Source organism: Rattus norvegicus, chromosome 1, assembly GCF_021556685.1.
Source record: "Rattus norvegicus strain SHRSP/BbbUtx chromosome 1, alternate assembly SHRSP_T2T, whole genome shotgun sequence".
NCBI lineage: Eukaryota > Metazoa > Chordata > Mammalia > Rodentia > Muridae > Rattus > Rattus norvegicus.
Genome location: NC_141534.1, coordinates 92,055,616 through 92,124,495, shown reverse-complemented (window position 1 = coordinate 92,124,495; position 68,880 = coordinate 92,055,616). Strand labels below are relative to the sequence as shown.

The 68,880-nt window shown below is 52.1% G+C and overlaps 4 protein-coding genes, 1 long non-coding RNA gene and 1 other non-coding gene across 14 annotated transcripts; 3 read left to right on the top strand and 3 right to left on the bottom strand.

Annotated features, from left to right (window-relative positions):
* Positions 1-8,803: 8,803 nt before the first annotated feature.
* Erf (Ets2 repressor factor) lies at positions 8,804-17,258 on the top strand. Of its 3 annotated transcripts, none has more exon segments than NM_001170335.1 (4): positions 8,804-8,986; positions 13,273-13,507; positions 13,855-13,970; positions 14,081-17,258. In NM_001170335.1, coding segments are annotated over 4 exon segments (1,659 nt in total). In that variant the 5' UTR covers positions 8,804-8,964; the 3' UTR covers positions 15,367-17,258.
* Positions 17,259-18,385: 1,127 nt separating this feature from the next.
* On the bottom strand, positions 18,386-21,062 carry LOC134482971 (uncharacterized). The gene is made up of 3 exons (XR_015649927.1): positions 20,984-21,062; positions 20,123-20,266; positions 18,386-18,759 (listed from the first exon to the last, which is right to left on the bottom strand). It is a non-coding gene; the product is annotated as an uncharacterized LOC134482971 (long non-coding RNA).
* Positions 21,063-21,490: 428 nt separating this feature from the next.
* Gsk3a (glycogen synthase kinase 3 alpha) lies at positions 21,491-31,337 on the top strand. Its single transcript, NM_017344.3, is given in 11 exon segments — positions 21,491-21,893; positions 23,533-23,720; positions 25,339-25,422; positions 25,580-25,690; positions 27,501-27,631; positions 27,724-27,830; positions 28,622-28,719; positions 28,807-28,902; positions 29,575-29,761; positions 30,051-30,143; positions 30,681-31,337. Coding segments are annotated over 11 exon segments (1,452 nt in total). The 5' UTR covers positions 21,491-21,610; the 3' UTR covers positions 30,755-31,337.
* On the bottom strand, positions 29,333-38,030 carry Zfp526 (zinc finger protein 526). Of its 4 annotated transcripts, XM_087591110.1 has the most exons (5): positions 37,951-38,030; positions 36,638-36,818; positions 35,566-35,708; positions 35,313-35,404; positions 29,334-35,219 (listed from the first exon to the last, which is right to left on the bottom strand). In XM_087591110.1, the coding sequence occupies exon 5, from the start codon at positions 35,200-35,202 to the stop codon at positions 33,202-33,204; it is 2,001 nt and encodes a 666-aa protein (XP_087447236.1). In that variant the 5' UTR covers positions 35,203-35,219; positions 35,313-35,404; positions 35,566-35,708; positions 36,638-36,818; positions 37,951-38,030; the 3' UTR covers positions 29,334-33,201.
* A 1,553-nt stretch (positions 38,031-39,583) lies between these two features.
* Dedd2 (death effector domain containing 2) lies at positions 39,584-58,066 on the top strand. 4 transcript variants are annotated; one of them, NR_197299.1, is given in 6 exon segments: positions 39,584-39,664; positions 40,431-40,661; positions 41,806-41,928; positions 46,802-46,954; positions 52,152-52,234; positions 54,053-58,066. NR_197299.1 is itself a non-coding variant. In NM_001432582.1 (5 exon segments), coding segments are annotated over 4 exon segments (996 nt in total). In that variant the 5' UTR covers positions 39,584-39,664; positions 40,295-40,333; the 3' UTR covers positions 54,445-58,066.
* On the bottom strand, positions 43,728-43,834 carry LOC120100137 (U6 spliceosomal RNA). Its single transcript, XR_015656271.1, has one exon. It is a non-coding gene; the product is annotated as a U6 spliceosomal RNA (small nuclear RNA).
* Positions 58,067-68,880: the final 10,814 nt, after the last annotated feature.

The window sequence follows — 68,880 nt, the reverse complement described above, 5'->3', positions numbered from 1 at the left end:
TTAAGCATGTACTCTACTGCTCAACCCCTCAGCCTCTGAATATTTTTTTTTCAAAGAAGAAAGTCTCCTGGTTTTGTGACACAGGCCTTAAAACTACTACATAGACCAGGCTGGCATTGAACTCATGACTCTTCTATTTCTGCCCGCTAAGCACTGGGATTGCAGCATGCCTCATCACGCCTGAATGGCCTAACACTTTAGGGAGTCTACACATAGCCGTGAGACAAAGGCATCTGTAATCTCAGCCCTCAGGAGGCTGTGGTAGGCAGATCGCTCTGACTTGAGGTCAGCTTGGTCTACACGGTGAGATACTGTCTCAAATAGTTTATGCCGTCAGGATCTAATTAGTAATCTTGTCCGTGCTTTGTGTGTGCTCTGGAAATGAGTCTTGGGGAAGGGATTCTAGGGCCGAGAAAATCTGCGTGATGAGTCAACTCACCCATCAGGAAGTGGTATTGGATACAGGTCACTAAGTGACCCTATCATCAAGGTGAGGCAATGATAAAATAGGATATTTAACCTCCCTTCTTCCCACACACACCCTCTTTAACAACATTTTATTTATTTATTTTTAAAGATTTATTTATTTATTATATATAAGTACACTGTCTCTCTCTTCAGATACACCAGAAGAGGGCATCAGATCTCATTAGAGATGGTTGTTAGCCACCATGTGGTTGCTGGGAATTGAACTCAGGACCTCTGGAAGAGCAGTCAGCGCTCTTAGCCGCTGAGCTGTCTCTCCAGCCCCATTCTACTTATTTTTAATGTTTGGCTTGCAGGTATGTCAGTGCTCCATGTCTGTGCCTGGTGCCTATGGAGGGAGTAAGAAGATGTCATCAGATTGCCTGAAACGAGTCACTCACAGTTGTGAGCCAGCCGCCTCTGTGCACTGGGAACCAAACCTGTGTCTTCTTCGAAAACAACCAGTCAGTTTTAATCCCAGCACTCAGGAGGCAGAGGGAGGTGGATCTCTGAAATTGAGGCCAGCCAGATCTACAGAGTGAGTTCTAGGACATGTGTAGCCATGGCTACACAGAGAAAACCCATCTCAAAAAAAAAAAAAAAAAAGAAAAACAAGACATGTTCTTAACCACTGAGCCATCTCTTCAGCCATCCCATCTATCATATCATCATCATCATCATCATCATCACCACCACCATCACCATCACCACCACCACCATCATCACCACCACCACCATCATCACCATCATTATTTTGGAGATAGGGTTTCTCTGGGTTAGCCCTGACTGGCCTGGAACTCTGTCAGTAGACCAGGCAACCCTGGAGGTTAAAAGTGAGTGCCACCACTGCCTGGCTGTCTGCTATTCTTGACCTCGAACTGGATATAATGAGGAGGATGACCTTCAACTCCTGATCGATCGTCCTGCCTCCAACTCTCAGGTGTGTTGCTTATTGTGTGTAACCATGACACCTCCTTCACCTTTATGGGAGAGCTCACTTGAAATAACAGGATACTTCACCTTCAAGGGGAATCCTAGTGTCTTAACTTGCGTGTGTATAGAAGAGAGGTTGGGTTACCTCTAATGGGAGAACTAAAATTGGTGGAGATGAACAGATCATATAATTGTATGGTTACAAAAGCCTATGAAGAGCTGGAGAAAAATGGCTCAGCAGTTAAGAGCACGACTGCTCTTCTAGAGGCCCTGAGTTCAATTCCCAGCACCCACATGGTGGCTCACAACCATCTGTAATGGGATCCGATGCCTTCTTCCTTCTTCTGGTGTGTCTGAAGACAGTAACAGTGTAGTCATATACATAAAATAAGTAAATAAAAATCTTCGAAGGCCCAAGGAATTTAACTGGAACATGAGGTATCTATTAATCAAGACTGGAATGAAACTACAATACTCTCACTAGAATTTATTGGAGCCACTGTTTTTTTTTTTTTTTTTTTTCTGGTTCTTTTTTTTCGGAGCTGGGGACCGAACCCAGGGCCTTGCGCTTCCTAGGCAAGCGCTCTACCACTGAGCTAAATCCCCAACCCGGAACCACTGTTGATTGAGGTTCAGTGTAAAAGTTAGGTCTGGGGGTTGGGGATTTAGCTCAGTGGTAGAGCGCTTGCCTAGCATGCGCAAGGCCCTGGGTTCGGTCCCCAGCTCTGAAAAAAAAAGAAAAAAGAAAAAAAAAGTTAGGTCTGGTGGCTCCATGCTTCCAGAAATAAGACTCAGGGTCAAAATATATTTACAAATACCTTATCTATATAGCTAGGCTCTTCTCTGACTAGATCCTAACTAACACAGCCCATCTATTTTAACGTACATTCTGCCGTGTGGCTGGTTACCTTGAAGCCACCTAGGCATGTTGATCATAGGGTTCTCTGGTCGGGAAGCACACAGCTTCTGAGAGTGAGCCTAGTTACATGACTGTCTATATGTAGTCATGTATATGTTGTTCGGGAGTTGGTCCCAAATCCAAAGGAATCCAAGTAATGTGGGAGTCACTCTGCTTGATAAATCACACTAAGGAAAGAACTGTGTGGGGAACATGTGGTTTGCAGTCTATCTCACTGTTTACGCTCTGCAGTGTCCTGGGTCTCACTGGGTTTAATAGGTCTTTCTCTCGCTACTCTTTGTGGTCATGGAGACTGAATCTAGCGGCTCACACAGTGTTAGCGTAATGGACTACCGAGGAACCGAACCGTTGACCTTGCTGTCTATCTTGTCCTGGCTGGGCACTTCCAGGCAGGGTTTCTGTTCATGTTTTTGGTCTAGTTTGTTGACGTTTGTTTTTCTTTTTAAGATGTATTTATTTATGTGAGTGCACACAACATTTTCATGATGTGTGCATGACAGAACCGGGCATCGGATTCCATTACAGATGGTTGTGAGCCACCATGTGGTTGCTGGGATTTGAACTCAGGACTTCAAAAGAGCAGCCAGTGCTCTTAACCTCAGCCATCTCTCCGGCCCCGTTTTTTTGTTTTTCAAGACAGGGTAGCCTTGGCTAGAATTTGCTCTGTAGACCAGGCTGGCCTCCTGCCTTTGCTTCCAGACTGTTGGGATTAAAGGTCAGACCTGTGCCTCCTCTGCCACCACCACCTGTTTTTGTTTGTTTGCTTGTTTGTTTTGATTCTTTTTGCGGAGTCCGTATTGAATCCTAAGCTGTCTTGAAATCACCGTATAAGCAACTGTGGTAGTTTTCCTGTCTCGGTTTCTCAACCGTTACACCTCACAGGTGTGAGTCATCCCACCCAACTCTTGTCCATGCCCTGACAATAAGAGGATGTCGGGCTGGAGAGATGGCTCAGTGGTTAAGAGCACTGACTACTCTTCCAGAGGTCCTGAGTTCAATTCCCAGCAACCACATGGTGGGTCACAACCATCTGTAATGGGATCTGATGCCCTCTTCTGGTGTGTCTGAAGTCAGCTACAGTGTACTTATATATAATCAATGAATAAAATTAAAAAAAAAAATAAGAGGATGTCATCTGTGTCCTGGTGGTAATGGAATGAAGTGTGCCAGGCCCATGAGAGGAGGTTGTCTTCTCTGTCATTTGGACAGAGTTATTTACACTGGTTTTCATGGTAACAGAAGCAAAGCTCCTTTCTCTTCTTCCTCTCCCTTCTCATCATCTTTAAACGGAGTCTTAGCATGTAGCCCTGGCTGTCCTAGAACTCGCTCTGTAGAACAGGGTAGCCTGGAACTCAAGAGATCCACCTGCCTCTGCCTCCCGGGTACTGAGATAAAAAGTGTGGGCCACTTCCCTGGATTGACCACACATGCTTTTAGTCCCAGCATCCAGGAGGTCCAGGACGGCCTGTACCAGGATAGCCAGCGCTACACAGAGAAACCTTGTCTTGAAAAAACAGAAAGAGAAAGAAAAAGGCAGAGGTTTGTACAGGGTACCAGTGAAGCATCGGAGGATCCTTTGGCCCATGAGGACTCAATGGCCTCCTTGCAAGAAATGGCCATTGATCAACAGTAGTTTTGATTATAAATTTGACTATGTGGGTGTCTCTCCTAGAGATGGTTGGGTTCACAACTGTTACCACCTTTTAGGCTGAGAATCACACGGCAGTCACATGGATTGGAGAAAGAAGTTACAATAAGATCCGTAAATAAGTTACCGCAGAAGACAGAAAACCTGGGGACATTTTCGGCCCCTGGATCCCATTCTCTGGTCGAGGCAGTGGTGGCACATGCCTTTAGTCACAGCCACTCAGGAGGGAGAGACGAACTGCTCTCCTTCCAGGCCACACAAGGAAATCTGCACACACTGCATAAACTGTACCTACGTATGCCTGAATCCATGGTAACCTATGTGGATGTCAGAGGTTAACTTTAAGGACTTGACTTTTTCCTTCTGCTCTGTGGGTCCCAGAATAAGACTCAGGTTATCAGGCTTAGTGGCAAGGAAGTACCTTTATCCACTGAGCCATCTTACCAGCCACTTGAGTATTTATTTATTCCGGCTTTCAGCCTTCCAAGAGCTCAGACTGCATATGCATATTACCCTGCCTGAGCCCTGAGATAGCCCAGATTGGTCTCAAACCTCTTCTTATCTAGCTAAAGATGACCTTGAACTTCTGATCTTCCAGTCTTCACTTCCTGAGTGCAGGAAATAGAGGAGAATGTATGTCCTGTTTCACTCCGGTCAGGAGAGGGAATGAAGGTTTTTGTGCCTAAGAGGCAAGCATTATCAAAACGGAACTACATCTTCAGCCTGTCCCTGACTCCTTTTACTTTAGCCATACCTTTTGAAGCTGGAGAGATGGCTTGGGGAGTTTAGAGCAAAGGCTGCTCTTTCAAAGGACTCAGGTTCAATTCCCAGCACCCACAGGGTGGCTCTCAACCATCTTTAACTGGATCCAGGTTCAGGGTGTATGACACTCTCTTCTGGTGTTTTGGCTCCAAGGCACATGTCATACACACAGACAGACATGCAAGCAAAACACTTGATACATAGAAAATCATAGCAACAATAATAGTAATAATAATAGTTGTTTTTAAAAGGATTTAACTTAGTGCATTGCAAGAGTACAGTCAGCAGGATAGTTAATCAACACCAATCTCTCTGTTTGCTTGAGGTAGGGTCTTGCCAGTTACCTTGGTTTTTTTTTTTTTTTTTTCTTTTTTGCTAGGCAAGCGCTCTACCACTGAGCTAAATCCCCAACCCCCAGGGTTTTGCTATATATTCCAAAGTGGCTTTAAACTTAGGGTACTCTGTCTCAAGCCTCCCAAATACCAGGATTACCAGCAACCATCATCGACTTCACAGTGCCAGTAATGTGTGTTATGTGTGTTATTTATAGTTGGGTGTCTGTAAGGCATAGGGTGCTCACATCAGTGAGGTAGATATATTTGCATATACACATACTATATACACTTATAAAGCATGTATATACATGTTTCTTACTATTTATATTTATTACCACTATAGATCTCATTTGTATATGTATTTTGTTATTTTAAAAAATATTTTGAGGGGTTGGGGATTTGGCTCAGTGGTAGAGTGCTTGCCTAGCAAGCACAAGGCCCTGGGTTCAGTTCCCAGCTCTGAAAAAAAGAAAAGAAAAAAAATATTTTGAGCTGGGCAGTGGTGGAGAACACCTTTAGTCCCAGCACTCTGGAGGCAGAGGCAGGCAGGTCTCTGATTTTGAGGTCAGCCTGGTCTACAGAGTGAGTTCCAGCACAGCCAAGGCTACCCAGAGAAACCCTGTCTTGAAAACAAAAACTAGGAGGGATAGCTCAGTGGTTAAGAGCACCGACTGGGTGGGGTTGGGGATTTAGCTCAGTGGTAGAGCGGTTGCCTAGCAAGCGCAAGCGCCCCCCCCCCCCTTTGGTCCCCAGCTCCAAAAAAAAAAAAAGGCACCGACTGCTCTTCCTGAGGTCCTGAGTTCAATTCCCAGCAACCACATGGAGGCCCACAACCATCTGTAATGGGATCCGATGCCCCCTTCTGGTGTGTCTGAAGACAGCAATGGTATTTCCATATACATAAAATAAATACATATTAAAAAAAGAAAACAAGGGGCTGGGGATTTAGCTCAGTGGTAGAGCGCTTATCTAGGAAGCGCAAGGCCCTGGGTTCGGTCCCCAGCTCCGAAAAAAAGAACCAAAAAAAAAAAAAAAGAAAACAAAAACTAACTAACTAAATAAATAAATACTTAGCTGGGTGGCACACGCTGTTACTGTCAGCACTCAGGAGGCAGAGGCGGCCAGAGTGTTGTGAGTTCCAAGTCAGTTTGTTCTACATAGTGAGTTCTAGACCGGCTAGAAGTATAAATCAAGGAGACATGATTTAAAATAGATAGATAGATAGATAGATAGATAGATAGATAGATAGATAGATAAATACCTGGGCTGGAGAGATGTCTCAGTGGTTAAGAGCACTGACTGCTCTTCCAGAGGCCCTGAGTTCAGTTCCCAGCAACCACATGGTGGCTCCCAACCATTTGTAACGGGATCCGATGCCTCTTCTGGTGTGTCTGAGGACAGCAACAGTGCACTCACATACATAACATACATAAAATAAATAAATAAATCTTTAAAAACATACTCAATTAAAAAAATTGTGCATGTGCGTGTGTGTGTGTGTGTGTGTGTGTGTGTGTGTGTGAGAATGTCAGCGGAGGAAGGAGAGTGTATTACATTTACCTGAAGTGGGATGCACAGACAAGTAGTTGTGGGCTGCCAGATATTGCCTTAGGAACTGACTAGGGTTGTCAGCAAGAGGTGCTCCTAACTGTTGAGTCACCTCTCTACCCTCCTTATTTTGGTTTCTTGAGACAGTGTTTCATGCTGTAGCACAAGCTAGCCTTGAACTCTCATGTAGCCCAGGCTGGTCCTAAAATGGGTGCTGAGATTACAGGAGTGAGCTAGCCTGCAGAGCTTTATTTAATTAATTATTGGTGCTGGCAGGGAAACAGAGACTCCCAAGCCTGCCAGAGACACACTCTACCACTGAGCTATTACCCCACCCCAAGTATTACTGTGCGTTTACATCGAGACCTGGTTTTTAATAATGATTTTATCTTTCAGATAAATACCAAATAGCATTTTTACAGATGAGGCTTAAAGAGGTGATTTCACTTGTTTAAGGTAAGAGAGTGGGTAGCAGAAGTAGAGTTGCCACTCAAGGCTGTGTTTGTTGTCAGGAAGTGGGGACACGGGGTGTGTTAGGAATCTATTTTAAACAGCGCAGTACAATGGCGAGACTGGAATTGTACGGATCGGGCCTCTATTACTGATCCCACCACTTCCTTGCTATAGTAGATTTTTGGCAGATTGATTTCCCCTGGAAGAAAGAGCCTTTTATTCTAAATCTGTGGTAGGGGTTACAATAGTAAGGCCCCTCATTGGGATTTTATGAGTATGAAGATGTTACGGACAATGCTTGGCTCACAGCCTGGCACATCGTGAGCACTCAGGATTGAGAGCTGTTATTGTAACAATGATGATTATTGCTGGACCACGCTGCTCCCAGAGGGTTACAATATCCGTGGGGAGCTGCACTGTCCGTAGGCAAGGTTACATAATTCCCCAAAGGGGTGACACTTCCCTGGAGGCCATGGTCTCCCTAAGGAGGAGGCAAGAGACTTCTCTGCGGCACCCGTGAGCTGGTTTAAAGGCTGAATAGGAAACCGGCAATGGAGAAGTTTGGGTTTGAAGCCTTAAGCACCTATAGCCTGAACCAGATAGGCCTTCCCTCTTGCCTGCTGCGTCTCTGATTCATCATCCTTTCAGTCTCCTAGCCCCATATCTCTTCCTTTGGCCACTCCGGTTTATTTTTCATTATTTCCCTGAGAATGTTCAGGCTTAGCTTATGAGAGTATAGCTTCTGTTTCCCCTCTACCCAGCAGCAGCAGGCTGCCTACCTGCATCCGATCGGTACCCCGATTTCCTGTTTCCCGAGCCTCAGGCTCCATCCATTCTTCCCATCTGCTGCAGCGAACGCAGACTTAACACTTCCCCTACGCTCAGGCCTTTGGTCTTAAGCCCTGTCTTCCTCTCTCCTGGCGACCCCCAATGCTCCTCCGGAGCACATTTGTTCAGACTTGGGTCGCCCCCAGCATCCTGGCACTATCTCCGGAACCCCCTGCTCCAGTGTGGAGGTGGGGTACCTCCGGCCGGGCTCCCAGGACAGCTGCAGCCTAGGGACCGTGGTGATTGTGGGGGCTCCCGAATGCATTCTCTGGTCACTTCCTCCGCAGCTGGACTGGGTCTATCAGGAAGGCCAAGACCCCATCTCCACAGGAGTCGAGGGTACAACCGCCTCCCCATTTCCGATGCTGGGAAATGTTTCCCACCCATTCCACCCCACCCCTGGACAGCTGCCCTCTTTCAGGCTCGGGGTTGAGGGGGGTTGGGTAAACTCAGGCTGGGAAATGGCTCTGCTCTTGATCATCCTCCAAGAACCAGACTCCGCCCCCCTGCAGAGAAGATTCTGCCCCTTCCCCACAAAAATTTCTAATCGTCCCCCTTCATAAAATTCCTTTCCTCCAAAAGGTCCCAAAAGAAACTCTGGAGCCAGGAAAGGGCAGAAGAGAGGCAGCAGGTACTGAGCGCTGAAGACTTAAGTTCTTCTGACTTAGAGACTCCAAGAAGGGTCGTGACCCCCAGGACCACCCCCCAGCCCCTCTCTGCCCTCTTCTCCCCTTCCGCCCCCCCAACCCCCCCGCCGCGCGGGCCCTTTAAGCCTAGAGCCGACCGGTCCTCAGTGGCTGCGCGCCGGCAAGCGTGTGTGAGTGCGCGGGAGGGGGCGGGCACAGTGTCTCCATGGCGACGCGGTGGTGACGTCGCCGGCCGGGGGGCGTGGGCGTCCCGGCCCCGGAGTGCGATATTAACCCGGGAGGCGGCGGCGGGGAGGGGAGAGGCTCTGAGAGGCGAGGCCGGGTGCGGCGGCGAGGGCGTCCCAACGGGCGCGGGACGGGACGGGGCAACGCGGGCGCCTGGAGCAGCGGCCCGGAGTCGGGGCGCCTTGCCCCGGGCCCCCCAGCATGAAGACCCCAGCGGACACAGGTGGGGGCGGGGGCAGCACGTGTGGGGGAGACTTGTTGCCCCGGGAAACCGGGAGGAAAAACTTTGGGTGGGGGCTGAAGGGGTTCTGGGGAGCCCGATTGATACCCAGTTCTTGGGGACCCCCAAGCACTCGAGACCTGTTGCTTCTCGCGGCGCGAGCTGGGGTGCTGCCTGGAAGCCCCAATTCCGTGGGTCTTTTCGGAATGGTGTGGGTGCTGCGGGTGCTGTTCTTTCCCTGCCCGGACCGGGCAACCTGGGTTCTCCCGGGATCACTGGGGTGGCAGAGTCCCCTCCCTGTCGTTCTGTCACGTTGCACTCCGGGGGCCGGGACGTGTGCGGGGCGAGGTGGGGGTTCTGCATAGGGACCCGCTATGCTCGGTTCTGCGTTGCGCGGTCCGGCCCGTGACCTTCACGGCGGCGCGTGCCCAGCACCCGGTGAGCGGGATACGGGATGGCCTGGAGCTGGGCGTGAGTGGGGAACACGGGACTCGGGGTCCGGGCTGCACCGCCCCTCCCCCGTCCGTCTCCTCGCTCCCCCGCCCGGACTGAGTCGCAAAGTTCCAAAGCGCAGCCCGAACGTTCGAAAAAGGAACTTTTTGTTTCCGACCTTAGAACGCGCGGCTTTAAGGTGGCTCAGGGGAGACTTGGGTACTCTCCTCCGACGCGGGCGGAGGCTTGGGAGTTGAGGAGGGTGGGAAAGATGGGGGGGGGATGCAGAGGCTCTCTCTTCGTCCTTCTCCCCCTCACCGATTCTGCGCCTCTTTCAGCGGGCCGTCTTTTCCCTCCGCCCCTCTCTTCCCCGCCAAGTTGCTCCTCCTTAAGGGGCCAGGGTTCCCCTCCCCCCCCGATCGCTGGGCGGGGGGCAGCAGGATTAACCCCCCCTCCCACTCGGACTTTCCCCCTTCCCCTCCCCCGCCGCCCCCGGGCTTGCACAGGCTGGACTTTGCGCCCGGGCGCGCGGGGGGGAGGGGGCCTCGCCGCCCCCTGCCCGTCTGCCCCGTCGGAATCCGGCCCGGGGCGGGGACGAGGGAGGGGGAAGGGGGCCGGGCGCCGCTGTTCAAACTTGTTTCCTTCCCCCGGCGGCGGCCGCGGCTCCGGCTCCTATGTGCGGGTGTGTGCCCCGACCGGCCCACCCACCCCACCTCCCTGCTCGGCGGGTGGGGGCGGCTCTTAAAGGGCTCGGAGCAGGACTCAGGCGCCAGAGGATTGGGGCTGAGGAGGGGGTCGGGGGTGGGGTAGGGGTGCGCAGTGCCGTAGGGTCAGTCACGTGCGTCCCACTTAGTCCCCCACTCCCGGACTCTCACAGGCTCCGGGGCTGCGGGGCCCTGGGGGCAGCAGGAGCCTCGCCTCACCCGGGGAGGGGACCAAGGCGCTCAGACAACCCCGCCTTGTCTTCCCTCTATGTTACGGGCCTTGGCCTGACGGGACCTGTAAGGCCACTGCAACCCTGTCTGGGGTCCCGGTCATGTGTAGATTCTCATGGGAAGGCGGGGGACCAGAACGGCCTCGAGGTCGGTTTGTTTCTCCTGACTGCCGGCCACTGCTCGCCCTTCCATCCGATCCTCCATCCCGGCGTTTCTCTGCTCCGCCGTGGCTGTTTCCCACTTCCTGTTTTCTTCCCGGCTCTGGCGCCATCGAGGTCTGCCTGGAGTGGGGGAGGTGTTGAGGCCCCCCGGGAGGCAGACGTATTTTTCCTCAACCACCACCCCTCCTATCTGACCCCTATATTCCCATAAAAAAGTTTAGGCAGTCATGTTGAGTTGGGGATTGTTTCCCAGAACTTATGCCCCGACCCAGGCTTGCACAGTCTGGGATATCCAGGTGTGCCTTCTGGGACCCAGCCATCATAGCCCTTCCTGTCTGCAGCCACCTCTACACCCTGTCTGCGTTTCTGGAGCCCTCTTTCAGTGTAGCTGCTTTCTTCCAGCCTCTCTGGACCCCCCATGCTGGAGAGGTCTTGCACCCTCAAGCTTTCTTGCTGCAGAGCTGGTGTTTCCGTGATTTAAGCACGTGGACCCGTATACAACACACACATGGTCTCCTTGCCCGTGCCTGGCTCCTGGCTCCAAGGCCTGGGGAACAGAGCCCCATTGAGACACCCTGACGTCACCCCCACTCCGTCCCCTCCCCAAAGCTGGGAACAGGCCCTCGTGTATGCTGTGTCCGATGAGGAAAGCCGGTACTGGGGTGGTGCTGGGTGGGCCTGGCATGAGGAGGGGTCTCTGCCAGAAGTAGCAACCAGGGTCCAGGCCCTGGGGGTGGTGTTTCTCAGGGAAGAAGGTTAGCAAGGGGGCCTGGGACAGCTCCCAGAATGCGGGCTTGAGGCCTTTCCAGAGCCCCCCCACCTCCTTTCCGAGTTCCCTTTGTGTTGCATGTAGTCTCTCTCTCTCACTCCCTCTCTTCTGCAAAGTTTATTTTTAGCCTCCTGCTCCCCCGCTCCCAGGACTGTCGCTGCACACACGTTGCCTGGTTACCGGGACACGGAGGCTGGGGCTGGTGGGCTGGGAAGGGTGGCTTTAGTTTTGGGGGGAGGGTGGAAGTCAGTACACCCCTCCACCTCCACATTGATGTGTTAGGGGCTTCAGCCCCCCTCTTGGGACAGGGAGCCAGATTGGAACTGAGATAGAATTGTAGAGCTTCATGCCCTGAAGGGAGCCAGGAGTTTTTTTTTGGAGGTGGTTCCAGGGTATATGGAGGGGTGACTTGATGATTTGGGTTCCCAAAGACCTCAGGACCCCAAGGGGACTCCGGGACCTTGGTTTTCTATATCAGGACAAAGATAATGCGATGAACACCTGGGTTCCCAAGAGAAGGATAAGGCTATGGACGCTGGGGTCCGTGCAAGGGGTTGTCAGGGGCTGTCACTGCTAAGCTGAGGACTGCTGCTGTTGGACTCTGGGCCCAGCATCCTACACAGCTGGAAGTCCTCTTCTGGAAGCTGGCAGTGGTTGACTGGTTTGAGATGGGGATTTCTGAATGGGACTATGGACCAGGTGGGGAGCGTTGAGCAGGCCATCACTTTACCTAGGCCCAGGGTTCCACAGACCCACCGACTGACTCTGCCTGTGCAGGGGATGCTGAGTTACTCGTTGGGGAAGATGCTCTCTGAAGGAGGCAAAGGAACCACCTTTGGATTTCAGATTGAGGTTGAGGCTTTAGGGAGGCTGAATCTTGCACAGAGTCTTGCTTGCTTTTCTGTTTGAATTGGACCCCGCCCATTTTTAACCATATACCTTGGTCTTCCTTCTATAGTGGCCAGGGCCCCTCATCTGCCTCCCCCCTTCCTTGCCTTCCTCCTCTTTCCCTCCTCCCACCCCTCCATTACCGGCTGCCTAGTGCTGAATTATTGATGGCCCCTGATTACCCGGGGGTTTGGGAAATGACAACAACCGCAGCCCCCCCACCCCAGGCTGCCCACCCCCTCCTGGGACCAAGTCAGCCCGCCACCAACCTCCACCCAAGGTTAATGCTGGGGGCGGGCCAGCAGGTGGGCTGGGAGTCAGCAGAGAATGAGAAGACAGAAGAGGCAAGGAGATGACAGTTCTGAGCCTGCTTGGGCTCTGTCTGGGCCAGGTCCCCTCCATCCAGGTCCTAAGGGTGGACTTGGGGAGGAGGGCATTATGGTTCAGAGGGTACATTGCTGTGTGGGTTGGGGGGGCCTCTCAGACAGTCTGGGTTTCACTCTCAAGGGAAGACAGAAGCCTCTGTGTGTGCAAGCGCTGACCTCATCGTCAACCAGCCACCCCACCCGGCCTGGTCCTTTTAAAAAAAAAAAAATCCTCTCCAGTCCTGGGTGGGAGTAGGAGCTTCTATAACCTGAGAGGAAAGATCATATGTTTCTGAGGAGAGGACCACAGACGCTGAGGGGCACTGTTAGCTTTGAATGGAAGTTGGGGTACACATAGGGGGCTATGCCCTCATCCTGCTGGCCACGTGTACCCTTTTCTGCCCCTCCCCCTCCCTCACTGGCAGCCCTGCCCGCCATCCTGGCTTGGTGCCTGGCCCCCTGGCACTGGCCCCGGGACCCGCCGCCGTTGGTTTCCTGTTTCTCCCGGTGTCGCTGGAGTCTGCTCCAGCTTCCCCTCCTCCCAGCTCCTGTCTAGCCCCCTCACGCAGATGCACATACTGTTACTCTTTGATTTGGGTCTTCATCTGGCTGAGGAAAGAGGGCTTTCCTAATGGTAGAAGTCTGAGGGGTGGGGCAGATCGTAAACTCCAGGGTAGAAGCCAGAGACACCCCACCTTGGCATCTTGACCCCAGGCAACTCCCTGTCTCCTGTCCCTAGGGTTTGCCTTCCCAGATTGGGCCTACAAGCCGGAGTCATCCCCTGGCTCGAGGCAGATCCAGCTGTGGCACTTTATCTTGGAGCTGCTTCGGAAAGAGGAGTACCAGGGCGTCATCGCCTGGCAGGGAGACTACGGGGAATTTGTCATCAAGGACCCTGATGAGGTGGCCCGACTCTGGGGGGTCCGCAAGTGCAAACCCCAGATGAACTACGACAAGCTGAGCCGGGCCCTGCGGTGAGAAGGGGCTGTGGGCCCCAGAGGACAGGTGACAGGTCCCCATGGTTGGAAATTCCTGGTGTGTGCGGACAGGGTTTGGGTTCGATGTCTAGCTAGCTCTGTTAGATCCTCTAGCTGTGTGAACAAGGGCAAATTCTGGCTGTCTTGTGAACCCATAGGTCATGCAGAGGTGTCCCAGGCAGAGAGACGTAGTGATCGCTGGTGCTCTGGTGTGGTCCTCACTCTTTGGTTACTTGATTTCGAGGCTATGAGCTGCCCTTTATGCGTGACAGCCAGCCCCACATCACGGCGCCTGGGCCCTTTGGAGGGGAGCTTCACGTTCCAATGGTGTTTTATGCCCACAGCTATTACTATAACAAGCGCATTCTGCACAAGACCAAGGGGAAACGGTTCACCTACAAGTTCAACTTCAACAAACTGGTGCTGGTTAATTACCCTTTCATCGATGTGGGGCTGGCCGGTGAGTGTCGGTCGGTCGGTCGAGTGGCCTGAATGAAGGGAGTGAAGAGGTGGGTCTTGCTGTGTTCAGAGTGGAGTGGAGATCATGATGCAACTCTTTCCTTTTGTCAGGGGGCGCTGTTCCCCAGAGTGCCCCTCCAGTGCCATCGGGCGGCAGCCATTTCCGCTTCCCTCCTTCGACGCCCTCCGAGGTGCTGTCCCCCACCGAGGATCCCCGCTCTCCACCAGCTTGTTCTTCATCGTCCTCTTCTCTCTTCTCCGCTGTGGTTGCTCGACGCCTGGGCCGAGGCTCTGTCAGCGACTGCAGTGATGGCACCTCAGAGCTGGAGGAGCCTCTGGGGGAGGACCCCAGGGCACGACCACCTGGCCCTCCGGAGCTGGGTGCCTTCCGAGGGCCCCCGCTGGCCCGCCTCCCACATGATCCTGGTGTCTTCCGTGTCTATCCTCGGCCTCGGGGTGGTCCTGAACCCCTAAGTCCCTTCCCTGTGTCACCTTTGGCTGGGCCTGGCTCCCTTCTACCCCCTCAACTCTCCCCAGCTCTGCCCATGACTCCCACCCACCTGGCCTACACACCCTCACCCACGCTGAGTCCTATGTACCCCAGTGGTGGCGGGGGCCCTAGTGGCTCAGGGGGGGGTTCCCACTTCTCCTTCAGTCCGGAGGACATGAAACGGTACCTGCAGGCCCACACCCAAAGCGTCTACAACTACCACCTCAGTCCCCGCGCCTTCCTGCACTATCCAGGGCTGGTGGTGCCCCAGCCTCAGCGCCCTGACAAGTGCCCACTGCCGCCCATGGCACCGGAGACCCCGCCGGTTCCCTCCTCAGCCTCGTCTTCCTCTTCTTCCTCTTCATCCCCGTTCAAGTTTAAGCTGCAGCCACCCCCGCTAGGACGCCGGCAGCGGGCAGCTGGAGAGAAGGCTCCAGGGGGCACTGACAAGAGCAGTGATGGTAGTGGCTCTGGTGGGCTGGCCGAGGGGGCAGGCGCATTAGCCCCCCCACCGCCACCACCACCCCAGATTAAGGTGGAACCCATCTCAGAGGGCGAGTCGGAGGAGGTGGAGGTGACTGACATCAGTGACGAAGATGAGGAAGATGGGGAGGTGTTCAAGACCCCCCGTGCCCCACCCGCTCCCCCCAAGCCAGAGCCTGGAGAGGCACCAGGGGCAGCCCAGTGCATGCCTCTTAAACTGCGCTTTAAAAGGCGCTGGAGTGAAGACTGTCGCCTGGAGGGGGGCGGGTACCTCTCTGGGGGCCCTGAGGATGAGGGTGAGGACAAGAAGGTGCGTGGGGACATGGGCCCTGGGGAGCCTGGGGGACCCCTCACTCCTCGGCGAGTGAGCTCTGATCTCCAGCACGCTACAGCCCAGCTCTCCCTGGAGCACCGAGATTCCTGAGAGCCGTGGGCAAGGGCCCGGTGCGCCACCCCCAACTACCCCACTCCCCCTGAGCTTTTGCTGCCTTAACCCCCCCCCCCCCCAGCCCTGGAGGTGAGGGCAGCTCTCTTTAGTCTCCTCCCTGCCTCCTCCCTTTCTCCTCCCCCACATTTTGTATAAAACTTTGAATTTTTTTTTTAATGGTAGGGTGGGTGGGTGCCCAGAGCTGGGGGCTAATCTCCTCTTCTCTGGGTTTCTAAGTTCTGGGCAAAGTGGTGGTGGGGGGTGGGAGGGGGGGTCTTAAAGGGGGGGCACCTCCATTCTGGGGATTTCTATTTGAACAGAGGCTTTGGCCTTAAAACCCAGGAACTTTTTTATTACAATCGTAGGAAGTAAAGCCTTGTCTCCCTCCCTCTTCTCTGCCTCTTACCTCGTCCTGCCTCTCCCTCCCTCGTGCCCCTCCCCCAGCCCTAACCCTGCCTTCCTTGCCCCTCCAGGGGCTGTGAGTGCCTGGGTTTCTTATACCCCATAAGGTTGCAGCAGAGGCAGGAGGGACAAATTTTATAAACCAAAAATTCTGTGGGGGGTGGTGGGGTGGGGGGCAGAGGAAGGTGAGGGGTGCCGCCTATGGGCCACAAATCTCTACAAGTGCCTGTTCCCTACACCACCCCAGTACTAGTCCAGTCCCTTCACACCCACTCCCAGCTGCTCCTAGGTCTGGCCCATGGGCAGGTGGGTCAAGGGACAGGAAGGGGGGGTCCCTCAAAACCAAACTGGAAGCCCCTCTCTGCCTCCCAGCTGGGGCCCCAGGGGTGGGCTGGAGGGTTTTGGTCAAGCCTTATTCTGTATTGGGAATGGAGGGTGGGGTGGGACATGAGGGGGCTGCTGGAGAATGTATTCAAAACAATAAAACTTTGGACCTTTGCATGTGGTAATGCATCCTAGGTGCTGGGTACAGCCACAGTATCAACACAGACTTGGTTTGCTTCTGGACAGGTCTAGACACCTGCTTCTATCTGTGGCCAGAAGGTCTGACTCCACCTGAACAGGTCAGCTAGGCCTGGGGAGTTACTGGCCTACTTTCAGATGTCACAAACCTCGGAGCGGATGATTAAGGTTTCTGGCTTTCTCTAGTCTTGTGTTTCCTTGACTGGTTCCTTATCTCATCTGCCTCTTGGACCCTTAACATGACCCTGCTGTTCCTGGCTCTCCTACCTGAATCGCATTTGCCCTCCAGCTCTGGCTGCTAAGCCACACCCGTCAGGGCCCCAGGGAAGGAAGGGTCGTGTATTTTGGACCAAGGCCAGCTTCTTGCTCATCTCCCTCAAAATGTACGGAAGAGGCTTTAGTGGTCCACACCTGTAATCCCCCCAGCACTGGTGTTAGGAAGTTTAAGGTTATGGCCTGCCTGGACCATGTAAAAGGGAAATGTGTGATCCTGCTTCGGAGCCTTGGACCCGGAGGCCTGGAGTGTCTTGAAATGCAGCCCTTGGGCTGGAGCGCCGCTCAGCTCTGTGTTCAAGGGTGCTTCCACTCTTCAGAGAACCTCAGTTCATTTCAGAGTACTTTACGTGGGGTGGCTCATGACAGTTGGCACCCCCAGTTCCAGGGGATCCAGCTTCTGGCACCCACACAGAATTGGCATACATTTACTCAGACACATTAACAAAAATATTTTAAGAAATTTATACCTATGCATATGAACGTTTGGTCCGTATGCATATCCATGTATCATGTGCGCTGTGCCCAAGATGGTCAGAAAAGGGCGTCGGATGTCCTGGAAGGACAGAAAGATGGTTTCGAACCGACATGTGGGTGCTGGGAACCAACCCTGGGTCATCTGCAAGAGCAGCAAGTGCTCTTAGCCACCAAGCCATCTTTCCAGCCCCAATAAAACTTATGTCTTAAAGGAACCTTGGAAAGTAATTGGTAGTCTTTGTCTCACCGAGCCTCCCTCCCACCTAGCAGGGTTTGAGAGGGATTTGTTGCATTAAGATGGTGACTGACCTGCTTTGTGCAAGGTAAACATTTCAGGTTCCCACCCCCGCCAGCCAGCCAGTTTCTTTGTGTAGCCTTTGCTGTTCTGGAACTCTGTTGGACCAGGCTGGCCTCGTACTCAGATTCACCTGCCTCGGCCTCCTGGGCCTCCTGGGTAGTGGGATTAAAAGGCCTGCGTGCACTCACCCCGCCCCCGCCCGTCGTTTTAGTTCCTTAAGCATTCAACAACAAAGGCCTTCATTAAACTTGCCTGTGGACCTAAGAGTTGAGCTATTCAATAAAAGTGGCCCTTTAATCTAATGTCTTAACTGGATTTTCCAGTGGAATGCCAAGATGTCCCAGTCCAGATCAAAGGATCTGGAATCTTGGAATTTGGTTGATGATGATGGTGATGGTGATGATGATGATGATGATGATGATGATGATGATGATGATCGTATAGAGCTAAGAAACCAGGAGTTTGGAGAGCTGAGTCCTCAAGGAGATAAAACAATCAGGAAGAATTCAGGCTTTGGTTGCTGGAGGATACAGGCCCCACCTGGGCAGTGCAGGTGTGATGCCCTAGGCCCAGAAAGGGGAAAGGGGTTCCCTCAAGGCCATACAGTTGCTGAGAGATAAAGAGTGGGACTTGAGAACTCGGCCTGTTGGACCTGCTTCACTGTAAGACTCCACCTTGTGCAGCCCCAAGGGGGACGGGACATGGAGCTGGCAACTGCTTCGCACCCCTGCACTGAAATGTCAGTGTGTGTGAACCCTGGAGTGGGTGCTCCAGGATTCTGCTGCCCAGGACCGGGAGACTGGCAGGAAACAGGCGCCTGTGGCAGCTTGTGGGCAACTGCTCCCTCTCCTGGGTGATGTAAGCCACATTCCCTGGGGTGGGAACCACTGGGTTATTTCTGGAAGTTGGGATGAGACATATCTCCTGGCAACATAGATGCAGCTGAGTTGCTAGTGGGGTGATACAGAAAGGCGGATGTTGTCATTGCAAGAAAGAAGCAGCACTGGCTAGTATCCTCCCTCAGCAGAACTCCTCAAAGTCTTGTGTTTTTTTATTTTATTTTATTTTTATTTATTTATTTTTTAAAGGCCGGATTCCTCCATGTAGCTCTGGCTGTCAAGGAACTCACACAAGGAGACCAGGCTGGCCTCCAACTCACAGATCTGCCTGCCCCAGCCTGCTGGGATCAAAGGCACGTGTAGTCACCGCTGGGCCTTCAAAGCACCTCTAATCATGTGACTCTAATCAAAGCGTTCAGCCTCAGAACCCTTCCAGAGGACAGGTCATGATCTAATCAGACTTGTCGACCCAGATTCTGGCCGTGTGGGATGTCAGAGGGTGCTTTTTGGCCTTAAAAACAGCAGCTCCTCCAGTCTTTAATCGCCCACCTAAATCCATTTGGAGGTCTGGAACATTTCCTGCAAAAAGATGCCCTGAGTTTAGTGTGGTGGCTCCTGCCTTTGTCCTCCTGGATGCTGGGAAGGCTAAAGTAGGATTGTTGTGAGTTTGAGGCTAGCCTTGGTCCAGAACTATGGCTCCTCCTCCTCACTGCTGCTCTCCCAGTTTGGTTTTTCAAGACAGGGTTTCTCTGTGTAGCCTTGGAACTCTATAGACCAGGCTAGCCTTGAACTCAGAGATTCTGCCTGCCTCTGCCTCCTAAATGTTAGAACTAAAGGGGTGTGTGTGTGTGTGTGTGTGTGTGTGTGCTGGGGATGGATGCGGCTCAGTTTGTAGAGTGCTTGCCTAGCACACAATTCTCAACACCATAAAACTGTCTTGGTGGTACTAGTCGGTAACCCAAGCACAATACAGGCAGGCAGGAAGATGTCTTCAGCTTCATAGTGAATTTGAGGGCAGTTTGGGCCCCATGACACCTGGTCTCAAACATAAACAAGACACATGACTTTGCTCCTGAGATCTTTGCTTCCAACCAGAAAATCCTCCGCGGACCTTTCGCATTTTACAAACGAATTCATTCCAACTAAAATCCCATTTGCAACAGCCCTCCTCCCAAGTACCTACACAGCTGACTCTCCCGAAGTCTCTTCCTTGCGTTTCTCAGCCATCCCCACTAATACAGGCTGCTAGAGATTTTCCCTCATACCTTTCACAAATACCCCTTGGGATTTCTCCATAATGCCCCAATTGTTTTGCACTGCTCATAGCCTATCAAAGTCTTTCATCTCTTCATGGGTCCCCATCAATTCTCCAAACATCTTTCGGACTCTCTTAGATGCTCAGGGAACACTTCACAGATCTCTGACATTTGCCCTCCAGTGCCTCAGCTCTCAAGGCCTCACGGGAGGTCTCACGGGTTCCGGCGGTTAAATAATCTGTTCTATCCTCCTACACACACCCTAGTGAGATTCTTTGCTCCTATACCTTAGGGCTTGACTTCACTTTTTCAACTCTGAGCAGCCATCAGAGGGCGGCAGCCACCATTCGACTGCGGTACTCCAGAAACTCCCTCTCCAATGGAGCGTGAAGAGTCTGGAGGCTGTGCAGAGAGGGCGGAAGTACACGCGCTTTGCCTTCTGGATAACGTAGTCTTTAGACTGCGTTCCCTGTCCACAGTCAGCAAATGACCGAGTGACAAGACTTTAGGCTTCAGAAAAGCCCTAACAATTAGACGGAACACAGGCTACGAGTAAAGTAGAGCACAGAGACTCCGTTCCGGAGGCAGGAGAGCTGACAGCACTTTGATCTCTGCCTCTGTGTTTCTGTCTCTGATACACACACACACACACACACACACACACACACACACACACACACCCCTACCTCACGGTGGTGGTGGTGGAGGTGGTGGTGGTGGTGGTGAGGACAGTGTATTTCCTACTTTGGAGCGATCTCCCGGGGTATTAATTGGTTAACGGGAGATTCATACTCAGGAAAGCTGAAGCTCCTTCTTGTGTCATTGGAATCCTGTAATTTAGGAAGAGGGTAGACGCAAAAAAAAAAAAAAAATTGAGTTGGGGTTCAGGATAGAAATTCTCTCTCTTTAAATCTTGCAGCTCATCTTCTTGGTAGGGAAAGGTAGACTATCCGAAAACAGATGTTCTGAGACACGGTCTGGACTGTTTACAATACTAAATCCTTTGAGAATGCAAGCCGACCTTTTTCTCTTCTCTTTATGTGGCCACTTGGGACTTTTTTTTTTTTTTTCCAGCACTCAATTATCAGTTTAGGTCTTAGTCCTAGGGACCAGAGGAGACATTGTAACACATTAGTTTCCCCCTGGGAACTGTCATTCTTAACCTTTCACCTACACTCTCAGCCACTGTACTCCCTTTAGACTACAGCTCCCACCAAGCCCCAGAGCTTAGCTTCACGAAAAGTCAGAGTCCACTGTGGATTATTCCCAGCATGCTTCTGGTTGCTGGTAGCTCCCCTCCGCTTCGTCAATGGTGAGGCAGTGTTGAACTTCATTTCCCAGAAGACACCAGACTCACAGAAGCGACGCGCTTAACTCTTGGTGTCGACTACATTTCCCGGAAGGAACTGCGACGCCGCTAACTGGCTAGAGAGAGCACGATGCCTATTCTATTTCCTATCCTATGCCTTCCAGTTACAGTACCTACTTAAGGTTTGAGGACCACCTGAGACTTCATTTCCTATCGTGCTTTATCAACCGTTCTATACCTGCAATGCGGTGAGGGCGTGGTGACGACTTCATTTCCCAGAGTGCCTCACAACCGGAGTACTAAGTAATCACGGGTGCGGACTCGATTTCCCAGAATGCACGCGTGCAGGAAGTCACCGACCGCCCAAAGACTAGGCGGGTGGCTGGACTCTATTTCCCGGTGTGCATTAGGCTTGAATGACGCTCAGTATTGGAGTGGCTAAGATTTCATTTCTGAAATACCCTAAGGGACTTGCTTTTGCCTCTGTGTAGTGAGTGTGTAGCTCTGACTATGTTTTTCAAAGTGCTTCCAAGTTGGCTTTTGGCAGAGTCGGGTGACATTACCCAGGACTCTATTTCCCGGTGTGCAGCGCGAGCCGTCACACCCCGCCCCCAGCGGTCAGCTACTCTGAGGTCTTGAGAACTCCATTTCCCGGCGTGCTGTGCGAGTCGAGGGTGGTGACAACGAAGCCGACGGCAGAGGGACTTCATCTCCCGGCGTGCCCCGCGGCGGGCGCTGGGCCGGAGCCGGAGCCCGAACGGCGCGGCCTGGAAGAGGCCGGAGCCCAAGGGAGGCGGCGGTAGAGGCAGCGGCGGGGGCAGCCCAGGCAGCCCGAGCCCCGCGGCCTGGGCCTGCGCTCGGCGCCATGAGCGGCGGCGGGCCTTCGGGAGGTGGCCCTGGGGGCTCGGGCCGGGCGCGGACCAGCTCGTTCGCGGAGCCAGGCGGCGGAGGCGGAGGCGGTGGCGGCGGCCCCGGGGGCTCGGCCTCCGGCCCAGGAGGCACTGGCGGCGGGAAGGCGTCAGTCGGGGCTATGGGTGGGGGCGTGGGAGCCTCGAGCTCTGGGGGTGGCCCCAGCGGCAGCGGCGGAGGAGGCAGCGGTGGCCCCGGCGCGGGCACTAGCTTCCCGCCGCCCGGAGTGAAGCTGGGCCGTGAGTACTTAGGGGCGCCCTGTGGGGTGGTGATCTGGGTTTCCCAAGCGCATCAAACGGCGATCAGATTCTTTCATGTACCCAGATAGAAACTCGAGGTCACCGTGCTTCTTCAAGCCGGGATCTGAGCTTTCTGTTTCCCAGATAAAGGAGTTTGGGGGTTACCATCACTTGGAGTTTAGAATCAGAATTACCAGCACCCGAGAAACAGAGGTCACAGGTCCTATTCTTCCAGTTATCAAGGTCTCGAGTACTTGACGACGTTGCCATCACTGGAGAATAGGATCAGAGGTCATAGTTACTTGCCAGTCGTGATCTAGGATTGCTGTCCCCTAAGAGACAAGAATATGATTGCTGCCACCATCCTGTATGAAAAGGGGCTATTCATTTCCTTTCCATCAAAAATGGGCATTTGGATTGAATATCCTTTAGAAACACCGATTCAGGATTATTAATGTTTCCCAGAACAGGGCCAGGTTTAAACCATAAGGCCTGACATTACCACCTAGCCCACTGAAAACGTGTAGACTTGTAGTCAGTCCTCAATAGTGGCAGTAAATAATCACTGTTGTTTATAAATAAGAACAGATTGGAAATCAATATGGACATCTAATCCAGCTCATTGCCAGTTTTCTTTTAAAACAAGGTCGGGGAGCAGGGCTCTTTAGCAAAAATAGAATTGGGGTGGGGGTTTCACACAGGTCACACCTATTATAAAGGTTTTGAAGTGGCTGGTACTGGCTCTGGAAAAAATTAACAGCCATGTGGACTATTTTCCAAATAACCCTCAGTTGCCCCTCTCTCAAATTGAATTTGTTGATAAGTTTCCCAAAGGTAGCGGGGGCCCTATGGGTGGCATGTAGGTTTGCTGCTACTCAAGAGACAGGGAATTGGAAATCAAAGGTTTCCTCCAAAGGCATCAGGCTGGAATACACTTCAGCAGTTGTGGAATTAGCTGCGCTGTTCATTCTCAGGCTAGGTACCACTCTGGAGCACATGGAGGCCAGGCCAGTGCTCATAACAATGCAAAGTAGTTGGTAAGAGTCACAACAGACCCACAACCCTCCAGCCCCTACCCAGTGAGGATCAAGGCAAGGGCTCTTCAGACCAGTTCATTTCCTTTACTTAGAAGCTCTGCCAGGAAGGATTTAGAAGCCAGAGCTCTCTGGCTGTGAGGATTGATAAGTGTTTTCCTGAAGAAGGAACACCCCCATAGTTTCTGCTCCTTTGTGTGGAAGCTGGCACCTTGTACCTGCCCTGCAGAAGGGAAAAAAGGCTGGGGAACCCAGTGTGGCTGGATTCTACACTTGAGGTATTGGTTCCCCCCCCCCCCCCATCCAAATGATTTCGCTGTTTGCTAGAAGTAGAAATCTGTAGGTGCTTTACCTACCGACGGAGAGTGAGTTTGATGTTGGTGTTATATGGAAGGCAGACGTTGGGGTTTCTTGGAGGAGGCTCTAGGACGTGACCTCCCCATGCTTAGGTACTAAACCCCAGGTACTGGCCTGTGTGTGCCAGACAGTCATTCTACCATGGGGTAATCACTGTCGCATCCCTACACTTGGCTGACAGCTTCCCTTCCCTGGGCTATGGTGGCTAGAGAGGAAAGATCAGGGATTGTATTCCCTTTGTTCCTTAGGTGACAGCGGGAAGGTGACCACAGTGGTAGCCACTCTAGGCCAAGGCCCAGAGCGTTCCCAAGAGGTGGCTTACACCGACATCAAAGTGATTGGCAATGGCTCATTCGGAGTAGTGTACCAGGCACGGCTGGCAGAAACGAGGGAACTGGTGGCCATCAAGAAGGTTCTTCAGGACAAAAGGTTCAAGGTAGCTTGGGTAGACTGGAGGTTGGGCACTGGGAGTGACTGCTGAGTGTGCCCAGCAATAGAGTTGGAGCCAGGAATTTCATGTTCTCAGTATTTATTAATGTGTGCATATGTATGCTGTCTGTATGTAAGTGTGGCTGGCATGCGTATGCCATGGTCTGTATGTGGAAGTCCCAGCTGTTGGAAGTTGGTGGTTCTCCGCTGCAGTCCAGGGACTGAACTCAGATCTTCAAGCTTGCACGGCAAGCACTTTTACCTACTGAAGCCCTCGGCAGCTTGAGCTTGGGGTTCAAGCTGGGCCCAAGGAGAGGGGAAGGAAGAGAATGAACAGGGGAAGAGGGGATGCACATTCCAGAACAGCCGAGAGCTAAGGTTTACTGGGCATTTCCTCAGCGTAAGTGCTTGACAGGCAAGTTTCTAATTTAATTCACCTGAGGAGTCTCTGAGGGCAGGTACTGTTGTAAGTCAGCAGAAATGGAGCCGCATAGTAAGGCCCCTTCTGGAGGAGGCTCTGGCCTGTGTGACTCACAAGTCCTCCTCAGCCCCTTGGTCACATCTCTTCCAGGAGAAAAACTGGTAAGGCTGCTGCTGGCAGCTCTGAAGGTAGTTTAGAATGGAGTCCAGCCCTTCCAGGGCTCACTAAGCCACTTGTCATGCTGCAGGGCTGTCCCTGGAGGGAAGGGTGCTCTGTAAGCTAGCTGAGGCCTAGGGAACCTTAGAAAGAGAGGGCAGTGGGGGGATATGTGGTGATTGGAGAACTCTGCCAGACCAGATGAGGTAACTGGCCAGGACCTGGGCAGTGAATGCTCTTGCACAGGAAGAACTCCGGGGCATCAGACCTTGGTGGAACGAAGCTGAGCTGAGAACTGAGAGGGATCTGAGGAGAGTTCTGAGGCCCTAGAGAACTGGACATTGGAAAGAGTTCCTGGTGTGGAGTAGAAGATGAGATTGGAAGTCTAGAGACTCAGATCTAAGCTAGAGCTGTGAGCCCCCTGTACTTCCAGGGAAGGTGACAGGGGTCGGGGTAAGCCAGGCAGCCACTGCCCGTCTGCTGCTGCCTGTGCCAGTGTCAGGTGGTAATGTCTATGTGGTCTGATTTCTTTAGTTTTGATAGTATGTGGGATTGAGCTAGCTAGATTCCTAGCACTCTCTACTTTTGAGACAGAGCTGTCCTAAGTTGCCCAAGCAGTCCTTGAACTCAACTCTCCTGCCTTATGCTTCCGAGTGGTTGAGATTATAGACCAGCAACCATCAGGCTAACTTCAGCAAATTTTTCAAGAGATGCTGAGGATTGGCGTTATGAAGGAAATAATTGGTCTTTCCATGTCTCTAGTAGTCAGAGAACCTCTAAAAAGCAGGTTGAAGTAGTAAAGGCATTTGTGGCCCTGGACTGACCCACCTGACCTGCATAGACCTGCAGCTTCCATATGGGGGGAGGGGCCAGGGCTGAAGAAATCACCCCGTCTTCTGCCTCCCACAGGCCTTGGAGCCTTGAGTTTCAGATACAGAACAGTTGCCTGCTCTACTAGCAGAAATTAAGTGTAGGGTGGCGGTGAGGGTACTGGGGGGAGGAGGATGCAGGGGATTGGATGTATTGAGATTCTCCCTTTTTCCTCAAGAACCGAGAGCTGCAGATTATGCGTAAGCTGGACCACTGCAATATCGTGAGGCTGCGGTACTTTTTCTACTCCAGTGGGGAGAAGGTGAGACACTGGGAATCTAAGGTGTGTAGTAGCCCCCCACACTGTGATGCTGTCCACTTTCCTGCCTGTCTTTCCCAACGGTCCTCTGTGTCCCTCACTGTTCCTGCACACTTTCCTCTTTTCTTAAAATAGCTCACATCTCTCCTTTGTTCATCAGAAAGATGAGCTGTATTTAAATCTGGTGCTGGAATATGTGCCCGAGACGGTGTACCGAGTGGCCCGTCACTTTACCAAGGCCAAGTTGATCATCCCTATCATCTATGTCAAGGTAGGCGGGCAGGTGGGCGGGCTGCTGGAGCACAGGTCCACGGCCAGGGAGTCGGGGGCCAATGTGCCTATGGGTTCCTTCCTCTTCCCAGTTGGTCTTGGAGGCTTATGTTCCCTACCCTCTGCTCTGTAGCTTGCAAATGGGTTTGGCTAAGCCTGGGAGAGGGCCAAGGCCAAAGGGGTGGAAAAGGAATTGCTCCACAGTGGACCAGTGTCATTGGGGCTGGGGTGGCTGGGAAGACATAGTGGCAGGAAAGATGTGCCAGGGGAGCCATCAGGCCTCTCTCCCGTGTCACCTCTCAGTTGGCTCTGTGTGGCTTCAGCGCCCTGCACCTGGGCGAGCGGACACTGCTGTGGGCTGGGCTGTGGTTGCTGCTGCTCACATGCTGGGAAGGGCCTTGAACTCTCAGTTGTAAGGGCCATGCTGTGACTGTTACTCTGCTCAGCCAAGTGCAGAGCAGGTCCAGAGACACAGCTGAGACCCAGGCCTTGCCTTTGAAGAGATTTTTGGCTGGACATGGTGGCACACACCTTTTGTCCCAGGATTCAGGAGGCAGAGGCAGGAGGATCTCTTGAGTTCAAAGCTAGCCTGGTCTACATAGTAAGCTCCAAGACAACCAGGGCTACATAGAGACCCTGTCTTTAAAACAAAAGAGTTGTGTTTGGTGAGGTTACAGGCGCCATCAGAGGAAATGACAAAGCTTAGGAGCTGCTGCCCTGGAAAGGCCACAGTGAGGGCTGGAGACAGAGCCCTATCTGCCTGGCTCCGGGGCGACAAGGATGAAGGAAGGCTGGGAGAGGAGTAGTGACAAGGTGACAAGGCTGGAGAGGAGTAGTGACAAGGATGGGAGAGGAGTAGTGACAAGATGACAAGGCTGGAGAGGAGTAGTGACAAGGATGAAGGAATGGTGGGAGAGGAGTAGTGACAAGGTGACAAGGCTGGGAGAGTAGTAGTGTCATGGAGGCGCAAGGAGCAGTTTGTGTGTGTGTGTGTGTGTGTGTGTGTGTGTGTGTACATACATGTATGAATGTATGAATGAACATCGTGTACCGGCTTAGGCCCAGGAGACTCAGGAGCTACAACTCCAAGGTCCTAGCTGTGTGTAGTGGTGCATGTTTGTAATCCCAGCACTAGGGAGGCTAGGGCAGGAAGATTTCAAGTCCAGGACCAGCTTGGAATCCAGTCTTTCACCCTAGAAAGGTTCCATTGGTAATTGTGTTTGCTGCTAAGCTTGAGGCCAATTCCTGGGCCACAAATGATGAACCTGTAGAGCATGTTGTCCCGATTGTCACTTGTGGTCTATGGCACATGTATAACCCCTTTAAATCCAGAGGCAGTCGTGTACACACAACCAAACTGTTACATAAATTAAAAACAAATCAGAACTGAAAACCTTACTTTGGTTCTGGTCAGTGGGAGCGGGAGGCAGAAAGAACCTGGAGAAGACCTGTGCATGGGAGGGAGCTGCCGTCAGCGAGGTGGGCTGGGGGCTGAGGCCCTCCAGAGCTGTCGGGTTTGATGAGAAGGGAAGCAGAGTACTTGGCCCACAGCCTGCGTCACAGCAAGACCTTCTAGTGTCAGTCATCCTAGGTTAACTGGAGCAGCAGTTCCTCATGTGTGGCCAGGCCCAGTGGCCTGTCTTCCTAAGTCTGTGATTGTAGCAGGCATTAGAGTTCCAAAGCCAAGGATTTACAACAGTTCAGGAGCTGAGGCCATGGGGCAGCCAGCCTGGACAGTGGCATAATATGGGCCAACAATGTGTTCTGTGGGAAGCGTGGGCTGGAGTTGAGCTGTGCCCTGCCCCTCCTAGGTGTACATGTACCAGCTCTTCCGGAGCTTGGCCTACATCCACTCCCAAGGTGTGTGTCACCGTGACATCAAGCCCCAGAATTTGCTTGTGGACCCTGACACTGCTGTCCTCAAGCTCTGCGACTTTGGCAGGTAGGTCTGACCTGCAGCCTGTGGAGTGCCTGAAGGGATCAAAGATCCTTGAGTTTGGTTTCATGCTTAACCCTGCCCATCTCTTCCCACAGTGCAAAGCAGTTGGTTCGGGGGGAGCCCAACGTGTCCTACATCTGTTCTCGGTACTACCGTGCTCCGGAGCTCATCTTTGGAGCCACAGATTACACCTCGTCCATCGGTCAGTTAGGGGAGGGGCTGGGGAGTGACAGGCTTGGCGATTAGGCCCTGCCTGCCTTCTGTCCTTGACTGGTCCTCCCAGGCTGAGGCTGGAACTGCCGCATCTCTTTAGAGCAGCTAAACAGTAGAAAGGACAGAGCACTGCTCAGGACAGGGCTGGGACTCCATATCTGACTTGGCTCCAGAGTCCACCTCCACTTAGAGACTCCCAGTGAGCCTCTGTTCTCAGTTCGAGGGAAGGGGTGGGCAGTAAGTAGCATAAGGGCATGGCCTGCTCTCAGGGCCTGTCCTTTCTGTTTCCGAGCATGGCATTACCCTCTTCCAAGCTTGAGGGGAAGGCTGAGATGGGAGTGTGTACATGGAAGGAAGGGTTGAAGGAGGATGTCAGTCAGTCTGAGGAGCTGGTGAGGTCCTCAGGTGTGAACTTGTACCAGTGCAGGTCAAGGTACAGAGCAGGGAGGGGTGAGCAGGCCAGAGGCCAGGTGGTGAACAGCTAGTTCAGGATAGGTGGTTTCCTTCTGGCCCAGAGCACGCATGTGCCAGTTGGCAGGGCCAGGCCTTGTGCCAGTCCAGAAAAGTAAAGAATGTTCAAAGGATTCCTCGGGATCACTCACCAAGGGCATGAGGATGTGAGCGTATCTGGACTGGAGAGCACATCTGGGCCAGGCACCTTCTGTGAGACAGCGCTGCTGCAGTGCCTCTGGGATAGCTGTGAGAAGCGGTGTTGGTGAAGGGGTCGGCTTGCTGGCCTTGGCCGTCTAGTGCTTACCTCCATTCTTCCTTCCCCTTCAGATGTGTGGTCAGCTGGCTGTGTACTGGCTGAGCTGCTTCTTGGCCAGCCCATCTTCCCTGGGGACAGTGGGGTAGACCAGCTTGTGGAGATCATCAAGGTGAGGACGGGGCAGGGCCAGGGCAAGGGAAAGCAGGGGTGGGCTAAGGAAAGGGCCTTTGTTTCAAACCCTCACTGTCCTTTCCAGGTACTAGGGACGCCAACCAGGGAGCAAATCCGAGAGATGAACCCTAACTACACAGAATTCAAGTTCCCCCAGATCAAAGCTCACCCCTGGACAAAGGTAGGGGCAGAAATACGGGCTTGCATGGCATGGCTGAAGGTTGGATCCCCTTGTAGACCAACTGCTCTGGAGACCTGGTTTAAAAACCATGGTTTGAGGGGTTGGGGATTTAGCTCAGTGGTAGAGCGCATGCCTAGCAAGCACAAGGCCCTGGGTTCGGTCCCCAGCTCTGAAAAAAAAATAAAATAAAAACCATGGTTTGCAGAGCTGGAGAGCTGGCCCAGAGGCCAAGGGCACTTGTTACCCTTACACAGGGCCTGGGTTTGGGTTCCAGCACTCACAGCCACCTGTAAGCCAGTTTCAGGGGATCCTTACAGGCATGCATGTGTTAACACAAATGTGCACAAGCAAAGCTTTCATATACATAGGTAAACATTGAAAAATAGAAATATGGTGGGGGTAGTCTCTGAAGTTATCCAGGGAGGCAGTCAACACTTTGAGATTGTGAAGTTTATAGAATTTTAAAAATTGAGAACTCAGAGGTAAATACAAGATTCCCATTTATATGGTGGCACGTACGCATTAGGACTCACAAGTCATGGACCCTGAGCCAGCACCCATCTCATTGTGTCGGTCTCCTTACCAGGGAGGTGGGTGTCTGGGAAGCAGGCTGCCACAGGGGAGCACATGACACGGTGTCACAGCACCTCGCCCCTCTGCATTAACCCACAGGTGTTCAAATCTCGGACACCACCTGAGGCCATCGCACTCTGCTCTAGCCTGCTGGAGTACACTCCATCCTCAAGGCTCTCCCCACTAGAGGCCTGTGCCCACAGTTTCTTTGATGAACTGCGGAGTCTCGGAACCCAGCTCCCCAACAACCGCCCGCTTCCCCCCCTCTTCAACTTCAGTCCTGGTGGTGAGCATAGCTGGGGCCAGTGGAGGTGTTGGGGATGTGGAGAGGCTTGGTGTTGAACAAGACTGGGGAGCTAAGAGGGTACAAGGTGGTCCTGGGCTCAGCTAGGTGTCTCCACATTGTGGCTGCATACCAGGCCTTTTCTACTTTTCCACCTAAGAGTCCTGTGGCTAAAGATTCCTCCACCTGGCCTTGCCAGTATCTGGGTCCTTGTTTGGTTCCTCATCCTAACCTTAACTGGCTTTCCATAGCCTTGCCTCTCCTTAACTGGGGATGTCAATTTTGTCTCTAGAACTTTCCATCCAACCGTCTCTCAATGCCATTCTCATCCCTCCTCACTTGAGGTCCCCATCAGGCCCTGCTACCCTCACCTCGTCCTCACAAGGTAAGCTGGGGAACATGTGTAGAGGGGTCGAGCGGGGGTTGTTCTTGGCTTCTAGCATTTTCTGTGGGTTCTGAGCTGTTGACATCTGACAGCATAAGAGGCATATTTTACAGTATGTCAGCAACCAGCTTTATAGGGTGATATTGCCCACAGTTGTGTTTAAATGCCAGCTGGAAGTCCAAACATTTCTTTGGTCTGAACAAATAAACAAAAAGTTGCCCACATTTAAAGATTGGGCCATTCTGGGTAAAAACCCAGATTTCCTGTTTCTTAGGGGAAAGAAGGTCAGGCTTGGCAGCCATGGGTCTGCCCTTCTCCTGACAGCAGCTGGAGCTGTTTCCAGTGCCCCTTCCCTCCATGGAGCCTGGCTCCTTGTTAAGCCACTTCAGTGTCAAGCTGGTCCTTTGGCATCAGTTTGTAACCCTGAGCCCAGAGTGACAGCTGTCACTCTTGCATAGTGTTCTGAAGCAAGTTATTCTCGTGGGCATGGGGTGTGATGCAAAGGCCAACTGTCCCTCCTTCCCTCTCCTCCTTCAGCTTTAACTGAGACTCAGACTGGCCAAGACTGGCAGGCACCTGATGCCACACCTACCCTCACTAACTCTTCCTGAGGGCCCTACCGACTACCCCTCCACGTCCATCTGGGAAGGCTCAAGTGGGGCTGGGAAGGGGGCCATAGCCCATCCAGCTCCTGCCCTGGCTGGGCCCCTAGACTGAGGGCAGAGGTAAATGAACTACCCAGCATCTAGGCCTCCCTCACCAGCCTCACCTTTGTGGTGGGCTTTTTAAAGAGGATTTTAACTGTTTGTGGGGGAGGGAAGGGAAGAGAAGGACGGACGGGGTTTGGGGGTATGAGGACCTTCTACCCCCGTGGTCCCCTCCCCTCCCCCAGGCTACCACTCCCCCCCCCCCCCTCCCATGTCCCTTGTAAATAGAACCAGCCCAGCCCGTATCCTCTTCCTGGCCCCTTGGGTGTAAATAGATTGTTATAATTTTTTTCTTAAAGAAAACGTCGATTCACACCATCCAACCTGCCCTCCCCCTCAGCTGTACCCCCCTCTTGTCCTCTGCTCCCAAGGCTTCCTCCCTCTCCCCATCCCAAGGAGGGGAGTAGGGAGAGCCCCTGGTGTCTTAGTTTCCACAGTAAGGTTTGCCTGTGTACAGACCTCCGTTCAATAAATTATTGGCATGAAACCCTTCTTCCTGTCTGGCTGCCTATTTCCACAGAGGTGGGGGTTCAGGGTTTGGAATGAGTTCCACCTCAGTTAGGGGGACTTGTCAACCACAGATGTGGAGCCCACCCATTTCCTGGCACAAACTATCTGTCAGTGGCAGAAATGATGCACACCTGGGCGCTCAGTGCAAGACCCGGGGGGACGAGTCTCAGGCTGCACATCTAATTGCCTGTAGACTTGGTGGCACAGGTATATATGTGCATAGGCAGATTCCCAAGGCTTAAGGTACCCTGTCTGAAGCATGGGACCCACTTGCTTTACTTCTTAGGGGGTATTGGGAAGTGGCAACCTTGGGAAGGTGGAGGTTGAGAGTTTAGCCTTTCTTCTCTCCCTCTCTGGTTTTGAGCTGGTCTTCGGTATAGCTCAGGCTCGTCTGGAACTCAAGATCATCTTGCCTTAGGATCCCAAACACTGCGATTACAGGCTTGTGCCACTCTGCCTGGCTGTCCCCCTTGACTTTTAAAATACACTGGAGCCAGATGGCGGGGACCATGGGCAGAAGGAAATGCTGTCTCTACATGGTGCCAAGCAGTGAGTGGGCAGGACGCTCCAGAAAGGGAGGGGACCTGGGACGGAGCAACTTTGGGTCCTCTTGATAGATTCTACTGATGCAGAAAAAGTAATTTTTGAACATATCCTTGAGGGGAGTCCAGGATTTCTGGGCCTTGCTGGATGCTTACGTCTGCCCCAGAGGTCCCTTTCTGCCCTGCAGGACTGATTCCATCCTCCTTGCTCAGACATGTTACAAAGCAGGGTGAGCATGGCTGCTCTGCGTCAAGGGATGGACTGAGTGTTCTCTGTGGTCACTGAGGGGTCAGGTCTTACTCAGAACAGCAGAGATGGCCTAAGAACTGATTCCCATCTCACAGCCTGAGACCCTGGGCAGTTCTCTGTGCTGTCCTTCCTCATACAACCAGGATGTGCACACAGGTCCACCTCAGGCCTAAGGGACATTAAATGTCCTGCCGGATACTGCTGGGCAGTTGGGTGTGTACTGCAGTTGTAACTGGACGGCCTGCCTGAAGGGTTATCTTCCTCTTGTGCTGATAGATTACCACTTTTACTTCAGGAACTGGCCCACGAGAAAGTCTCTTCAGGTCCACTGTCCCTGCACATCCTCGCCTCGGCCCAGGGATCCTCAGACCTGACTCTCCTTTAGCCTGCAGCACCAGGGCATGTGAGGGGAGCTCTGGGCTGAATGCGCCGCAGGCAGCTGTGTGTGCGGGAAGGTGTCTGGACTTCAGTCCCTTGCCCACTGGGCTGAGCATGCCTGAGTGTGCAGCGTGACTGGCTCATGCCTGGGTCTTCAACGTCACCCAGGCCGAGCTGAGTCCTGGGGTTACCTACAGATTTCCTTCCATACTGTCAAAACTGAAAAAAGCCCCGTGAAACTAAGTGCCTTCCTATACCAGGCAACCCAAGGTCCAGAAGGATGGGGATGGGGGTGGGGAGTGACAAGCGAGAGACCTGAAGAGGTACATGGGAGTGTCTGGCACAGGCCTGGCGTGTGGTTGGTGCTCAGGAAAGGTTACCTGATGTTGCTGAGCACCGGGTGATGCCGTGCAAAGAGCCTTGGCAGACCCCGTTCTGCAGCGCAGCTGTAGGGCTGAGACAGATCACATCACTTCTCAGAGCTTCAGTTTCACCGGGGGCAGGGAAAGGTGACAGGAGAAACCCTGAGGACTCAGCAGTTAGAAGAGGCCAGCAGGGTGGACCCTGCCATGTGGGTGCCAGATTAGGTGGCCAGGAGGGGTCCTCTTCTCCCCTGAGGTGCCTAGACTCAAGATTATAACCAACCCCTTTGATCATTGCTCTTACGCTTGTCACACAAAGGCGGTGTCCAGCTGCAGCAGTCCGCTCGCTTCACTGGCCCCCAGTGCCGCCTGGCATAGCTGCAGTGTGTCCTCGAGTGCCAGCGGCTGTGATGTCTCGATGATGGCGATGGTCTCCCCAAGCTCCGTGCACATGATAGTCTGCTGAGGTTCTGGGGCTGGGGGTGGGACTGGAGAGGGTGATCTTGGGGGCTGCAGTGTCAAACTCCTGGCCCGTGCATGGACCCTCTGATGCAGCCGAAGGCCTGCCATGGCGCGGAACCAGCGGCCGCAGGTCCCACAGTAGTAGGGGCTCTTGTTGTAGAGACCGGTGATGGGAAGGCGAGGGGCACGAGCAAAGGCAACAGGCCGTAGGTGTAGCCGCCGGTGCTGCTGCAGGTTGGAGCTCTGTGTAAAACGCTTGCCACAGTCCAGGCACTGGTAGGGACGCACTCCTGTGTGGGTCAGCTGGTGGCGGCTGAGGTTGGCTAAAGAAGCAAAGGTCTTGCCGCACGAGTGACACTGGAAGGGTCTCTCGCCTGTGTGGGTCCGCAGGTGGTTGCGCACATGGACAAGCTTCTTGAAGCCCTTGCCACAGACCCCACACCTGTGTCGGCGTTCAGGGGGGCCGTGCACTGCGCGCCGGTGCCTGGAGAGCCTGGAGGCTGAAGCAAAGGACTTGGGGCACTGTGGACAGGGCAGTTGGGCAGGTGGGGGTGGGGGCATGGGTGTGGGCTCAGCTGGAGCTGGGGAGACAGTTGCTACCTTGGTGGGGGTTCCGCTTTTCCCAGTGTGAGTTCGTCGGTGGTATAGGAACTTGGTCATGTTGCTGAAGGTCTTGCCACAGCGACAGCGGTGGAGTGGGTTGGCAGTATGGGCCCGCCGATGGGCCACCAGTGTGAGCTCAGTGCCAAAGCCACGGCCACAGTCCACACATAGATAGCGGGCTTCCCCACGGTGCAGCCGCTGGTGCTGCTCCAGAGAGGCTGCCTTTTTGAAGACCTTGGAGCACGTGGTACACTCATAGGTCCCACCCACATGGGCCCGGCCATGAGCCACCAGCCGGTTAGCTGAGCTGAAGCTGCGCTGACACTGGCTGCAGTGGAAGGGGTGGGTGGCTGATGCTGGGCCATGAGATGCCCTTCGGTGTTTGCGACGTGCCCCTGAAGAGGTACAGTGCTGAGGACAATCTACACAGCTCCGAGCCGGGTCAGCTGTGGACCTGTCACCTTCTGTGTCATCAGCAGTGAGCTCTGTGGATGTTTCCTCCTCATCGGTTTCTTCATCATCATCCTCCTCCTCCTCCCCCTCCTCTTCCTCATCTTCCCCCTCCTCTTCTAACCCATTTCGTTCTTCTTTCTCCAGGGAGTCGAAGTGGGTGCCCTGATGCTCCAAGAACTCCTCAGGGGTAGCACAGAGGGTGGAACATTCAGGGCACTCGTAGGGCTCCATCTTGACTTCTGGTGGCGGGGGTGGGGGGTTTGGGGGAGGCAAAGGAGGTGGTGGCTCGTCCGCTGCACTGGAAAGGTGCTGAGTCTTGCGATGAGCTACCCACAGCTCGGGTGAGGGGAAGAGCTCCTGGCAGTCTCCACACTGGTACTGGATCTGGCTTGCAGACTCCTGCAGGTGGGCATCCTGGTGGGCTAGGAGCTCGCTGGGAGAGAGGATGAGCTGGCTGCATTCACCACACTGGAAGGGCCCCTCCCCAGTGCTAGGCACGAGCTCAGACTCCAGGCCTGTGTCCTGGGTGGTCAGCGTCTCCTCCTCTGACATGGTGAGCAGGTGTTGTTCCTGGTGGGAGAGGACTTCCTCCAGGGTGTTGTAGAGGCTGCCACACTCAGAGCACATGAACTGGTGATGTTGGAAGAAGAGGGAGGAGGCGAGGGCCTCCCCAGAGGTCATCTCAGTCACTGCTGTTGTCATCTCTGCCAGCTCCCCTGACACCGCAGTTGAAATTTCCACTGCTCCCGGTGACTGTGTGGGCATCTCAGCCTCTGCCACCATCTCTGCCATTGTGGGGCAGGCAGTGCCTGGGGAAAGAAGGGCAGAAGCCAGTGGCACAGCAGGAACCCAAGTGGAGTGTGGGATGTCTCAGGTGTTCCCTAGCTCATCCCACTACTCACCTGTCTGTCAATCAAGTCTTAGTTCAAGGTTTATGCCTCAGCCTTTCATGGTCCCATGTCTCTGAGCCTGTGTAGCCACTATAGTTAGGTATCTGCAAGAGAGTATGGACACCCTGCAGTCTGGCCTCTAATTCTGCCGTCTCTCAGAGGCCCAGTGACGCCCTTTCTGAACACACACACACACACACACACACACACACACACACACACGCACGCACTCTTTCTCCCTCCCCTCTGGTCCCTCAGCCTTTACCCAGGCAGGTTTCTCTCTGTGCAACACCTTTTCTTCTCTCCTGTATTCCCACAGCAAAGTATTTAAGAGAACAGTGGGAACTAGACTTCCCTCGGCTTGAATCTGAGCTCTTCCACTTCTTCTCTCGAGATCAGTTTTCTCACCTATAAAATGGAACTAAAGTCAGACTGACCGCAAGGCCTAGGGCAGTTGGTTAACAAACACCAACACTTGGGTTTGTAGGCAACCTAGAACCTAGGCTGGCTTCAAACTCACTACGCAGTGGAGGGAAGCTTTAGAGTGATCCTGCCTCGCCTCCCAGCAGTGGGATTGTGTGCGCACTACCACACTTAGCACCTGGGACACAAAACTCTCCAATCTGTCAGTCCCTGTCCTAGGCTCTTGGTCTGGTCTCAACCTAATCCAACCCCTTTCACACAACAGGAGCCACAGTCCATCCCATGAACCCTCCTTTAAACCTTCTCCAAACCTAGAGTTTGAGGAGATTTTATTTTATTACACCCTTTTTTTTTATGGAGAGGGAGCATGTGTATGGAGGTAAGATAACTGCTGCATCTGGTTCTCCTCCCACCATGGGGTTTCTGGGGTCAAACTCAGGTCATCAGGCTCAGTGCCAGTTGCCTTTACCTACTGAGCCCCCACCACTTTTTGGCTTATGTTACTGTGTGCCTGCATGCGTGAGTTCAAGTCAGGCACACGTGTAGCGCATGGAGGAAATCTTTATGGAGTCCATAGCTCCCTCTTTCCTCCCAATGTTATGTGGGTTCCGAGGATTGAACTGGGGTCATCAGGGCAGCACCGCACACACCTTTACATTCTGGGCCAGCAAGATAGCCTGTTTTCGTTGATGATGTTTGAGACAGATTTTCTGTGTGGCTCTGGCTGGCCTTGAACTCACAGAGATCCACCTGCCTCTCTGCCTCCCAAGTGTGCCACCACCACCCTGTTGGTTCTGTTTTGGGGACAGAGTTTATATACAATGGCTGGCCTTGACCTCAGTAAGTCCACAGGAAAGTCTGGTTCTCAGTCTTGTTTCCTCTGCCTCCCACGTGCCGATGGCCACCGTCTTTACCTCTTTTATTCCGCTCATGCCAGGAGCATGTGGACTTTATGCTGGTAGCCCTCGTATACAAGCTGCTCGCTCATATTGCTCCCAGAGGGCAGGAATTTTAGCTTCTTCACCACTGAGGTGTTTCCAGTGCCAAGATGCCCAGCACACAGCAGATACACAGACTCCGTAGTGACTAAGGCTCCTGTAGAAGTGATGTCCTGGGACCTTAACCAACCATCCCTGTGCACACTACACTACTCATCTACCCACCGAACTCTCCCATTTATGCATTTTCATGACGCAGCCCAGTACAAGGCCCTATTTTTTAGTTGCTGACCAATAAATGATCCATGGATAAATGAGTTGCTAAAAGCTCAGGAACCAAACTTTCCTTATCTACCAATTCCTAACACACCATTAAGTGGGGTTTGTTTTGAAGCACTCATTATATAGCCCTGGCTTGTCTAGAACTCACTACGTAGAGCAGACTGGCCTCAAACTCACAGAACTCTGCTGGCTTCTAGCTCCCCGGTGCTTGCTTTGAAAGCAAGTACCACTACACCTGGCCCGTCATTAAGTCTGAACCATTCCATAAAGGATTTTCCTACAAACAATCAAATGGGCTGGCGGTGGGGGTGGATAGCATTCTGCCTTGGTAACAGCTCCACTGACAAGAGAGAACTCCCCTCGGTTGGATCAGAACATGCTACATGGCTTGGGGCAGGTAAGGAGTGGATACACAAACTTGACAAAGTACGGATGAATTCAGACACAGAAAAAACACGGTGCAGAGGACCCAATCCACCATGTGTTCACTGAATCTCATCCAACATAATCCTTCCAAAACTCACTTAATATGCACACAATTCTAACAACACTGACTTTCTAGAAAGTAGCACTGGGCACTTTTCCACCTGCATTCCTTGTCCCCCAATCCTACACCGTGTCAAGGGGTAGGTGGAATTTAGCTATTACTTCTGTATACAGAAAGTAGATATATCTAAGCACCTCCACCAGGGGCCTGAAAGTTCAACTTTCCCGCTACACTCCTTTTTCCTCCTACCAGATTCCTCTGCTCCGCAGCGTGAGAGCCCCCTGCAGGGGTGGGGTGTGCAAGAGAGCTCAAGCTGAGTCCAGCACACAGCAGGGGCTCCACCGACGCCTCTAGGGCACACAGGAAGGAGCTGTCGATCATCCCGCTCAGCTCCAGCCCCAAGCGCAGGCCCCAAGGCTCTCCGACCCTTAGCGTGTCCTTCCCTCTTCCTCCATTCTCTCGCTATACCCAGCGCTGTCTTCCCTGCCCACCCTGCGGCGCCCTCACCCATCTCTCTTACCTCCAAGCAGCCCCTGCCGCTCTTGACACAGACCCTCCGCTTCAGGAGTGTGGGACCCTTCACTATCCACGCCTCCCATTGGGCGGTGCTCTCAGGCTAGGCAACCAATCAAAGCTGGTAGCGCAGGGCACGCGCCCTTGCGCCTGCGTGTTGAGATTCAGGCGGGGCTCCGCGAGTTTCTCCACACAGACACCAGTACCCTGTAGGCGGTGTCCAGGGCCAGGAGAGGCGCTTGCGCAGTTGTCCGGTGCCGCTCCTCTCTTGTTTGAAAATTCAGCGGAGAAGGTGTGCATCCTTATAGAGCGAGGTCACATAAATGAACTTGGTGGCGCGAGACTTTGACAGGTGTTATCTCGTGGCAGAAGAGACTGAGCGTCTCTGACAGCGTAACTAAAAAGCCAGACACAGTTGAGGTACTTTTCCTGGGCGGGCCGCCTCAGTTTTTGCTTACATGCAAAGTGGGCTGGAATCACATCCTCCCGAAAGGCTGTTGAAGGCATTGGATTTTATCATACATGTAAAAGATGTTCGGGTCGAGGCCTGATATACCGCAATACTTACTATAACACATCCAACACAGAAGCTTTCCCGTTTATAAATAGCGTTCCCTTCCTCTCCTTCTTTGTCTGATTTAATGATATTCACACAGAAGGCCCATACCGAGGACTCCACTGCCATCCGTTTCACAGGTGGAAAAGCTAAGGCCTAGAAAAGAGAAACAAACAGGCAGTATTGAGCCACAGCCTCCCACACAGGTCTTCCGCCCCACAGGGAGACAATTCCGGGGGCGGAAACCAGTCCTAGAAGAGACCTGTCTCAGGCACGTGCTGGCCCTGACTTTGAATCACCTAAGTGGGGAGGAGGAGCGACCGTCACGCTCAAGGCCTCGTGTAGGGGACATGAAGACACCCTAGCCTCCACTTCTGTGACAGGATTGCTCTCATAAGTGCAGGTTGGGGGAGCATCTAGGTGGCTCCAAGACTCAGGAGGGCACAGAAGCGATTGTAGAAAGGCTGTTCTAACCGTGGGTGTGGGGGTCTACGATAGGAGGTGCTGATGGACGTCTTTTGAATGGGCACAGAGGGGTGATTTGGGAAGATGTATCATTCTGCGACTGGAGAATTTATAAATTGCGACTGGGGAGCTGTATGAGTAAGAATTTCCATATAGGATCTGAGACAGCAGAATTGAGTTGTAGTTCCTGGTTGCGACCTAAGAATGGGGTGTACTGTATTACAAGTCCTGATTAAGAGCCTTGAGCGCCCCTGGGAGTCGGGACCCTCGTGACTGGTTTACTTTGTGCTGGCAGCTGGTGGCACTGGTCACGTGGGTGTTTAGGTCGAGATCAGGAGGAAGATGTAGTCTGTGGGGCCATGAGTAATTCCATCAGGTCGTGTCATGAGATTCAGGGTACACACACCGAGCATCAAATCACCATCAAGAGCAAGACACAGCGAGAACTTGCCCCTGCGCAAGCGCAGCACGGGCGCGTCCTGACGCTTAGGTTAGGGGCGGATCAGGAGTCCTGAAAGGGGTGGGGCTTTGGCGGTCTCATTCTGCGCTTGCGCAGTAGGGGCGTGGCGGTCGCACCTGCGCGAGTTGGGCGAAAGAGGAGGAGCGAGGTGACGCAGGCGTAATAATAGAGAAGGTGCCAGAAAGATCCAAAACAAGTGGCTGCGGCCGTCGCCCAGAAGTCATCGGACGCTGGAATCTGGTGAGGATCAGAGAGGCCTAATGGCGACTGATGGAGGGTAGCTGGAACCACTTGGGTGCTGGGGTGAGAGCAGGGATGAGAGCAGGACCGATCGCCCTTCCAGGGAGAGGGGTCGGGTTCAGACAGTACCACCTGTGTGTCGCTCAGGGTTGTCTTGGTCGGTTTCACTAGCAGGGGGCGGAGGGTCACTTCTGAAAGGTATCACTTGGATGGGATGTAGGAGCTAGCTGGAAGATAATAGTGGACAGAACCCAAGGGCTACGTCCGGACATTTGCCACCCAAAGTCACCGGGCAGTGGACAAGGTGCCCTGCAATGGGCCATGTAGCTCATTCCAGCTGATCGCCTAGGTCAGTCGGTGGCAAGTTCGGAACGTATTACCCAGAGAGGGGCATCTGGGCTTGGCCCTCCCGACTAGTCGGTGGACCGGTGGGGTCTAGCGTCTCGACCTGTTACTATGGGATCTCGGGCGATACCATTCCTGTCCGTGGGAGGGAGAGAGGCTGAGACCGTTGAGGGTTTGGGGGCGACTCTGCCCGGAGACACCTCGCGGTGCCCACGCGCTGGCCTCTGTGGTCTTTGGGCCACTGTGTCGCTGACCACGACCTCCTCCCCGCCGTGTGGGTTCTAGGCCCTGGTTCTGAGCTTGTTCCGCACCCCTCCCCTGGGAATGGCGTTGTCCGGGTCGACCCCGGCCCCGAGCTGGGAGGAGGATGAGTGTTTGGATTACTACGGCATGCTGTCGCTTCACCGTATGTTCGAGGTAGTGGGCGGGCAGCTGACCGAGTGCGAACTGGAGCTCCTGGCCTTCCTGCTGGATGAGGCCCCCGGCGCCCCCGGCGGCCTGGCCCGCGCCCGCAGCGGCCTGGAGCTGCTTCTGGAGCTGGAACGCCGCGGGCAGTGCGACGAGAGCAACCTGCGGCTGCTGAGCCAACTTCTGCGCGTGCTAGCCCGTCACGACCTACTGCCACATCTGGCTCGCAAGCGGCGCCGGCCAGGTAGGGTTTGCTCCCTCTGGGCTCCTGTAGTGCAATGATAAGGATTCCAGTCTCCCCTATTCCACAGCGAGAAACCCAAAAGTGAGAGGACATGGCTTAGGTAGGAGTAAGCTTGTGGGATTCGGCCATATCAGTAATGACTTGTGGCCACTGTTTGTGGAACTTTTTATGCTAGGCAGAGGTAAGCCTTTCATATGAACTGTCACCTGCCAGCCCTCTCTTACTCGCCTCCAGGGAAAACAACAGGTTCAGAGTACTGAGTACCTTGCTGTATGTGAGGCCGCAGAGAAATGACAGCCAAGATGTCAACTCTATAAAACTTGCATTAGTGGAGGAGTCCATAGTAAATAAGGAACTTAGCTTTAGATATGGCCCTAGACTGAGAGGGGTAGAGTACTCCAGAATGAGGGGAGGTAACCTTAAATTGGGTAACAAGGAAGGGATACTTTTTCCTAAGAAGATGGCGTTTGAAATGGGGCCTGGAGGGGAAGGGGGAGGGAGGAAGGGAGGGCTGAAGATGGATCACACACCTAACATATGTACCAAGGATTCAAACCTGACTGGCCTGTCTCCAGGGTTGAGGCTCTTGATTCTTCGGTAAAAAGGGAGGAGCTGGGAGGGGTCAGGTTACCAGGAGCCTGTCTGTAGGCCAGGAGCCTGTCTGTAGGTTAGGCTGTTGGCTTCTTTCTTGAGAGATACAGTGCAGAGTTGGGGGCAGGGGGCTTATGAGTTTTCCTGTCCCAAAATAAGCTTGTGGGATTTGTGTGAGCAGATAGATGGCCATCTGTAGGGATAAGGCTGTCTGGTTTTGGAAAAATACTGTCTTGAGTGTCAGACTCTAGAAGCAGAAAGGCCTACTTATATATCGTGGGGGCTCCAGAGTGAGCTTGGGGTGTGGGGGGGTGTCAGGGGCTATTGCAGGGACCTGGGCTACTGAAAGAGTAACCTTGGCAGCTGGAGCTGTTGGCACGGGTTGGGCAGTCCCATGAGTACTCTGTCCTGGGAGGTGCTTGAGGAGGCGTGGGTATTTGGGTGTGACCTCTGAGTGACTGGGTCAGGCACCCTGTGGTCCAGGCATTCTTCTAGGATGCTGGGCTGGGAGGTAAGGAAGCTGTGAAAGCTTCTTCTGTTCTCCTTCCCCCAGTGTCCCCTGAGCGATACAGCTATGGCAATTCCAGCTCGTCTTCCAAGAGGACAGAGGACAGTGGCCGGTGTCGGCGACGGGCGAGCAGTTCTTCCCATTCTCCTCAGAGTCAGTGGGACACAGGTGAGTCGACACTGTGACTAACCTGCATCCTGGTCCATCAAGGAAGTGGCCTGAAGGGTTGTCGTGTTTTGTAGTGTGCCTGTGTTTATAATTGTGAAGTGTGTGTCCTGAAGCAACAGGGCTGGGTCACAAGGACTCACTCAGGTAGCATCACGTTATGGCCTATGACCCGGCAGTTGTGGCTGGATGTAGTTTACGGTGGATGCCTTCTTCAACTTGTTAAATTACTGTATTCTACTCAGTGTAGTCACACACACAAATCCCTGATTTTTAATTACATAAAATTTCAAACACCTGGAGAAGTTAAAAGATAGCAGCAAAGGCCTGGAGAGATGGCTCAGTGGTTAAGGGCACTGGCTGCTCTTCCAGAGGTCAAGGGTTCGATTCCCAGCACCCACATGAAGACTCACAACTATTTATGCCCAATGCCCTTTTCTGGTATGAAGACAGCCATGCAGACAAAACATCCATATACACATATAAATCAATGAGTCTTTTTTAAAAAAAAGATAGTACAGAGAACGCCTTCACTTGGATTCAGGGATGGCTAACCTTCTGTGACTTGTGCTGTGTGTGTGTGTGTGTGTGTGTAATTCTGAGGTTTTCGTTGAGCCCTTTGGTAGTAAATTACAGATATTATTAGATCTGCCTCTGAATTAGCTAGCACAATTTGAGAATGAGATGTCCCTCTACCCTTTGAAGACCATTATCACCCCTAAGAAAATGGATATTAGTTCTCTGATCTCCTCATGGTCCACTTTCAGACTTCTTAAGGTCTGTGGGGTTTCAGAGTCTGTTTATATTGTTCGTTGTGCATGCAGTTTAAAGATAATAATTATTACTCTTTTGAGGTGGAATCTCATTCTGTAGCTCATTCTGACCTGGAACTCACCTTGTACCCCAGACTCACCTCTAACTAGAGCAGTGGTTCTCAACCCGTGGATCAAGACCGCGTGATGGGGTGGCCTAAGACCAACCACAACACACAGACATTTACATTATGATTCATAACAGCAGCAAAATTAGTTACGAAGTAGCAACAAAAATAATTCTATGGTTGGGGTCACCACAGCACGAGGAACCATGTTAAATGGTCTCAGCATTAGGAACATTGAAAACCACTGACCTAGAGGTAATCCCCCGACTTTCCCCTCTCCAGGATTGGAATTAGAGACGTGAGCCCCTATGCCTACTGGCATTCAGGACTTTTTATCTCTGTGATCTCTGTAGAGTAGAAACTTCTTTCTTGACAGACAGACCCACCTTGCTCCCTCTGTGTGGGGCTGGGCCTCCTGTGTACCGACTGCTTCTATACCACCAAACCACAACTGCGTTCACAGCCCTCCTCTCCAGCCCAGACTCCTCTGGTTTTGTCTACCCTACAGGGCTGATTAGTGTGTGCAGCATTCTGACTGCTTCTGGTTGTCATGTGACGGCGTTACATGATGGTGTATCCTGTCACTTGTCCCTCTCTCCCCCCATAGCATCCAGATATCTACCATGAACACCTTGCCTGTGCTGACATTTTCACCATGAATAGGGAAGTGCAGTGAAGCATTTATGGTCACATTGGCCAGATTTATACATCGGGAAGAGACTCCTTTGGGGGGGTGGGTGTATTGGTATGTGATGTGTGTGTGTGTGTGTGTGTATGAATGAATGGGCAAGTTTAAACAGGTTCTCAGTTGCCTGTGTCCTCTTGCTTCAGCCTTATGTAGTAGCTGGAATCCGGCTTGTGCCATGAGACTGGAACAAAGTAATTTTTAAAACGTGGGTTTTCTTGTTTGTTTGTTTGTTTTTTAAATATGGAACGCTTCACGAATTTGCGTGTCATCCTTGCGCAGAGGCCATGCTAATCTTCTCTGTATCGTTCCAATTTTAGTATATGTGCTGCCGAAGCGAGCACGGGTTTTTTTTTTTTTGTTGTTTTTGTTTTTTTAAGATTTATTTATTTAATTTATGTGACTACACTGCGACTCTCTTCAGACACACCAGAAGAGGGCATCGGATCCCGTTACAGGTGGTTGTGAGCCACCATGTGGTTGCTGGGAATTGAACTCAGGACCTCTGGAAGAGCAGTGAGTGCTCTTAACCACTGAGCCATCTCTCCAGCTCCTAAAATGTGTTTTTTGTTGTTGTTGGTTTTCATTATTTCTCTGTTCCTAAGGTACTAGACATTAAACCTAGGGCTTCGAGCAAGCTCAGCAAGGGCTTCTTTCACCAGGCGGTGTCCCCTGAGGCCAGAGCGTTACAGTTGAGCTGTTTGGTCTACAGCTCCTTTTTTTCTTTCTAATTTAACAACAGAGTATCTTAAGTAGCCCTGGCTGGCCTGAAACTCACAAGACCCACCTGTCTCTGCCTCCCAAGTGTGGGAATTACAGGCGTGAGTCACCCCACCCCCACCCCTTTGTTCTGTGCCTGAGGTGGAGTTCTTTCCTCATCTCCCCTCCCTTCTTTACTTCCAAGTATCACTGTATAGCTACTTAACTGTTTACTTTGTAATAGTCTGTCATTCTTACCAAGCTTTGGATTGCTAAGACTCTGTCCTTTGGACTTAAGCTTCACTCTTGGCCTGCTTTGTGCTTTACGATGCTCCAGAGTGTCCCACACTCACCCAAAGTCATCTGCTTGTCAAGGTGCCTGGCTTCTTTCTGTTAGGGACCTCGATACTTAAGACACCAAATATCTGACACTGGGTGTGTAGGGCACCAGCTTCTCTGGGCTGAACGGGGAAATCGGATGCCTGCTTTTGAGAGAGAGTTCTCAAGAGCCGGGTTTGATGGCTCTCTAGGGCCTGCATTCCCCTGGGCATTCAGGAGGTTGATGTTCTTAAGTTTACTCTTAAGTATGTGTGTGTTTGGGTTTATAACTTAGGTGCTCATCCCCAGGGAATCCAGAAGAAGGTGTCAGATCCCCTCCCCAACACCCCCAGGAGCTGGAGTTACCTACCACACTTGTGAGCCCCCTTAGGTGGGCATGCTGGGAGCTGAACTCAGGTTTGGCTTAAGAGCAATGTGCAGGCTAACTGCTGACTGTTTTCTGTTATAAGGAGTCTTGGCTATTGGTTCTGAGATAGATTTCCTTCCTTTGTTTTACAACAGTAGTGAGGCAACACCACATTTTATCAGTAGAGACTCATTTGTTCCTAATGTATTCTTTCAGGGCTTGCAACAGAAGAGACATGTAAGGAGTGTTCTGGAGTGTTCCGATTTCCTCTCCTGCAGTGTTGTAAACTGTATTTTGTTACAGTTGTTTTTTTTTCCAGCTTTTGTAAATTTTTCCAGCTCTGCTTTTCTTTAAAATCTTACTGCTGGAGTGTGTGTGCACGTGTGTGCGTGTGTGTGTGTGTATATGTGTGTGTAAGAACCTTTGAGAAAGGGTCTTACTAGGTAGCTCTGGCTTGCCTGAAACTCACTATGTAGACCACACTGGCCTTGAACTCGTAGATATCCACCTGCCTCTGCCTCAAACGCTGAGATTAAAGATGTGTGGTATGTATTTGTTCTTGTATGTATTTGGTTAAATCCAGCCTAGTTTGCAGTCACAAATGTTCTAAGGCAATGGTTCTTAACTTTCCTAGTGCTTGTGTTGTAGTGACTCCCAACCTTAAAAGTTGCAACTTTGTAACTGTAATTTTGCTGCTGTTATGAATGGTAATGTGGAGTCTGTGTTTTCAGATGGTCTTAGGTGACCCATGGGAAAGGGTCGTGTGACATCTGATGGTTGAGAACCCTATTCTAAGGTACCCGCCCTACTTCTTTATCAGAATACTGGTGTTACCAATCATGTGTGCACTGAGTTCATTTGTGCCTTTTGACTTTACCCTCCCGACTTTACCCTCCGCTTCCCCTCAGTTTACGTCTTGAAGTGTATAAAACAGTTACATGACCGGAAAAGCAAAACTGAAAGCATTTTAAGCAGCCGTTTCAGTTCTTTCTAATGTGTCCTTTCAGGGCTTCCAGCAAAAGTAACAAATGTCAGGAGAGTTCAGGTTTCCTCTCTTAGACAAAGTGTTGCAAACTCTACACATTTATTTCGTCTCCAGACTCTCTGTATTTCTGTTCTAAGGCAAGGTTGCTGTGTAGAGCAGCCTAGCCTGGGATTGTTTGTTTCTCCTGAGTGTAGAGAATGCAGGCGCGGGGGACTCTGCCTGGCTCCTGCTTCCTTACTGGGTTCAACAGTTTACATGGAAATTTTTCCTCCCTGATAGACTGTTGCATTCTTTTTTTTTTTTTTTTTTTTTTGGTTCTTTTTTTCCGGAGCTGGGGACCGAACCCAGGGCCTTGCGCTTCCTAGGTAAGCGCTCTACCACTGAGCTAAATCCCCAGCCCGACTGTTGCATTCTTATGTTGTCCATTTTATCTTTTTAAAAAACAAAGCATCCCAGAGATCAAATACAGGTTCTTAGGCCTGGTAGAATGTACCTTTACCCACTGAGCCACTGTGCATATGTGTGGGTGTGCACGTGCCGATGTCTGTCTGTCTGTCTCCCCCCCCCCACACACACACACCCACAGAGATTGAATGAACCAGGGGATAAGGAGTTATGGCAGGATCTCTTAGAGCTGGTCTGGCCTTGAACTCCTTATCTTCCTGCTTGTACCCCAAGTGCTGGAATTACAGGTGTGTGCCACCATACCCTGGTGGCAGTTGTCAAGCCTGTCTCCTTCGTGAATGCGTCGCTGTCCTCTGGGGTCAGACCCACGAGGGTGTACTGTGTGGTGTATGCACACTCACTCTTATGGATGGAGTGAGTGGCTCCTCTTTTAGAAGCCCCCCCCCCCCCACAAGGCTCACTGCACTAAGACCTTCTCCCAAGCACCCACCTTGGCATTCTTCCTTCCTGGTCCTGAGCTGCCTCTTTGTCTCCTAGGCTCCCCACCAACCAAGCGGCAGCGTCGGAGTCAGGGCCGCCCTAGCAGTGGTGCCAGGCAGCGGCGGAGAGCGGGCCTGGCAGCCTCGCAGCAGCAGCAACAGCAGCAACAGGAGCCGGGCAGGTCGTCCTCAGAAGGCAAGGTGACCTGTGGTACGTACCCGAGGGCCTTGAGAATGCTATAGTGCCCATGGTGGACCAAGGGGCTGGAGGGTGAGCCACACCACATTCCTTAGGTCTTACCCTTGGCTTTTGTTCCTTTTGTTTTCGTTTTTTCAAGAAAGGGTCTCACTTTGTATTCCTGGCTGTCCTGGAACTCACTCTGTAGAAGACCAGGCTGGCCTTGAATTTACAGAGTTCCACTTGCTTTTGCTTCCAAAGTGCTGGGATTTAAAGGCGAGCGTCACCACCTCTCTCTCCCCTTCAGCTGTGGCATTTAAAGAACTGCCAGCCTCGGGCAGGTGACAGGGGTGGGGGATGGGGTCATGTCCTGCATCTGTACAGGAAGATGCCAGTGCTCCTGCCTAGAGCTGCTGCTGTCAGAAGAGACAGTCAACCATAGTGCCTGGCTGGGACACGTGCCGGGTGAGGTCTGTGCAGGGAAACTGTGTCGCTGTAGAGCTGACCTTGCAGTCGGGTGACAATCCATTGGAGCGGAGACCATAATGGGCACTGCCAAGGGCTGGTAGGGAAGCCAGCCGGACCGTAGCTGGATGCTGGGCGGCTGCAACCTGGCTGGAGTGAGGGTCTCTGCCCATGCTTCCAGTTTCTTTCTTTTTTGCGGTGTGTGTGTGTGTGTGTGTGTGTGTGTGTGTGTGTGTGTGTTTTGGTGGAGGTTTTTATTGTGTGACCCAGGCTTGTCTGGTACTCAATATATAGTCACAAAGCTGGCCTTGACCTTGGAATCCTCTTGCCTCAGCCTCCCTAGTGCTAAATTATGTAGACATGTAACCACCATCCTTGTCTCTGGTGATGAGTCTTTGCCCATGAGATATTGCGCTGTGTTCTGGGGGGTGGGCTGGGGGATTGGGTCTGACAGCCATCGCTGGTCCTTCTGTCCCTGGGGAACAGGTAGACCTGGGGACACAAAGGGACTCTGGTACGGTCTCAGACTCCAGAGTCTGTAGGCTGTGGGAGCTTGGATAAGGGACATGGTAGCCAGGCTGACACGACAGTCAGTGGGTGTAGGGGTGCTGCAGAGGAGCTGGGCGGGGGTCCCCACGTGACCTCTGTGGAGAGTGTCCAGCGGGGTCAAGTGCTGGAAGCAGAGGCTTCGCTGGACTGGTGGTTCTGGGGCTGCAGAGCCCCAGAATGGTCCACTTACCATTTCATATAATTCTTCCCTTTGGAGCATCTCTTTATCAGGCACTGTAGGTGTTGAGGACACAAGTGAGACCAGGTAGGGAAGTCCCTGCCTTCCCCAGCCCCCAGGAGTTTACGTGATAGTGTGTGAAGTAAATAACTCACAGTACCAAGGTGTCATGTGATCTCAGCTAGCACAAAGCCTGGGGGGCCTGCAGGGACACCCTGATGGAGGTGTCACGATGGCAGCCAGGAGCTGCAGGAGCCCTCAGTGGCATGCTGTCAGTCGAGCAACTGGCACAGCAAAGGGGCTCCTAGAAGCTGGAGGTTAGGGGGCAGATAGGGCAGAAGGAGGTACTGGGCTCCTCTGAGTCTATAGGATGCACGGAGGCCTTGGCCAGGGGTGGGGGGTGCCTCCTCTTCTCTTGTACAAGCAAGCACAGTTTGCATACACCTGCCCCTCCCATTGCCTGTGTGGCCTCCCAGGCAGTGGGTGTTGCCCATTTCAGAGATGAGATGGCAGATACCTGTGCTGGGTACAACCGGCAGCATAGCCAGCCCCTGGCCTCACAAGGCGCTGCTGACTGAGGGGGTGGCTGCCGGGTGCGGGGAGTCAGGCAATTACCAGTCATCTGGCTGGCTGGGTAAGTTAGGGAGTCACTGCCCTGAGGGCCTGGGCAGACTGGGGAGCATCCAGGCTTCAAGTGTCTTCCCTGAGGCCAGGAGGTTGTTAGCCAAGGTGTGGCTGGTACTTGAAGGACCATGAACTGCCAGTCTGACTGCTGAGTCACCAGGCGGGGTGTGGCCAGCCAAGGCTCTCCCTACTTGGGCCCTCATTTTCCCTCAGAAAAGTAGGGATGACTTCTTTAACAAGGCAGTGATCTTTTCTGGTCCGACAAAGGAAAGACAGGGCTACTCTTGCTCCTACAAACCCAAAATGCTTGACCCCACTGAGAGACAGACCCCACTACCAAGCCCTTGAGGGTATAAGAAGAAACCCTTGGGGGCCCTAGGTTTGGACACAGGGCCCTGAGTCTGCACACCTCAAGGCCATCCAGTGGGCAATGCTGGGCGTGTTACTGACCTCTACTTTTCAAGACAACTATTGAAGTAGGGCCCGTGTTCACCATGGTGTGAATGTGTTTAAGGGCAAGGGGAGGAAGTCCCCAGTACCAGAGTTTGGCAGGAAACAGACTTGTTGTGTCTACAGAGAGCCTTCAGGGGCCACTGTTCTCAGTGAGCTGTTTTCTGGTATGAGGAAAGCCAAGTCAGAGGTTTCAGCTGGGGCAGGAAGCATCTCAGTGCGCATGTGCCCGTGTGGTCTCTGGAGGCTCAGAGGCCGTGATGGGTTGGTGGAGCTATGGGAGAGACTGCTTAGGGGAGGCCAGGCAAGAACAGGGTCCTGCTCTGGGGCTTTGGCTAGCCTGAGATTTGCTCTGTACCTAAATTGGTTTTAAACTTCTGGAGATCCCCCTGCCTCTGCCTCCTGAGCAGGAGTTATCGTCTGGCTCCACATCATTTTGTGGGTGCAGCAGGGGGACCGGAGGGGGCTTTTCTGAGACAGTGTCTCTCATGTGGCCCAAACTGACCTAGAACTTGGTACCTAGCCAAGGTTGGACTTGAACTCAACTGCCTTTGTCTTCAGGCGTTTTGTACTACCATGCCCAGGTTACAACTTTGTAGTGAAAATTACATAATAGCAGAAGGAATGACCTGATAACCCTGGGCCCTTTGATACCAGTTGTCGTGGTGACTGATGTCATCTCCGTGTGCCGTGTTGTTTTACAGTTATCTCAGTTGTCTTATTTCATAGATAGATGTAATGTCCTTTTCAAAAAAGTGTTTAGACAGGATAGCAGGCTGGACTTGAACTTGTGACAGTCTTCCTGCCTCAGCTGCCCACATTGTCAGGATTGCAGGCATATGTCAGCACTCTGCTGATTGAAGTTTTCAGGCTCTTTTCCTGGGCCTCAGTGGTTCAGTCATCAGGAGGCAATGGCCACTAAACACTCTCTGAAGCTTAGGGGCAGCCTCTCTAGTCTAGTTCAGGTGATAGAGTTAGGAAAAGACGAGACTGGCTGGCACAGAGCCAGGCAGCTGGAGCGGGAGCCCACTGTTGACTCCAGATGGACCTTTATCCAGGTTGGCCCTTACTGTGGTGTATATTTCCCCGGAGGCCACTTGGGCTGGGATCTTGAGTGCTGTGAGAGCCCTCAGCACGCCCACCCAGGAAGGCCAAGGGAGGTTCATCCCAGGGCTCTCAGAGACTCCAGTTGGAAGGCAGCTATGCTCACCACCGTAACACCAACGTGAGCCTCCAGTTGGAACCTGCTCCCTCCATCAACCTGATGCCCACTTGAGAAGTCCCTCTCGCGTCTGCATTTTTTTCTGTCCCCAAAGTGAGATGGGAACAGGGCAGTGCTCAGGTCCATATGTGTAGGAAGCAGACACAGCTTCCCTTTTTTAGGAAGGCAGAGCCCGTTGGGTAGCTGCATATCCTCAGCTCTACCAAAACAGAGCTGTAGGCAGCCTGAGCCGGGCCCGCCCTTCTCTCTCTCTGCCTGTCTTTCCTTCTGAGTGTCCTGGCTGTCTTGTCCTGGCTCATGCCAGCTTGCCACTGTCGCCCAGCAGCTATGGTGATTGACCTGAGTCGGGTGGCCTTGTCCTCACATCACTCATGCTTTGGGCCTCGGTGCTCACCAGAGATCACTGAGTTATGGAGAGGTGTGGTTACCTCCAGATGTCCACAGCAGATGCTTTGCTGTTAAATGAGACCAGACCTCCCAACCCCTCTGCCAGTGACCTTCTGCCGCCTTCTAGCAGCACTGTCCCCTTGGCTGGCGACTGCCCTAAGCTCTTTTCTCCCAGACACAGCACCCTTCCCACTTCTCTGGTCTTCCTGGCTAATCCAGTGTACTCCTCACACTTCACTTCAAGTGCATTTCCTAGAACGGAACCCTAACTGAAAGTCCCCGCCTGTTGTCTTCCCTCCTGGCCTTAGAGTGCCTTCTGATTTCGTGTTTGTATGTGCTCGTGTGAGCGGCAGCGGACAGGGTTCGACAGTGAAGAACTTGGGCTCTGAAAAGAGCCGGGCACCTGGGATAGAATTCTGGAATGGTGTAGCTCAGTGATTCAGCCTCTGGGCCTCAGTTTCCTCATCCACAAAAAGGAGCCTCAGTATCGCCTCGTAAAGCTGTAGCATGATCAAAGGGCTCAGGGCAAGGTTCATGCGTCCGTCCGGGGCAGCTGGAAGACAGTCCACGCAAGTATCACCTGTTCATGCGGGCTCAGGGTAAAGGAGAGGTTGTGTGGTGAGCAGGTGATTCAGGGCCAGGGTGGAACTGTGGTGGGCGGAGCTCATTGTTAGAGCCTCTTGTCCTTCCCTTTCCTGTGATCCTTTTCCAGGTCAGAGGTGGACTGTGCGCTGGTAGGTGGAGTGTTTCCTCCTCTGTAAATGGCAGTGATGAGGGGACCCTTAGAATTAGATGGGGTAGGACAGGAAAAGCCCCCAGGGGTGGGCCCGGCCTGGGAGGAGAGTGTTAATACTGGGCAGCTCACCCCTGCCCACCTGTGGCATGCCCTTCTTCATCCCCGATGTAAATACCTGGTGAGAGACTGCTGGGTGTCTCTTCCACCTTCCCTCGGCAAGCACTCTGAGTAGATGGATGCTTGCTGGTCAGTTCTGTGTGCTGTGGGAGAGGGTCAGGAAGGCCTGGCCGGGCTGGACATGGGTGCCTTCTGCAGCGCTTTGGGTCAGTTGGTTCTGTTCTGGGCAGAGGAGGTGCGCAGACCATTCTGTGAGGGTGTGAGGGAAGGCAGAGCGTGGAAAGGTGGGGTGGTGGTTGGGAGAGTTGGTAAAGAAGGAGATTGACTTAGGGACCCAGTGGAGAGTAGGGGTCACGTGGGGAGAGAGGTGGGTTTTGAAATCACAGTTCCTGATTCTGTGGCCTTCATGTGCTGTGAGCCCCTGACCTTGGCACTGTACCAGTTGCTTCATTTAATCCTCGTGACTACCGTGTAGCAGGGACCTCTTGTTTGTGTTTTTCAGATGGGGAAACAGGCTCAGAGAGGTGAGGTCACATGCTTGAGGCCCCACAGCCAGAGTGTGGCAGAGCTGGGACTCGCTTTGAGGTGTGTGGGACCCCACCAGCTGCCTCTGCCTCTGCCCAGCCCTGTGTGGCCTTGGGCAGCTTCTGATTCCCCCACTCGCATGGTACCCACCCTCAGTTGGGAAGGATGGGAGCCCAGAGGGCTTGTCTGGCTTAGGATGAAGGTGGCTGGGTCCTCGAGCAGCCCTGGGAGCTGCGGCCGACCCCTCTGGGCTGAGTTCTTTGGGCCTCCAGTGGACAGGATGGGGTTCCCCTCAAGGTAGAAAGAGGAAGGCTTTGGGGGAGGAGGAGGAAGTGAGTGTGGTAAGAAGTCGTCTGGGGTTCGAGGCCCTTCCTTCTACTTTTTGCTCTCTGTGGATGGCTGTGAAAGGTGACGGGCGCCCACTGTGGTAGACCCATCTACTCAGGGCTCCGGTTTTCTTTTGGGTTGAAGGTGGCTCCCGACTTCAGGGCTGGGACATGCCCAGGGTCAGTCACAGCTGTCTTTGGCCACTGCGGTTCAGGAACACCCCCTGAGTTGCAGCCTCCTTGCTGGCTCAGTGCTCCCTGTCCCCTCTGTCTTTGTTATATTCTCATTACCAGCCCTTCAGGCAGGGGCTACGTCCTGGTCTAGCTGTTTACAAAGGCTCTGATTTGCCCAGGGGTACTGCTGTCTGGCCCAGAGGCCCTGCCAGGCTGTGTGACCTTGGACTCTGCTTCAGAGCTGTAATGGGGTTACAGGGTCCTGCCTCAGAGGGTTGTTTGTGGCTTGAGCTCTGTCACTCACACTGGAGTCTGGGATGTTTGGCGGTTGTTGGTGTTATAGAAGTGTTGGCTGCTCTGGTTCCTACATATATCTGGACCTAGCACAACCATGCCCCAGTAGAGAGGTGACAAGCCCAAACCCATGCTCTCAGTGACTCTTAGAGGACCATCTTTGTCCCCTGAACAGAGCTGCTACCTCCTTTGGGCAGATGCAAGTAGAGGTTAAATGACAGGAACTTACCTTAAAGTGTTTAAGGGAAATTGAGAACCAGTGGTGGGGCCTGCTAGTCTGATGGTGGTGCCTGCTAGTCTGATGGTGGTGCCTGCTGGTCTTGATGGTTTCTTCCTGATACGTGATGAACTCAGGGATCTTTCCCTCTGCATTCGACCCTGTGTGGGCTTCATTCTCTTCCCTGGGTGACCCGGTAGCACTTAGCAGCCTTAGACTCACCCTGCTGTCCTAGAATACTGTACGCTCAGCAGAGCCTGGTCTCCTGGGCTTTGCTGAGGCCCCTAGCACCCTTGAGCTTGGAGGATGGGCTGTGTTTGATCTGAGAGTCTCTCTGTGTGAGAGGTGGGTATGAGGCTGGCTGCCGGAAACCAGGTCCCTTGGCTTATGTGTTGGTTCATTCACAGACACAAATACCAAGTTCTTATGCCTTCAAAGGCCTTCAGGGTGTTGCTACTGGGGGAACTTGGGATTCTGCTGCTGCTGCTGCTGCTGGAGTAGGTTAGAAGATGACAAGTACCTTGGGGAAAACCAAGCTGGGCTTGGGGAGCTGGGGAGCTGCCGGAGAGTGAGAGTGGTGGTTGGATCTGAGTGGGCCTCACTGGGAACTGAGCATCGGAACAAAGGGCTGTAGGAACTGGGGAGGGAATAACCCTGAGTGGTGAGAGGCGGTGTTGAACTGGATGGAGGAGCCTGCCTTATGATTAAGGGAGCAGCAAGGAGTTGAGATTGGAGGGGATGCTGTACATCGGAAGTAGCAGGGAGGAGGAGGTGACAGGACTTCCTCGGTGTGGCTGTGGGAAGGGGTTTTGGGGCAAGGGGAGGGGAAATGAGGTTCCTGCTGATGAGCCCCTCCTTCTCCTGCAGACATCCGGCTCCGGGTTCGGGCAGAGTACTGCGAGCATGGACCAGCCTTGGAGCAGGGCGTGGCGTCCCGGAGACCTCAGGCATTGGCCCGGCAGCTGGATGTGTTTGGACAGGCCACTGCTGTGCTGCGGTCAAGAGACCTGGGCTCTGTGGTGTGTGACATCAAATTTTCAGAGCTCTCCTATCTGGACGCCTTCTGGGGTGACTATCTGAGCGGTGCCCTGCTGCAGGCTCTTCGGGGCGTGTTCCTGACTGAGGCCTTGCGGGAGGCTGTAGGCCGAGAGGCTGTCCGCTTGCTGGTCAGTGTGGACGAGGCTGACTATGAGGCTGGCCGGCGCCGCCTGTTGCTGATGGAGGAGGAAGAGGGGCGGCGTGGGACAGAGGCTTCTTGATCCTGGATCTGGCAGGACTGACCCCACCTCCAAGTCTCCAGGCCACCCGAAAGGCGACCATCTTGCCCCCAGATGACTGTGATTCAGCCGCACAAGGACTGCATCAGGACTTCGTCAGGACTGCAGGTTCCATGATAGCCTCTCCTATGATGTGGGCTTTGAGGCATAAACCACTTCTAGCTGCTTCCATCCCAAATTCCCCACTCCCAGGTGGATTCCCTCAGCCTTGGGGACCCAGGGTCACAGAGCCCTGAAGTAGGGAGGCATAGCCCCCTGCACATCATGTCTGTCACCCTGGGCTGATGCTGTCTGACCCCACACACTTTAGCCTAATGCTACTTTCTCAGGATCTCAGATTTACTGTCCCCACGTGGGTTTCAGCCACAGCAGTGGGCTCTGGAGCAGGGGTGCCCATGGGGCTTGCACACCTTGCCCATTCATCACCAACCAGGGCTCTGCCTGAGGCACACACAGATATCCAACTCTCGTCACCTTCCCCTGCTCCCTGGAACTAGACAGACTTGCCTTTGGGCCCTTTAACAGAGACTATCCCATGTGGGCTTTGAGGCCACATCAGGTCAAAGGCAGCTGCTTCGTACAGAGCTAGGACCAGACCCAGCCACCTCGTGAAGGGAGGTGAGGACTCAGGCTGATGGGAAGATGTTTCACAAACTGTGCCAATAAACCTGCCCTGGAAAGGGCACAGGTGGGCGTCGAGGCTCTCCGGTACCTTTGTTGGTCGACGAGGGGAAAGGCTGGAGAAGAGCATGATGCTAACTCGTCTGCCAGTCACATCTGCCTCGGGCATCTCCATTCCTTGGGCCTCGTTTCCCTTAACCATTAACCTCAGCATCGTGGACCCCCAGCCTGCACATGTGTGCTCTGTTGAAGTCTGTGTGTTCATGGGGGGAAATCTTGTTTCATGTGTACAGGTGTTCTGCTCACATGTGCTTCTGTGCACCACATGTGTTCTGGCCTCCAAGGAGGCCTGAAGGTGGTGTTACATGCACTGGATCTAGAGAGAAGCAGTCAAGTCACTGTGAGGGTGCTGGGTCCTCTGGAAGTGCAGACAGCGATCTTAACGACTGAGCCGTTCCTCCAGCCATTTTCAATTGGTCAGATGGGGGGAGGGGGCACGGGGCACGTGCACTTGAGTGTAGTGCCCGTGAATGCCCGAGTCGTGAGTCGTCCCCTCCCCCCTCCAAGGGAACTCAAGTCTCCAGAAGTTGTGCGCTGTCTGACATGGCAGCTCAGATCTGAACCCCGGTCCTCTGGAAGAGGATGCTGGGAGTTTTAGCCCTCTCAGTGAGAGGAACTGATTGTTTCCAAAACTGTTGGAACCAGAATGGGAAACAGGAAAGGAGAGGAGACAACCAGGGATTCTCAGCCTGCAATTGCTTCCCCTGGGGCTCCCAACCCTCGCGCTCTGGCCTGGGTTTCAGGGTCCAGAGTTAAAGCACTACTTGCCACTGTGCGGCCTAAGGGGAGCACGCGGCTACCTTCTCCCCTTGGAAGGCAAAGGCTCAAGAGTGCTCTTTACCCAAAATCAAGTCTTCCACCTTAGGGAAGGACTGGAGAGATGGGGGTGGGGGTAGAGATTCCAAGGGCTGCCCTTTAGTGGGGCAAGAAGGCCTAAGCGCCCTTCCTGGACCCCTAAAGGTTGGCAGACAGGGAAGAAAATGGCAGATGTAGGGGCTGAATTCTGTCAAGGAGTGGAGGCGGGTCCCATGGTCCTCCGTGTCCTCAGAGCCTGCTTTTACAGTCTGGGGCAAATTTCTACTAGGTGGTCTGACAGTACTGCACTGCGTGGGCTCAGCGAAGAGAACGCCCTGGGGGATGAGTAGTTGCAGGTGGGCTGGACCAGTGGTGAAGCTTGCTTAAGTAGCCCTTCCCTGTCTGACCCAGGAAGAGCACAGGCTCTTTTGTTAGTTTGAGAACTGGGTCTCACCCTGTAGCCCTGAAACACAATGTGTACCAGGCTGACCTCAGAGGTCCGACTGCCTCCTGCTCCAGAGCTCTGGGTCTAAAGGTGTGCGCCACCACACCCTTAGGTTTTCCCACCAGAGTTTAGCTTTGAGGCTCTCCCCTGTGTGAGTTTTAAGTGTACCTGGAGGTGAAGCTGCCACTGTCCTTAGCCCAGGTCTGGCTCTGTTCAAGCCTTGAGGAAGCTCTCCTTTTCCCTCAGCTACCGTCTGAGGCTTCTGACTGGGCAGGTTTCCCACTCCAGGCCAGTTCTCTCCAGTCCTCTCTCTGACGGTTCCCCCAACATATTCTGGAGGCCTCTCCTGCCTGTTTTCTCCACCCTACCCCCACCTCACCCCATCAGCTCTCACTATCATGTACACCAGGAGGAAGTTAACTTAGGTTGGAGGGAAGGGACCTGTGCAGGTGGAGTGTCTTCCCAGAAGTCTACAGTGGCACGGGCCTGAGGTGTTGCCCTGTCACACCTGAAACCTTACCATGGGTCCCTCCTGGGCTTGTCAGAGAGTTTTGAATACAAAAGCGGTCTAGAGGATCTCCAAATACACCAGGACCATGAAGACAGCTCAAGAGCTTCAAAAGTCCAGAATCAGGATTTTGGGGGGCAGAATGCAGACGGGGTCTTAGCTCTGGAGATAGGACCCTGTTGGGACTTAAGGATAGTGGCCCATCACTCCACAAAGGAACAAAGCCGAGGGCTGGCCCTGGGATGAGGAGTTCCCCAGAATGATCCCAGTATGTCGGGGTTGAGGGGTAGAATGGTCCTTACCAAGGCCTCGGAATATCCTGAATTAGATGTAAAGTGACTAGACAACAAAGGAGACGTCTGTAGTCTACCTGCCTCCACCTTCTGTATGGGGGATCAGAGAACTGTCAGAGATGGATGAGAGCCCTTGGAACGATAACAAAAAGTGACTGAGGTGGCCCTAGTGCACATGGAGCTTGACAGCAACTGTTCCATGAAACCTCCATGTAGCTGGGCAGAACTGAAGACCTGAGGGGATCCCAGGTTGGGCTCTAGAAGAGACCCTGTTTTCTTTGTTGATACCCCAGACTGGCACCCTGGGACTCACAGGCCAGAGTGACCAGCCAGCTATGACAGCAGTTGGAGACGCCCAAAGGCTAGTGAATGGAGACTTATGGCCTGTTACTAACACTACTAGGTCCAACACAGTACATGGCTCTTAACCCCCCAAGCTTGGAGGAAAAAGCAGGAGGATCAGGAGTCTAAGGTCATCCTCAAATACAGCAAGTTTGAGGCCAGCCTGGTTTCCTGGAGACCCTGCCTCAAAAGCAACAGTGACAGAAAAAAAAAAAAAAACAAAAAACTACCACATCACTGAGTAACATTTGAGTTATGAAATACAACATTGGGAAGAGTACAGAAGACAGTACCTGTAATGTAAATCTCTTGTGTAACCCATGTCAGGAAGAAGGAAAAGAAAAAGCAAGCCATCTCTTCAGAAGGCCCCTACTAGCTTTTCTGTTCACTATGTAGCCCTGGCTAACCTGCAACTCCCTATGTAGACCAGGCTGGCCTCAGACAAACTCAGAGATCCACCTGTCTCTGCCTCCTGAGTGCTGGGATTAAGGGCACGGCACACCACAGCTGGCTGGTACAATATATTTTTATTTTTCATATGTCTTGTGTCGTGTCTTATTTTGCTCACTGCTATGCTGCGAGGGAGTCAGTGTGTTTGTATTGCTATGTGTTATCCCAGTTTGTGGATACACTGCTAGTTCATGTGCTGGGTGGGTATTTTGAGTTGTCCCCATTTGAAGCTGCTATGAACATTGTCAAGCGTATTCGTTTACTTGATGGTGTGTGAACGCATCCTTCTTTCCCACTGGGATCTCCCTCGAGGTAGAATTGCTGGTCATGGTTATGAATAGACTCGGCTTTGGTAGATACCATCTGAACCCAGCACCCCATAATCCTGAGTAGGCTCCCACAGACACAGTGATTTAACACATTATCAGCCACCATGTGGGTGCTGGGATTGAACTCAGGACCTCTGGAAGAGCAGCCAGTGCTCTTAATCCATGAGCCATCTCTCAGCCCCTACAGTGAGCATCTTTTTCTGCCTGCTACATTGTTTTCTCTTTGGAACCTTTCCCTTAAAGTGGATATACAGATACATTGTCACCAACGCTGCCATTCCCTGCTTCTTTCTCACCAGTTCTTGCTATTGTTAGATGTGTTCATTTGCTCATCTGTTGGGTGTGTAGTGGGATCATTCTGACTTACTTTTCTTCTCTCCTGTGACTAATTTCTGCTCTTCTAAGAAAATATTTTGCATTATTTAAGGTGTGTGTGTGTGTGTGTGTGTGTGTGTGTGTGTGTGTGTGTGTGTACATGTGTTTGGAGGCCAGAAAAGGACATTGAATTCCCTAGATCTAGAGTCTCAGGAGTTTGTGACCTACCCAAGTGGCTCCTGGGAACAAGACTCTGGTCCTCTGCAAGAACAGCCTCAAAAGACAAGAGCTTAGCTGTTGAGCCATCTTTCCAGCCTCCTCCTTTCCTGATAGGGTTTTGTTCTGTAGTCCAGGCTGGCCTGCTATCATTGTCTGCCTGCCTTAGTTTTACCCAGTACGGGGATTACAAGTGTGCTACCATGCCCAGCTGGTTTCTGCCTGTCCTTTTTCAGGGGGAGTAGGTAGGGCGCAGCAGTCTGAGTCTTATGTAGCCCAGACTGGCCCTGAAGTCCAGCCCTTCTTCCATTTCTTGACTGCTCAACTTGTGTGTGTGTGTGTGTGTGTGTGTGTGTGTGTGTGTGTGTGTGCCACTATTGCCTGGTTTAATTTCTACTTACTCTTTAATTAAAGTATATTTTGGGGGAGGGGAAGGAGAGGGAGAGACGGAGAGAGAGAGACAGAGAGGGTCTGTTTTATATTTGGTCACGTGTGCACAGTGCACTTGAGAAGACCAGAGGACAACTTTGAGGAGTCTGTTCTCTCTACCTATAATGTAGGTGCCTGGCATTGTACTCAGAGTTAACACACTTGTCTGGTAAGCACGAAGCCATCTCACCAACCAGGTTTCTGCTTGTGCTTGAGTCGAGAGTGTGAGGGAGTGAAGTGGGCAGAGCAGGCATACATCCCACACTCCCCTCCACCCCAGCCTGTGCACCCTGCTGCACACTCGACCGCCCTGTGATGACCTATTTTTCTTGTTACACAGCGTCACATTCTCTTTCCCCCTCATCTGTTGACTAGCCTCTGTCTCACCTCAGCCATCCACTCCCTGGACCACACCTTGGACTGAGTCATTCATTACCTGGAAGTGTACAACAGACAAAGGGACATTTCCTGCATACTTACACCGTGTGCCAGGCACTGTGCCAAGGGCTTTGCGTGCATTTATCCCTCACACAAACCTGCAAGGCTGGCATTAATTCCCTCATCATTTAAGCTGTATGAGACACACACAGGCGAGGCCACTTGTCTGAATGACACAGTGAAGTGACAAGCAGGATTGTCCGAGTGCCAAATTTAAATTCTTAGGGGCGTGAATGTCGCTTGCTGATAGAATGCTTGCTGAGTGTGTCCAAGGACCCAGGGCCACATAGATATTCTGGGGTTTGGGACTGGACTTTGGTCTCAGCGTTGAGAATACTGACTACTCTCCCAGAGGACACAGATTCGAGCCTTATCACACACAAGGCAGTTCATGACTGTCACTTTGATTTCAAGGGTGGCCAGCCTCTGTAGGAATCAGGTATACATGTGGTTTACATGTAGACAAAACACCCATGTACATACAGTAAAAAAAACTTTCAAAAATTTAAAAGATTTAAAAAAATATTTGGTTTTCTTCCTCCTGTTCTTCCTCCTCTTCATCTTCTTTTCTTCCTCTTTTTTCTCTTCTTCCTCCTCCTCTTCTTCCTCCTCCTTCTTCCTCTCTCCCTCTCTCTCTCTCTCTTTCTCTTTTGAGATAGGTTTTTTTCTGTGTAGCCCTGGCTGACCTGAAACTCACTCTGTAGACCAGGCTGGCCTCAAATTTAGAGACCCACCTGCCTCTGCCTACTGAGTGCTAGAACTAAAGGCTCAGTGCCACCACTGCCCAGCTATTTTCTTAATATTTAATATTTAATTTTTATTTTATGTATGTGTGTATGCCTGAGTGTATGTGAGGGCACCACATATGTGCAGAAGTCCACAGAGTTCAGAAGGGGCCTCTGGCATTGGTTCCCCTAGAACTGTAGTTCTGGATAGTTTCGAGCTGTCATGAGGTGCTGACACCAAGCAGAAAGTACTCTAACTGCTGAACCATCGTTCCAGTCCCTAAAATTTAAAAGTCACATTTGTTTGTGCGTGTGTGTGTGTTGCATTGTGTGGATGTGTATATGAATGCCACAGTGTACATGTAGAAGTCTATAGACAACTTGTAAAAGTTCACTCACTCCTGCCGTGCGCGCGTGTGTGTGTGTGTGTGTGTGTGTGTGTGTGTGTGTGTGTCCTGGAAATCAAACTTAGGTAATTGGACTTGTCAGCAAGCACCTGCCAAGCCTTCTCACCGACCCCAAATTCCTGAGTTTGATCCCAATGCTATACAGTCTAACATGTCTTCCAACTTCAATATCCCAATCTCTGATCCTAGCATCTGCCATCTCCACTTGACAGGTCTTCCTAGATGTCACATCTGTGACAGTTCCTCTCATGATCCTTCTGTTGTGTACCAGTGGGCCAGATCCCTCTGGCTTCTCTCCCCCACACAGCTACCGTCTTCTGGCAAACCTTTTGATCTCTCTCACTAACCCTCTGTATAGTCAGAACCCCAGCAACAGAAGGGACCACAGCTGGACTTGACTTGCAAAGATAATTTAATGAAGGAACTGTTGACAGAGGTGCGGACATGGTTGAGGGAACCTGGAGGGAGGGTAGGACCACAGGAAACTGACCACACTGCCCTTAAGTCTGACTGGCAGGACGGTGCATGAAATGCTATCACTGGAACCCATGAGCCTGCCTGGAGGAGGTGGGGCTGTGGAAGGCACCACACAGTTACCATCAGAGCCGAGGGACTGAGCAGAGCTGGGAGTAGGAGGGATGCTTGAAAATCACACTCTTCCTGCTTTAAGGCCTTGCTGGCGCTTCTCAAGGAAAACCTAATTGGATGCTAAGATGGAAATGTTAGAGGGGTGGCGCCAGGCTTCTTGGGCAGTGAGGCAGGAGGCTTGAGAAGTCAAAGCCTGTCTGCACTACATGATGAAACCTTGTCTCAAAATAGAAGCAAGGGGCTGGGAGACAGTTGTCTGTAAAGTGCTTGGCATACAAGCTCCTCGAGACCTTAGCATCGTGTCAAAAGCGGGAGACTTGTTTGCAATCCCAGTTTCTGGAGAGGCAGAGATTGGTAGATCCCAGGACTTGCTGGTTAGTCAGTCTAGCCAAGCAGACGAGCTCCAGATTCAGTGAGAGACCTCGGCTTTAAAATGCCGTGAGGGCTGGAGAGATGGCTCAGTAGATAAAAGCACTGACTGTGCTTCCAGAGGTCCTGAATTCAAATCCCAGCAACCACATGGTGGCTCAGAACCATCTGTAATGAGATCTGATGCCCTCTTCTGGTGTGTCTGAAGACAGCGACAGTGTACTTATATATAATAAATAAACAAATCTTAAAAAACAAAAACAAAAAACCCCAAAATGCTGTGAAGAGTGATTGACGAACCCTCCAAAGTCAACTTCCAGTGGGTGTGCACACACAAATTACAAAGTGTAAGGAAGACTGGGATATGAGGGGCTGGGGGTGTGGCTCAGTGGTAGAGCCCCTGCCTAGAATCCCCCAGTGAGGGGCTGGGGGCGTGGCTCAGTGGTAGAGCCCTGCCTAGAATCCCCCAGTGAGGGGCTGGGGGCGTGGCTCAGTGGTAGAGCCCTGCCTAGAATCCCCCAGTGAGGGGCTGGGGGCGTGGCTCAGTGGTAGAGCCCCTGCCTAGAATCCCCTAGTGAGGGGCTGAGGGGGCATGGCTCAGTGGTAGAGCCCCTGCCTAGAATATCCCAGTTGCTGGGGGTGTGGCTCAGCAACAGAGCACTTGTATAGAATATGAAAATTCAATCTCCATTACCATGAAATGGGTAAGGGCTGAAAAGATGGCCGAGCAGTTAAAGGACCAGGCTGCTCTTCCAGAGGACACAGCTTCAGTTCTCAGCACAGGAAGCTGTGCCTCACAACCATCTACAGTTTAGTTCCAGGGGCTCAAACACCTTCTGACTTCTACAGGCATGCCTGTAGCACACGGACGCACATGGGGGCAAAACACTCATGCACATATATTTAAAACCTCATTTTAAAAAACAAGTCAAGGGAGCCCATAAGATGCTATCCATGGGGTTGGGGATTTAGCTCAGTGGTAGAGCGCTTGCCTAGCAAGCGCAAGGCCCTGGGTTTGGTCCCCAGCTCCGGAAAAAAAAAAAAAAAAAAAAGATGCTATCCATATGATGCTACCCACATGGATTGGAGGTTGGCCCATGGTGAGACCCTGAGGAGGGGGGTTGGGGAAATGGAAATGACCAGTTCATGCTCCCTCATTCCCACAGCTTTCTGCCTCACTTAGCAGCACGGACAGGTCCTCTGGTCCAGGGAGTAAAATAAACGGAAGCAAATGTTTACTTGAACTTCTTTTTTTTTTTTTTTTTTTTTCTTTTCTTTTTTTCGGAGCTGGGGACCGAAACCAGGGCCTTGCGGTTGCTGGGCAAGCGCTCTACCACTGAGCCAAATCCCCAACCCCTTACTTGAACTTCTTAGCCACCCCTCTCGTCACTTTTCTGCCTTGGTCATTCCTGCCCCACTATTTTAGTCCTAACAAATGAAGTCCAGACAGTTCAGTCAGACTCCTTCAGCTTCCTAAGGACTTCAGCCCAAAAGGTGTCCACATCTCCTCTTCTTCAGCTCCAGGACTCTGCTCAGGCCCGGAGCCTTCCTCTTCCCACCACTAGAATCCGGGATTCTATTTTTCCTCCCTCCTCTTTCAGAATCCCTCCCTCTTCTCTCTCCTCAGTGGGTAAAGGTGTGCAAATTTCTACCATCTTAAAAACCACAGTCAACTGGGAATGTAGCTTTGCAACAAAGAAACCCCAAAGCTTGCAACAACAAACAAACAAACAACAACAAAAACAAGAGAAATAAAAGCTCCAGACACTTGGGCTTCCCCAACCCCTACCCACCCCTCATCCGTTCTCCTAGCTGTCCTGTTCTCCTAGCTGTCCCGTTCTCCTAGCTGTCATACTTTGCCTTCATCCCAAGCTTTTTTTTTTTTTTTTTTTTGTAACAAAGTTTCTTTGAGTGGCCCTGGCTCTCCTGGCACTTGCTCTGTAGACCAGGCTGGCCTGGAACTCACAGAGATCCACCTGCCTCTGTCTCCCGCTGAGATTAAAGGTGAATGTCACCACACCTAGCTCCCAAAGTCTTTAAAATATTTTTTTTCTTTATTAGTTTGGGGTGGAGAGAAGCAGGATGTGCCATAGGGCACCTGTGGAGGTCAGGGGACAACTGGAACGAATCTGTTCTTCTGCACAATTTGTGGGTTCTAGGATGGGAGCTCACACTGTCAGGCTGTCAGGCTTGGATGGCAAGCTCTCAGCTAGGTGTATGCCTCACCCTTAATTCTTTTTAAAAATTATTTGTTTATTTATTTTACATACATGAGTACTCTGTCTTCACACACACCAGAAGAGGGAATCAGATCCCATTACAGATGGTTGTGAGCCACCATGTGGTTGCTGGGATTTGAACTTGAGAGCTTTGGAAGAGCAGTCAGCACTCTTCACTGCTGAGCCATCTCTCCAGCCTCTCATCCCTAATTCTTAAAAGAACATGTATGATATATGGCTATATGTGATATATATGTATGGTACGGCTCTTGGGCTACAGGCCATAGAGACTGACTCCTGCTAAACAAACAAAAACAAACAAATATTTCTGTGCTGGCTAGTTTTATCTCAACCTGACAAGCTGGAGTCATCTGAGAGGAGGGAGCCTCAATTAAGAAAATGTTTCTATAAGATTGGGCTGTAGGCAGGCCTGTATGGATAGGGTATTTTCTTATTAGTGATTAATGGGGGAGGGCTCAGCCCATTGTGGGCGGGGCCATCCCTGAGTTGGTGGTCCTGGGTTCTGTAAGAGAACAGACCGAACAAACCATGACGAGCAAGCCAGTAAGCAGCATTTCCCCAATGGCCTCTGCACTGGCTCCTTCTTCCAGGTTCCCTCCCTGTGTGAGTCCCTGCCCTGACTTCCTGTGATGATGAACAGTGATGTGGCAGTGTAAGCCGAATAAACACTACTCGCTTTCGGTCATGGTGTTTCAAGGCAGCAAGAGTAACCCTGACTAAGACATTATCTATTAGATAAAATGAGAATGGTACCCAGGAAGCAGACTGCAGGGAAGGCTGGATGGAGGCCAGGTAGATCAAAGAGGAATGGCAGTCCCCTTAGGGTCGTCACTGCAGCATGAATCAGCTTCAGCCAGGTTCGGGCCTTCTGTCACGCAAGCTCAAGATTCAAATTCCAGGGAGAGGCTCTGATTGGTGCAATTCGAGTCATGTGGTCTCCCCTTCCAGGGAGAGGCTCTGATTGGTGCAACTCGAGTCATGTGGTCTCCCCTTGGCCTGTAGATGGCTTGGGTTCCTTGATGGACAGTCTCATGGAAATGGCTTTCAGTGGCCCTTGGTGGTGACTTAAGGGAGAAGCCGGGGAGCTGTGATCAACGAGCGAGCCGAGCTGGAAAGGGAGAAACAATGGATGTCTTGGACAGCCCATATCTCCTCACCGCCCGGTCCTCCACCTCCCTACGGCTCAATGTGAGACATCCAATGACCCCATGCTCGATTTAGCCTTTAATTCTCCCCACCAATCCTCTCTCTCGAAATATTTCCTTCCTTGGCTTTTGTATAAGGAACCAACCCAAAAGTCTCATTTCAACCTCACAAACACCATCTCCTAGTGCCTATGGGTCAGGAATCCAGAAACAGCTTGACTGAGAGGTTGTCATTTCTTCCAAAGCCTTTAGGTGCTGGGCAGTTCCACAGATCTGTGACTAATGGGAGGGGAAAGAGGGCACACACACAGTCCCACTTACACCTCGAAATAAATATACTATTATTTTTAAAAAGAGCGTGGCCTTGGTTTGCAGGTGTGTGTGTGTGTGTGTGTGTGTGTGTGTGTGTGTGTGTGTGTGTGTGTTGGGAACACAGACATTCACATGGAAGTCAGGACAACTTGCAGAAACGGGTTCCCTCCTTTCACCGTATGAATCCTAGGGATTGAGCTCTGGTTGTCAGAGTTAGTGACAAGCACCTTTATTCGCTGGGCCATCTCACCAGCCCATCTTGCTTTCCCTGTCCCTTTTCTTTCTTTCTTTCTTTCTTTCTTTCTTTCTTTCTTTCTTTCTTTCTTTCTTTTTTTTCCCCACGTGGAAAGGTTTAACGAGAGAAGAAGAGTAGAGGAGGAGAGGAATAAAGGCTGGCCATGACCACGTGGGGGGAAAGGGAGAGGGACAAAGGGGAAGAGGGCAAGAGACCAGACAAGAGAAGAGCAAAGAGCTCCCTGTCCCTTCTTTTGTCTCTCCTTTTTTCCCTCTTCCTTCCTTCGGGAGGGGCTTGCTCTGCCGTCCTGAATGGCTGTGAACTTTTCATTATTCTACTTCAACGCCCGCCCCCTCTGCCCCGAGTGCTAGACTATAGGGTACGACCACACCCATCTCCCATAATCAGCCTGCCTCCCTCTCTCCTCTTCCCTTTCCTCCCTCTCCTCCTCCACCAGGGTCTGATGTCTCCCAGGTTAGCCTAGGTCCCCATATATAGCTGAGGATGACCTTCCTGTCTCTACCTCCCAAGTGCTGAGATGACAGGCGTGTGCTACCACACCCGGTTTCTAGGGAGATCAAACCCAGGGAGGGTGTTGTGCAAGCTAGGGAGGCTCTGACAATTGAACCACATCCTCGGCAGGCCCCTATTTCTCTTTTTAGATCTATGTTTTCATTATGCACACGAGGAGTTTGCTTGCATGTATGCATGTGCCTTGTGTGAATGCGTGGTGTCTGTGGAGGCCAGAAGAGGGTGTTGGGTCCCCTTGAACTTGTCATAGGTAATTGTAAGCCACTATGTGCATATAGCAAATGCTTTTAACACTGAGCCATCCTCTAGGCCCACGATCTACACACTTTCTCTCTCTTTTTTTTTTTCTTTTCTTTTTTTCGGAGCTGGGGACCGAACCCAGGGCCTTGCACTTGCTAGGCAAGCACTCTACCACTGAGCTAAATCCCCAACCCCACACTTTCTCTTGAAAGACATCATCAACTTACAGGATTTCACCTATTAACTTTATGCTTCTTACCGTTTCTTGAGACAGGGAAGCGGTTCTCAACCTTTCTAATGCTGGGACCCTTTATTTATTTATTTATTTATTTTAAATTTTCTATTTTTCAGAGCTGGGACGGAACCCAGGGCCTTGCACTTGCTAGGCAAGCGCTCTACCACTGAGCTAAATCCCAACCCCTCTGGGACCCTTTAATACAGTTCCTCATGCTGTGGTGACCCCCAACCATAACATTATTTCATTGATACTTTGTAATTGTAATTTTGCTACTGTTATGAATTAAGGTATGCATTGCATATACCTGTGTTTTCTGTGGTTCTTGACACTGGCAATGGCCACTGCATACAGGAAACGGATCTTTCTTACCTAAGCTTCCCTGAACTAGGTCCTACAGGGTTCCAGGCCTGATAATACAGGCCTGTAATCCAAGCTACCTGACAAGGTGACACGGGAAGATTGCAAGTTCAAGGACTGCCTGGCCTACAGAGTGAGTTCAAGACCAGCCTGGGAGATTCAGTGAGACTCTGCCTTAAAATAAGTAAAACGAGGGCTGGGGGTGTGGTTCAGTGGTGGAGCCCCTGCCTAGAATCCCCCAGTGAGGAGCTGGGGGCGTGGCTCAGTGGTAGAGCCCCCAGTTCAGAATGTGTGGGTTCTTAGACTCAATCACTGATACCAGTGCTCAGTGGTTAAGAGCACCGACTGCTCTTCCAGAGGTCCTGAGTTCAAATCCCAGCAACCACATGGTGGCTCACAACCATCTGTAATGGGATCCGATGCCCTCTTCTGGTGTGTCTGATGACAGTGACAGTGTGCTCACATACATGAAATAAATAAGTGAATCTTTTTTTTTTTTTTTTGGTTCTTTTTTTTCGGAGCTGGGGACCGAACCCAGGGCCTTGCGCTTCCTAGGTAAGCGCTCTACCACTGAGCTAAATCCCCAGCCCCGTGAATCTTTAAAAGAGGAATACAAGACTAAACTTCAGAGACTCCCCTCCGTGTCGTCTAATATCCAATGATATTTAATGTTTGAGCCCCAAGCAGTCTCTTCAGCACCTTTCTCTTACAGTTAGGCTTCAGGAACCCTGCGGAAGGCACAGAAACAACTGATCCTCGCAGGAATGCTGTCCACGATGCTCTCTCTAATGTCAACGCTTTTCTCCTCATTGCTGGAAGACTTTTTCCCTTTTAAAACTCAAGGAAAACCTACTGGGCAGTGGTGGTGCCCTCAGGAGGCAGAGGCAGGTGGATCTCTGAGTTCAAGGCCAGCCTGGTCTACAGAGTTGGTTTCAAGACAGCCAGGGCTACACAGAGAAACTCTGTCTTGAAAAAAAAAAAAACCAACCTAATCCAAACCAAAAAACCTCAAGGAAATTCTCCAGGCCAGTTTTGTGTGCCAGAAGACTCTATTGCTGTAACTGAAGAAAAAACAATTTACATATTGTGTGTGTGTGTGTGTGTGTGTGTGCGCGCGCGCGAGCATATTTATAGGTGTGTGAGTATGTCACTGTGCATGTGTGGAAGTTAGAGGACGCCTCATGAAACTCGGTTGTCTCCTTCCATCACGAGGGTCCTGGTGATCAGATCATTGTGTTTGGAGACAAGTTCCTTTATCTGCTGAGACATCTTGCCAACTCTGCTGTTGGGAATTTTGTATGCATTTTCCTCTCTTACTGGACTGTAAAACCTTGACAGCAAGAAGCAGAGGTTGGCTCTCACAGGTTGCTCTCTAACTGCCATATTCTTGCTGCCTAATAAATAAAAAAAATAATAAACATAAAATATAAATAAATATAACATAGACACGCCTTTTGAAAAAGGAATGATCTTCCTGAAGCCCCCTGAAGGTGTGAAGGTGTTCACACCCACCTGGCCCTCCTTTTCCCTTTTCATTGTTATCATTTTGTTTTGTTTGAGACGGGGGTCTCACTGTGTTGCTTTGGCTGGCCTGAAACTGGCTAAGTAGATCAGGCTGTCCTTGAACTCACGAAACTCTGCCTGTTTCCCAAGTGCAGGGACTAAAGGCAAAGGCGATATTCATTCTCACCTCTATGTTTGAGATATTCTCATGGAAGTGCCCAGGCAAGCTTTGTATTTCCAGTCTCTTGCCTCATCCTCCTGGGATTACAGGCCTGAGCCACCGTGCT

Coding starts and splice junctions, on each gene's coding strand:
- Zfp526 (XM_087591099.1), bottom strand. CDS start 38,029: ATGGGAGGCGTGGATAGTGAAGGGTCCCACACTCCTGAAGCGGAGGGT. Junction 35,220..37,950: donor GCGGCAGGGGCTGCTTGGAG/GTAAGAGAGATG, acceptor TTCTTTCCCCAG/GCACTGCCTGCCCCACAATG.
- Erf (XM_087652806.1), top strand. CDS start 11,141: ATGCTGTGTCCGATGAGGAAAGCCG. Junction 11,166..13,272: donor GTGTCCGATGAGGAAAGCCG/GTACTGGGGTGG, acceptor TCCTGTCCCTAG/GGTTTGCCTTCCCAGATTGG. Junction 13,508..13,854: donor AAGCTGAGCCGGGCCCTGCG/GTGAGAAGGGGC, acceptor TTATGCCCACAG/CTATTACTATAACAAGCGCA.